At 32.9% G+C, this 72,089-nt stretch overlaps 6 protein-coding genes across 7 annotated transcripts; 4 read left to right on the forward strand and 2 right to left on the reverse strand.

Annotated features, from left to right (window-relative positions):
- Positions 1-7,114: 7,114 nt before the first annotated feature.
- Positions 7,115-8,662, forward strand: LOC135137325 (putative nuclease HARBI1). The gene is made up of 2 exons (XM_064066949.1): positions 7,115-7,224; positions 8,131-8,662. The coding sequence occupies exons 1-2, from the start codon at positions 7,115-7,117 to the stop codon at positions 8,660-8,662; spliced, it is 642 nt and encodes a 213-aa protein (XP_063923019.1).
- A 1,473-nt stretch (positions 8,663-10,135) lies between these two features.
- LOC135137191 (DNA polymerase subunit gamma-1, mitochondrial) lies at positions 10,136-24,676 on the forward strand. The gene is made up of 4 exons (XM_064066778.1): positions 10,136-10,204; positions 10,268-11,017; positions 16,632-17,363; positions 22,521-24,676. Exons 2-4 carry the CDS (start codon positions 10,392-10,394, stop codon positions 24,625-24,627), a joined length of 3,465 nt encoding a protein of 1,154 aa, XP_063922848.1. The 5' UTR covers positions 10,136-10,204; positions 10,268-10,391; the 3' UTR covers positions 24,628-24,676.
- On the forward strand, positions 10,159-34,576 carry LOC135137193 (probable RNA-binding protein EIF1AD). Of its 2 annotated transcripts, none has more exons than XM_064066781.1 (2): positions 10,159-10,267; positions 34,060-34,576. In XM_064066781.1, exon 2 carries the CDS (start codon positions 34,061-34,063, stop codon positions 34,523-34,525), a length of 465 nt encoding a protein of 154 aa, XP_063922851.1. In that variant the 5' UTR covers positions 10,159-10,267; position 34,060; the 3' UTR covers positions 34,526-34,576. The 2 variants fall into 2 exon arrangements, with proteins under 2 accessions (XP_063922851.1, XP_063922850.1); XM_064066780.1 differs by lacking the exon at positions 10,159-10,267 and adding an exon at positions 33,453-33,673.
- On the reverse strand, positions 34,532-36,677 carry Dbp21e2 (DEAD box protein 21E2). The gene is made up of 3 exons (XM_064066779.1): positions 36,588-36,677; positions 35,104-36,515; positions 34,532-34,658 (listed from the first exon to the last, which is right to left on the reverse strand). Exons 2-3 carry the CDS (start codon positions 36,454-36,456, stop codon positions 34,560-34,562), a joined length of 1,452 nt encoding a protein of 483 aa, XP_063922849.1. The 5' UTR covers positions 36,457-36,515; positions 36,588-36,677; the 3' UTR covers positions 34,532-34,559.
- Positions 36,678-37,015: 338 nt separating this feature from the next.
- LOC135137630 (alpha-(1,6)-fucosyltransferase) lies at positions 37,016-49,655 on the reverse strand. Its single transcript, XM_064067337.1, has 6 exons — positions 49,060-49,655; positions 48,563-49,010; positions 39,179-39,365; positions 38,882-39,119; positions 38,503-38,830; positions 37,016-38,166 (listed from the first exon to the last, which is right to left on the reverse strand). The coding sequence occupies exons 1-6, from the start codon at positions 49,290-49,292 to the stop codon at positions 37,831-37,833; spliced, it is 1,770 nt and encodes a 589-aa protein (XP_063923407.1). The 5' UTR covers positions 49,293-49,655; the 3' UTR covers positions 37,016-37,830.
- A 20,595-nt stretch (positions 49,656-70,250) lies between these two features.
- On the forward strand, positions 70,251-71,940 carry LOC135137408 (retinol-binding protein pinta-like). The gene is made up of 6 exons (XM_064067042.1): positions 70,251-70,777; positions 70,829-70,988; positions 71,041-71,287; positions 71,335-71,445; positions 71,584-71,686; positions 71,740-71,940. The coding sequence occupies exons 1-6, from the start codon at positions 70,633-70,635 to the stop codon at positions 71,886-71,888; spliced, it is 915 nt and encodes a 304-aa protein (XP_063923112.1). The 5' UTR covers positions 70,251-70,632; the 3' UTR covers positions 71,889-71,940.
- Positions 71,941-72,089: the final 149 nt, after the last annotated feature.

Consider the following 72,089-nt stretch of genomic DNA (forward strand, 5'->3'; position numbering starts at 1 on the left):
TTTAACCCCTATCCAAACATTCATTCCTCCACTGATAAATAATGGTTTCACGAAAAAATGTGAAACCTAGTAATTGAAAACTGCCGAGGTGTAACTACTGTTGCTATTAATTTATTGCTAGCAACAAATAAACAATGACAATAATTAATGAACTGACAATAAAACTTCAAAATCATAATTTAATCAACCATAAAATGAAACAAAACGTAACGTATGCAACTAGCGCAAGTTTTCAGCAGCTACATTTGTTATTCTGTCCCAAAGTTCCTCAACAGAATTTACTGGGGTTCGGTAAACCAACTCTTTCATGTGACCCCATAAAAAGAAGTCGCACGCATTCAAATGAAGCTCCCACTCGGTAAGACAATCGTCTAATGCTTATTATACCTGGATCGTTTTCAACGACATTCAAAATTTCTTCTTCGGCATCAAGTGTCCGTTCTGTCCTTTCACGACCACGATCACTAAAACGAGGTTGAAATTTCCCATTTTCTCGTAGACGCTGAACAACGTTAGCAAATGTTTTATGATTTGGCAATCTTCGTTCGGGAAATGCTTCTTGGTATAAACGTCGAGCTTCCAAGGAGTTTCCTAAGGCTTGTCCATACATCAGAACCATGTCAGTCATTTCAGAATTAGAAAAATTCATTTTGTTGTTCCAAAAAATTGCAAAAACGTCAAAAAATGATGGGCTAGTGAATGTATTGTCATGTTAACAAGCAACAATTTTACCTACTTTAAATTACTATAGTGATCAAATTTACCTTTAACATTTTTGGAATCAGTAGAGCACACGCAAATTTTAACAGATTTTCAATCAATTTCATCTCGAAAACTAAAGGATTTTTATTAGATCAATATTTGATGCATAAATTCTCTACATCATGACCAATTACCTTAAAAAAAGTTTCCATCTATTTCAAAAATACCCTGTATAATAAAAATCAATTGCTGTTCCTGTTAGTCTCGCTAAGACTCAAAAACGGCTTGACCGATTTGAAGAATTTTTTATATTACGGGGATGGTTTATAAATAAAAAAATAAGGAAAACTTAAAAGAACAGTTAAAAAATAAAAAAATTCTAAAAATTTTGTATGGGAATTGCCACTTCGAATTAATATCAATAGTTGGCGTTTCTGGCGAACCTGTCGTCTAACTGACGTGTCATACAAAACTAATTCTTCCGTGCAATTGTGAAAAGTATATTGCATTTCAAATCGTTCTTTGTTTTTTCGTAAAAAAAAAACGTCGTTTATTTTAAGAAAAGTCTTGGTTAAAGTGAATTTAATTACACCTTGCGAAAGTTTCTTATTAATTTTGATCTGCCATTCTATTTACCTATATTCACTTTGTTGGTTTCGACAAAACCTCAAACTTTACCGTTTTTCGAGGATTTAATTTGAAGTTTTCAATATTTTAAAATTCTCAAGACAAAATTTACAGATTTGATTGACTGTGAAAATAATTCTGTGTCGTTTTATGAAGTTCATTAAAATGCCGAGAAGACGACAACCTCACATAGGTCCACGAAGTCAATCAAATGTGCGACGAACTATTCAGGTGCAAACCGCAATGATTTATTTCATGGGTAATTCGGATGTAGAAGTTGATCAGCGTTGTGCTCATAATCAACATAATCAAACATTGAAGCGAGACATTGGGTGGTATGAATAAAACTGAGTAGAAACTAATATTCGAAGTACGAAGTACCTACTTCATTATTACTTTTATACACCTGAGCATCTACTCTATGTACTGAGTACCTACTTGGAAACATTGTATCTCCCCGGACACAAATTGAACATCTACGCGTTTCGTGAGCATTTAATCTAAAAATGAGCATCGGCGTGGCAAATAACTGAGCTGTCTGTAAAGCAGCTTAGAAAACGAGTAAGATCATTGTAAGAGTGAATTTTAACTAAACATGGTCACTTTCATGAACGTGGAACGTCGTCAAAAGGTACATTCAGTTTGAAAAACACATTAGGAGCAGGAATATCGAAAACTTTTCAGGTAATTAACTTTTATTTATGCATAAATTGTGCAGTGCGTTTTTTCTAACACTGGCCATAGAGATTCCCATCTCAAGGTGTCTACCCCATACTAACTTATATTTTGGTGACTCTATTTTTGCTTTGATGGTTGAACACTGTCACTGTTATCCTTTTTTGTTGTATCGAGATGCTACTTGAACATCAACTGTTAGCTACTGAAGTATTAATATCATCTAGAAAAACTAGAAATGTTTTGATTTGATATTCGAGTAGATACTTCGTATTTCGAGTATGAGAACCTACTGAGTTTTATTTATATCAACCATTGTCAAAAAATTGATCGAACGTTGTTTCGACAGAACTTCCTTCGCACCAAAAGTATAATGAAACATATTCAGCATTTTCGAGTTGAGTCTTTTCTTCACACAATTTGGTGACGACCTAATCAACATTTACGATCAACACGTATACCACCTTGGATTGATGCAGTGTAATACTAAAAATAACTGTATTGTATTCCCAAAATTATCTGCGAAAATCGAGTGAGCCATTCCATCAATTTTTTGGGGGTAATAAATAAATATTCTTAACAATTTACCATGCTTACAATAATTTTAAAACGTCTGCAAGATCTCAAAGTATTCATTTTTGCAACTCTTGAGTTATTCACTAAAATAAATTGACTGGTCCATATATTTTTTTGAGTCACTGTAAAAGCAAATCTAAAAAATATGAATGCAATGATAAATTACGAAAATATACTGATGATATTTTCCACATTTTAGATAGGATTTATTCGACAAAATCTTGAGATGACGTCTTCAAGTTTTTGGGCTTGATAAACAGATATATTTTGATTGAAAACCTACCATGTCAAACATTAACTTCCAAACGTCTGCAATATTTCAAAATTCAGTCTTGCAATTCTTGATTCAATCAATAAAATAAATTGACTCAGTGATTAATTTTTTTGAGACACCCCCTACAAGCAAAACTAAAAAATATGAATGGAATGATAAATCACAAGTATAGTTTCATCCTATTTTGGACATTTTAGATAGGATTCATTTGGCAAAATTTTGGGCTGACGTCATCATTTTTTTGGAGGGGATAAGTAAATATATTTTGAATAAAAATTTATTATGCTTATCATATGTTTAAAACATCTGCAAGATTTCAAAGCATTCGATTTTGCAGATTCAAAATTAAATTGTAGGTGAAACGAAGTTCACGGGGTCAGCTAGTCTATAATAAAACAGTTCATGCTCGGCAAGCAAAAAGAAGGTAAGTCCGTTAGGTACATGTAGTGTTTAGTTACCTAAATATTGTAATGATAAGAGTGGCGTTACTAGAAAATTTTTAAATAGGGGCTACTATTGAATTAGTGGTATTAGGCTTATTTACATAATAATAAACAAAATATCGCAGATAATTATTTTTTATTTCGAAATTTCTCAGTTAAATAGTTTTAATATAAACTCAAGAAATTTTGTTCAACGAAACTGTTAGGTACTCTTTATTTTTTTAAAATTTTTAATTTGCATTTTCAACCAAATCCCTCATTGCATGAGGGGCATTTTATTCTTTGTTTTTTCTTATTTCTTCTTTAGTTTTTCTGGTATAGATTTTCAAACGGTAAATTATCATTCTTGCAATAAATTTTGTTTTGCTGTTGCAGCATGTTGAAAATTGTATTGAGCGATAAGTCGAATTTTTCCTAATTTCTTTCTTCATGACTTCGAAAACATTCCCAGTGCAACAATTATTTTTCTCTAAAATTACAAAATATTTACTCTACTAAAATTGCTATTTGGAACGCGTTCTCTGAGGCGAAATGTAAAGCACCAGTTTTATATTCTTTTAATGCCACAAATTTTGCATCATTTTCATTACAATTCTTTTTAGAGACCAAAGCAACAAAACATTTTTTGCAAAAATTTTGATTTTTTATCAAGCTTTTAACAACGTAACCTGTGCAACTGTGCAAAGCATTTTTTCCTCAAATTCCAATTTCTAGGTAAAGCTAAATTTTCTTTTCCTTTAGGAAGATCGGTTACTTTTCTGTTATAATTTTTAACATCATTCAAAAAACTAACTAAAGGTGTTGTTTTGTCGGTTTCGTAACTTGAGTTATTTGAAACGTCCAAATATTGAGAAACTGATATAAAAGTTTTGAATCATATTTACAATGAATGGCGTAGGGTCCGGATGTCTTGACCGAATTTGGGAAAATACATTTTCTAAACAATCCTGAGAAAATCTCGATGTTAATAATAATAAGAGTATTTTTTTTCGTTCAAAAACTATTTTTGCAGGTCTAAGATTGATGTTGTAGTCAGTATAACACCTGTTTGAACAGCCTTCCAAACTGCTTTTCCAAATTTGTCAGGAGCGACTTTTAAGTTTAAAAATAATTTAATGAACTCTTGAAGGAATTTTATAGTTTCCATATATACACATATAGCCATATTAAACTTGCTCAAGGCCAAAATAGTTGATCTAGAACTAATCAACTGAAACCACCTATGTACAACATCAATAAAAACAGCTGTCGTTAGAGAAGATTTGTCTTCCATCTCCTCTTCCGCATCAAATTTTATTCCACAACTAACATTTCGATTCAAAACGTTTAGAGAATTTGACACCTTCATTTTGTTAAAATGGTTAAATTGTAAAAGATCCACATTTAATTTAGACGCAAATTGCAGCTCAAATTTGACTTCTTTTTCACAAAAATCTTGAATGTGTTTCATGTCAACCAAATCAGAAGTTAGTTTATATTTTTCAACAAAATCATGTGGTAATTGAATGATTTTGTTTTGTACCAAACATTGTTTTATATTTTTTAATAAATGTGGCCCATGTGCTAAAAAGTACATTTTTTCGCCATTAACTAGGTTGAGGACATAATTCTTTGTTTGCATTTTCTTCCAGCTTTTATTCCAAAGGTTTTCCGCATGGCTTGATTCGTCGATCGCATATCTGAGGTTACAGAATGAACCTTCAAACCAATTACACTGATTTTCTTAAAAGCTTATTTAAGAACATCAGCTAGAACTGCCCCATTCATACTGTCTCCAGTAAAATAGTATGAAATAGTTTGTTTCCAGCGAGTAGTAATACCTCCCACAAGAATTACCAACGCTTTTGTCGCTACTCCCTCATGTTTTGGTAAAGTAATTCCTCCAATATACGTCCCTCAATAATCAATTCTAGCTTTTATATCCATTTCGTCCAATTCCACCATACAATCCCTCCCAAAATCCTGATTAAGCGATTCACATTTAATTTTCAAAAACCCTATAATTTCATCCAAAACTCCAGATTTAAACTCTAAATTTTGTAAATGAAAATTCAATATTCGAATAGCTGGAAATGGTAGTTTCATTTTTCTTAATAAGTTATATCCACTGGTCCCACATCCAAATTTAAGCTTCAAAGATTTAGTAATTGTTTGCTCGGAACATTTTTTGAATTTTTTCCCTTTTAGAGCCTCAAGGCCTCAACTGGATCCTTTGTTAATATATTTGGCAAATTTTTCCTTAAATTTGCATTACACACTTTTTGCAAGTATAATTTCTGTCTTAATTTTTTGTTACTAATTTTTAACATTCTAACTTTTTTTCTTATAGCGTATCATTTTCTTTCTGTAGTGTTACATAGTCAGGTGGCTGTTTGCACTTGCGGTTTAGACGAAACAATTCAGGCCAGAGAGGTTGAGAAGAAAGAGAATTATTTGACAGGGGAGATTCAAACTGAAAAGATTCACTGGAGAGCTTACTACTTGAACTATCACTCTCCGTTGCACAGGGAAAAATTCAAGGAACAGCGTTTTTCTTTAATTTTTGGCCATATGTTTCCCATTGATCTTCACAAAAATGTTGGTCGCAAACTCGTCCATATTTAGTCGGCGCAATGTTCATGTTTTTTAACCATAGTGCACGAAAATATTGGCTTTTGTGGAATAGCTTTAAAGAACATTCCATTCTCAGATCTATTTTTACAACCTTTCACGCTGCAGCCGGTCATCATTTCTACTTGACGAATGCTATACTGATGAGACCTAGGAGGTCGAAACTGCAGTCTACAGATGTTCATTGTGTTGTCTGATCTCTATAGTGGTATTTTCACATGATAGTATCTGACATTATGTCAACGTTGTTACACAAAAAAGATAATTATGTTTTACTTTTTGTTTTAAATTGTATGAAATAGCAAAAATGGTTTTAAAATTGTATTTCTGGTTATGTTTTGATTTTTTAGCAGTGCAACTGTTAGATATATATCTTTATATTCCGCTATGTAATAATAGTAATAATTTAGTGCAGCGGAATACAACAGGTGATGGGCTTTTGAAAAAAAAAAACAACGGCTGATATGCATAAAAATTAGTAAATACTTAATACTGAAAATTTTAAGTATGTACTAGTGTTTATATGCATAAAAATTAGTTTATACTAAAAAGTATATACTACATGCTAGCTAGGTTAAAATTTTTCCAGCATTTACTAAATTTTCCAGTAAATACTCAGATCAATATGCATAATAAATAGTATCTACTTGATTTCACAAGTTAAAACTTAATTTTTTTCAAGCTGCTGTATGAGATGCTTGAAAACAATTTTGGGTGACTTTGGTGTTCTATTTTTGGAAAATTCTGACCTGACCTGTTTTTGAGTAAATTTTGGAAGCCTGTTTTTTTTTTCAAAAATTTAAAACAATCTTGAAGTTCTAGGTATTCCTGTTTAGAAAGAATTTGAAAATGCTTTGGAGCCCCTAGTGTCTTTTCTTATAATAATTTAATTAAATATCTTATCTCATTTGTGAAAAGCAGTCTTATCTTAACAGGTACTAGCCCCACCTACTCGGCCTCTCTTTTCTTAGAAGGTATCTCATTTGCCAAAGTCAATTTTATTTTAGCAAGTATTTGTACCGCCCACCCTCTCTCTCTTTTCTTAGAGGGTATCACATTTGCCAAAATCACTCTTATCTTAGCAGGTACCAGCCTCGCCATTTGCCAAAATCGATCTTATTTTAACAGTTACTGTTTTATTTGTTCTAAGAGAAATTAAATTAAATTATCATGAGTCGTGAATTGATTGACGTGAATAAAGTTCAAAATGGCTCAATTCATGCTGCCCATTCGGCGACGAAAAATTTATAAGGCTAGAAGGCAAGCTGGTGCTTCTACTTATAAAGCTATGTACCGATTTGAAGAAGACAACGTAGAGTAACCTAGCCGACGTGTTTTTGGGCGAAAACAATGAACGAAGGGGAGGTGCTTTGACACCAAAACAAAAAATACAAATATTTTTAAGGTATGTCGGTGATCCTGGTTTTCAAGTTGGTGTTGGTGAGGACAGTGGTACCCATCAAAGTTCAGTCTCCAGAACCGTAAAATTTGTTAGTGAAAACATCTACGAAAAGGTAAATCAGTGGATTCAATTTCCGGCAGAACAGGCTGAAATCGACGCAGCTAGACACCAATGGCAAGAAGCATTTAATTTTCCTTTTGTTATTGGCGCTCTAGATTGCACTCAGATTAAAATTAAAAAACCTTTTTCTACCGCCCACGTTTTTTGGTTTTCTAATAGAGCTATTAACGCACGCAAATGACGTCACTGCAGTTCGTTAATAGCGGAAAGGCGTTCTTTAATAGATCTGGTGTAATTTAGATCGGTAAGATTGGCAGCCATGACGAGAAATGTCAGGTGAATGTCAGTGGCAAATGTAAACTTAAAATTTCCCATATTTCCGGACGCGTAACTTCTTCACAAGACATTTCAACCAATTTTAAATTACAAAAACTCGGATTGATTCGAATTACAGTTGTTGTTGTGAAAATTCGAACCTCAAATATTTCGTGGTTAGTGTCAGACCAACTCATCACCAACCACGACAAAAGTCCCCAGATTAAAAAAAATGCAAATTTCAATTAAATTTTGGGAAAAAACGTGTGCGGTAGAAAAAATAGTATAAATAACTCGTTCATAAGGCCATTGAGGCACTCATCCTTTATATAACTCGCGGCTTCGCCGCTCGTTCTATAAACTTGGATTCGTGCCTCAATATTTGCCTTATGAAACTCGTTTTTTAATATACTATTAGAACATGGAGATGAATACATATTATGCAGGAAGCAGTTTGCTTCAATAAACGTACAAGCTACATGTAATAGCAGAGAATGGTTTACAAGTGTTGATGCCACGTGGCCAGGTTCTGTGCATGATAGTAGAATTTGGAGAAATTCTTCAGTATTACCCATTATTTCGGGATACCAAGGACAAGCCATCCTCTTAGGTGACTCGGGTTATGCCGTTGCTCCTTGGTTGATAACTCCCTACAGAAACCCAAGAAACCAGGTTGAAATACACTTTAATAACATGCACAAAAGAAACAGAGTGATTATCGAAAGATGTTTCGGTCAAGTGAAAAAACGATTTCCAATTTTGATGAATGATATTAGGGTTCGTTTGTCTAGAATACCAAAATTGATAGTTTCTTGTTTTGTTCTGCATAACGTTTCTAAATTTGTAAATGATGTAAACGACTTTCCTGATATTCCTCTTGAAGAAGATGATGAAATTGTAGAACACGAAAACCACAATCCAATTCAAGGAATTCAACGCAGAAATGGATTGGCTCAAATTTTGTATGCCCAAAGATAAAGAACATTTTTTTTTTACTAACATATTTATTTTAATAAAACAGAAACAACAGAAAAAACTCTTCTAACGACGTACAAAATTATTAATTTTAACTGTTCCAATAACACTAGCCTTTGCAACTCGCTAAGCGATAGAACTCTAGTTTCATCCGTTTCTGCTGCTAGTTCTGTAGATGTACACTTTCTTTTGGGTGGCAATGGCAAAGTATGGGCGGAATTCAATTCTACTGCCTCCACTTCTTGCGAAGTTCCGGCAGCTGCAGCACCTGATAACATTATTGCTATAAATTTTTGCACACATCATCGAAGTAATAACGTCATTAAAACGTTAACATACCTGGAATTCGATAAATCGTGGGATTTTTTCATTAATGCCATTTATTAATTTCAATAAGGTTTCCTCCCAGGATTTAAGCACGTTTTTTTTATTTCCGGTCCTATTCATATCTGATTTCTTCTTTAGTTCCGTCTTCATATTGTTAATTTTTTTAAATATTTTTTCGTGAGTGAGTTGTTCCCCACAATTATTTACGTAAGCATTTGAAAATTCTTTTAAAGCTTCCTTCTTTTGTACTCTTTTCGCTGGAGTTTGCGACTTACTTAATAAAATCGGCCACTTTTTAAGCAATGAAACAAATTGTTCTTGCTTATTACTCTTTTCGGCAGATTCTATAATTTCTGATTCAGATTCAGAAGAACTCATTTTAATAGAATAGGGGGATTTATGTAGGTCTCACTTACAAAATACGCACACACGGCTTTAATGTCGGGAAGATTTTGTCATCATTGAGTAACACCGCCTATTTTTTTTTTAATTCTAAGTATTTACTGGAAAATTTAAAGTATTTACTTAATAGTATAAGTATAAGTTTATGCATACGAATTTTAGTAAGAACTTCTACTTTTAGTATAGTGAACCAAGAGTTATAAGGTTATATGGCCATCATAAAATCATCCCATTGTGTCGAAGTTAAGTTGTTTACAATAGAAAAAGTTTTAGGGTCGTAAATAACGTGTCCACTGCAGCTCGACCGGCTCTTGTGGTTTCGTTCAGGGGCGGCTTTCACTAAATATGAAAATCCACCACTCCACTATTTCTTTACTACCTGTAGCCGCTGAGGGTTCGGAAATAACCACTCGCTTTGAAAGCCGGCCCTGTTAAATATCAGCAAGAAATGTTTAGAAGATGATTTATTGCCAACCGGTAAGCTTAGTGCGAACCACACAAAGGGGGTATTTATTTGCGGTCAACTACTTTTATGATGGCCATATAACCTTATAGCTCTTGGTTCACTATATTTACTATTGAGCATTTGCTTTTACTTAAAGTTTTTACTTTTCAGTAAATACTTAATTTTATGCATATCAGCCAACATACTATTGAGGACGTCATAAGTAAACACGGTTCCACGTTGTGCTACCCATTACATCGCGAAAGTATGCCTGCGAAAGACTCGTTTTCAATTTGATCACTTGACAGCTGTCAAAAGTGTCAAGTCAATCTCAATCAAAACGTCACAATTTAAGTTTGTAAACAATCAACGTGAGTTTTTTCGTAAAAAGTGTGGCAAATCTTCAAGGAAATTCACATTTGTCTTCTTTGTAGGTGAGTTGACGCGCAGCTTCACGATATTCCAATAAACTTTTCGAACGACGCTTTTCTATTCTCATACCAAGATTCTCATACATAATTCTAACCTCAAAAAACCAACACGTGAATTTTAAGGACAATGTTTAAGCACAAAACCCTACTTCTAAGTCGCCAATTACATTTAAGCAACGTTTTAAACTCTTACAAACAAGCCGTAGTAAAACATTATCTTCCAAACCACAATAGAGTAAAACTCGACATAAAAAAATCGCCACCGTCGGCACCAACCTTTGAGGTAAAATTAGGCCCTCGCCTTAATAATTTAGACATACAAATGTTGTCACCGAACATTTATAAGCAAGTTTTCTCCTCCAACTGTGATACCCAGAAGCACGACACGTTAATTGTAAATCAGTGCCGACAAGCCCTCGAAAAACACAACATGAAGAAGACTAATAATGAGCACATGCGCGATGTGGAATTTAGAATACCACCACTTGAAGGGAAGGATATTGTGGAACATTTTCAAAATATAGGCGAGGAGCAGTTGAAGCCCTATCGTGATTTAGTTGAGGTTTTGTTGACGGAGATACCGAAAGCTCCAGACAAATGGCTCATGCAGCAAGGGTGGACTCGATATGCTCCTGGAGTGGAACCAGAGCAAGTGCCATACCCACTGGAAGAAGCACTGGTTTTTGATATTGAAGTGTGTCTGGCGACGGGGAAGACGCCCACCTTGGCGACAGCTGTCAGCAGTAAGGCATGGTATGAATTTTTATTTAAAAAGCGAATTAAATTTTGACAAATCAAAGACCATAAAAAATGTCAGGAACACACTAGCATATTTTTACTTTAAATGTCTTATTCTAAAGATTATGTTGAAAAAATTTATTGTGGTTGTACTATTATAATTTCTTTTATTTAATCTTATAGGAGTATTTCATAAGAAATAGATAATTACTGTTGTATGTAGCGTCATTTTGTGGAAAAATGTAGCTCTTTCGTTTTCGTTTGTGTTTGGTCTGCCTATTTGTTGGAAGTTTGTTGGTCTTTAAAACTCCCTTACATATTAATCTAAAATTTTAGATGTAATTTATCTTTTCGTCCCTTGCAAAACATCGTTTCATCTTAATTTTTTATTTTTAAGTTACTCTCCCTCAGAAACAAGGTTTGAAATTGTTATAAAACTGTATTAACTAAGACATATTTTTTCTTCCAGAAATTCATCGCACATCCGCAAATAATTGCATAAATTTTAATTGATCAATGTAACTATTACTATTATTCTTTCATATAGTATGCCCGAAAAAATACTTGCATTCATTTCTTATGACAATTGGTACGAAAGCTCTTGTTCTAATTGCGTACTTTTTATATTTACAACCAACACATATCTCTTATCTGAAGATTTGTCTTCTCCATTTTCTGCTTCTTATCGTAGTTCTGACGTCGTTTTCCTTGTTCTGTTTGATGTATAATTTATTCATAGATGGTTAGATTTGGAAGTAAATTCTTCTACCTACCTACAATAAGTTGAGCGGATAATGTTGCGCCAGTGAATGGTATATTGATCTTCAAGAATTTCTTAATATTGATTAATTATTAGAATCTGGATATTCGAGAACCTCTTTAAACCAATAATTTAAGCGGTTTATTTTTGGAATTCCTTGATGTGCAAAATATCTTCAAAAACTGAATATGCCCTAAGAACTTCCTTCGTTCCTGAAGAAGAGTCCAACAAATGTGTTTATTTTATGATTTTATGTATTTTTTGTGTGGGCTGTTAAAGTACAAGTAAAGAATCATGCTATGTGTATGTTTCGAGTGGGTTTTTCCAAAAAATGTTGTAACAGCGTCGTCAACATTTTAGCAATGCTTGAATTTAAATAGGTGTAGTGCAATATGTACTAATAATAACAGTACATTATTTTTTAAATTTCTGGAAAATGGAGTGAACCGTTCTTGATTTGATCAATAAAATAAATTGTTCCAATAACAAAAATTAATTAATGAGCTGCATATAATAATGTATGGTGTTCGCAAAAAAAATTTGGATAAGTAGGGTAAAAAATAAAGCGGGTTCATAAACGACAAGTATAGCAGTATGTTATTTTATGGAAGTTAAATAACATTTACTATGCAAAATTCTTGTTAGTGGGGATGATCAGACAAATTTTCGACAAACGGACGGAAACGGAAGACCCACTTTTTCATACTCTAGGGATCATGATACGTCGATAAAACATGAAATTAGCGATTTACTGCATTCTATTACAATAAAAATTAATTGCTTTAAAACTTGAAAGTTTGCAAATTTCTGGATATTTGAAATATATACTTGATTTATCGTTCCTCCTCATTGTTATTGCCCAAGATTTATAGGTACTTTTGATGAAACTCTATGGTCGACTGTTGAGTTCCTCTGCTTATTTGTAACGTTGAATTGTGTCCTCAATATACCATCTAATGCCGTAACGCTAGACAGCTTTAGTTTTCTACGGGTTGTGTTTGATTCATTTTTATATATGGACAGTTTGAGCAGATTATTCATTCTTATTCTCGAAACTACCGCACCGATTGTTGTCAAATTTTGCATGAATATTAGAAATACACTGCCCCGCAAAATTTTATTTTTTTTAAGTTAATCTTGTTGTTTTTTCCACTTTGGTCTGTCTGTCTGGTGTCTGTATCCATTTTTATTAGACACGTGATCTGTGAAACTGCTGGACCGATTGTTGTCAAATTTTGTATAATACAAATATCATGTAGATGGTTACATGCTAACCAAAATTTTGCTAATCATCCCCACCAACAATTTGATGACGTCATATCAATGAACCATATTTTAAAATTGTTTGAATGTTATACAAAAATATAGTCCTATACATACCTATAGTGTACGAATCGGCTTCAGTTTTTTCCCTAAATGTTCAAATTTTCGCAAAAACGTTGTGGGTTCGATGCCGAAATTGGCCCTTTGCTTTTTTTTTCTTACATTGGTAATACCGGGTGACCATTTTAGTTCTCTGTTTTGAAAAGACAAACTCGTTCAAATTAAACTAATTTCTATATATTTAACATTATTATGTTATTACCTAGTGCTGAAAGACATTTTATCTTAGTTATGTGTTTTAAATATATTGTAGATTGTCCAAATGGTGCAGGAGTTGCGGGGGTGTTATTTATGTCCCTGGTTTTTACTTTACAGCGGTTATTACAGCCTTCGACCAATTTTTTCATTGATCAAATTAAGAAGCTCATTTTCTATAAAATTTGAGAATACCCACGTTTTTACTTCCCGAGTGTAAGCAAAGGAAGTATTGTAATCGAGTCCGTTGGCCGACTTTCTACTTTTACGTTTTCTCGACATTTCATGACCCCTAGAGGACGAAGAAATAGGTCTCCCGTTTATTAGATAGCTAATCTCCGAAAGTACTGGACCGTTTGTGAAATTTTGTAGTTAAATGTAAGTACAAAATTTCATAATTTCATATTCAGGAATATCATGTAGATGGTAAAACGCTAATTAAAATTTGTCTTATCATCCCCACCACTAATACGATGACGTCACTTCAAAATTGTACATAGTAAATGGGTTTTAAATTGTATAAAATAACATAGTCCTACACATGTAGTATATGACTCCGAATCACAGACTGCCCCTCCTCCGAATTGAGTTTTTACCCGAAACGTCCAGTTTTTTGGAAAAAAAATCAAAATTATAAAACAACATTTTGCAATTTAATTTTGAATCTGCAAAACCGAATGCTTTGAAATTTTGGAGATGTTTTAAATTTATCTCAAGCATGGTAAATTTTTGATGAAAATGTATTTGCCCATCCCCCTAAAAATTTGATGACGCCGCCGCAAAAATTTGATGAGTGAATTCTATCCAAAATATCATGAGTTTTTACTTGTCACTCCATTTTCCCGAAAATGTGAAAATACAAACGTCTTTCTTTAATAAGAATTATAATAATTTTATTCAGAACATTTTGTCGATTAGTTAATTACTAGTTTATTGTTTTGATCCTCTGTTTTGAGGAGACGAACTCATTCAAATCAAACTGATCTCTACGTGACATTCTTCCGATGTATAAACATAAACACTTTCAAGTTGTTTAAGGACGTACAGTAATGGAGTCCATTGGGCAATTTGTTACTTTCAAATTTTCTGGGTATTTCATAACCCCTAACCAAGGCCGTAGCTAAGAGGAGGCCAGGGGATGCTACCCTATATCTAGACAAGTTATAATTAACAAAATGTGAATTACAACATCCAAAAACAGAATAAAATGTAGTGTTTTATTGAATAAACGGAAGTCAGAGCAATAAAAAAGTCTGGACTGTCGGCATTGTCATCCGGTTATTCCAATTCCTAGAAAACATGTTTTAGTTTGTCTTTCACCATCACGTCTACAGGTTGTTAAGTGTTATGGCTATTTGTCTTAAATTACAAGTACTATACAGGATGTTCCTTTTATCTGTTCACGCCTAACAGTTTTTACATAGGCAACATATTATACACCCCAGAGCCGACTTCGTCCAATTTTTTTTTTTTTAATAAGCAATCATAGCAATCACAAAAAAATGACAAAGATGTCAATGCCAAATAATGACAAAATTGAAAAAATTAATACGAAAAAAACATGATAGGCATACAGTCGTCACGTTTCCGACAGCGAGGGAAGTACTGTCTAAGCTCTTTAGACCAATTTTTATTTAATTATGGTCAAATAATAGTAATAATATTCATATTCAAAACATTTTGTTCCATTGTGGTTCAATTAATAATTTTAGTCCTCATTTTGCAATATTTAAAACGATTTCTTGAAAATTTCCTTACTCTTGTAGGCTCGCCCTCAGAGCCACTAGGGAACTGTTTTGCATGCGATTACTTTCGTTACAATGTGGCCAATTATTATACTCAATGTATTATATTTGGCCTTTTTTTTAATATAATTCTCTACGAAAAAGTACCATTTTGAGCATGTTTACTTTCTTCCTGTAGAAAGAAGATTACGAATATTAAGAAAGAAAGAAACGTCAAAAAATAAGCCCCGCCCACCCACCCAACCTCAATTGTGATTATTTTTTGTATTCGTCGTGAGCCAGGGGGCGGAGCTTATGTGCAAAAGCAGTATTTTCTTATAAAATTTTACCATTTTAGACTTGTTTTCAGTTTGTTGTTACGAAAAAAAATTACGTATACTAAAAAAAGTTCAATATAAGCCCCGCCCATGCATAAAAAAAATCATCGCAGTTGAAATAGGGCGAGTAGGCGGGGCTTACATTTTGTCCTGATTTTCTTACTGTACGTAGCTTTCTTTTCACAACCAAAGACAACACAATAAAATTGGTATTTTTTAAGCAAATATGGATTTTGCAATTACGCTCCGCCCCTCGGTCTGACAAGGAATGAAAAATTAATCGGAATTGAGATGAGGGTGGGTGGGCGGGGCTTATATTTTGCCCTATTTTAATATACATTTCTCTACGAAAATATACCATTTTGAGCATGTTAATACTCATGTAAAGGGGTTAGTACTTGATAAGATAAGACTGATTTTGGCAAATGACATATCCTCTGGGAAAATAGGGGGCGGGTGGGCGGGCCTAGTATTTGTCAAGATAAAACTGATTTTGCCCATATTAATCTTGTAAATACTTGTGAAATTTAAAGATGTTAAATTGTAAATTTTCTAGTCCTCTTGTGTGAAGTATTTATTTGTTTTATTTTATTTACTGGTGTTAATATGTAACAAATACGTTAGTAAAATAAATCACTCACTGCCTTTTTCATTCTAACACGCTTTTTTTTCTTGGCCCTTTGGACCCATACAACAAATATTTAAAATTGTGTCTTCCTCAAATTTTTCAAAATGCAAAAAGTAATTGTTCCAACCACTGCATAAATCCCAAACTCGTACGTGATAACGCAATCGTCAAGAATCGATTTTCGTCGGTGTTGTGCCACGAAAAGGACATAATATTATGTGGGGATCCCGGAGCCACGTCCCTTTCCAAAACCGACGGCTCGACCTCCTCATTCGCAATAACAGTGTGCTGAATGTCATACAAATTGAACTCTCTTTTTGCAACGACCCCAACAAATTATACCTACAAATTCACCTTTACTTTAAAAAATACACCACGCATTCACCAACTTTGTAGGGCACCACGCAATTTTAATAACGGGTTTATTATGATGCAACGTCAGAATCTAAAAACAAATTATAGCATAGTTTTATTTATTTCCCTTATTCAGTAAAGAAAATACTTATTTTGTTCTATTTGAAAAAATTATCTGATATGAATCTGCTAGTGTGTTTCATCTACTCGTAGATCTTCATTTCTGAATTCGACATTTAATCTTTAGGTACGGTTGGGTTAGCCAAACCTTACTCGACGGAACAAGCAAACCAGTAACCACTCACCAATACACTACCAACCAACTAATCCCCATCGAAAGCACCCCAACAGACACCGGTTTAAAATTAACAGAACACATGAAGAAGCCCAAAGTTATCATAGGCCACAACGTCTCATACGACCGCACCAGAATCAAAGAACAGTACTGGCTTCATCGCACCGGAACTCGATTCATAGACACTATGAGTCTCCACGTTTGCGTCAGTGGCCTAACCAGCTACCAACGTGCAGTTCTCAAATCAGGAAAAAGCGAAGAAGAAGACGACGACTGGAAAAACTGCAGCTCTTTGAACAGTTTAGACGAAGTACATAAGTTGTACTGCGGAGGAGCTATTTCGAAAAAAACCAGAGACCTTTTCGTAGAGGGATCGTTAAGTGACGTCATAAATGAGTTTCAAGGAGCCATGAAGTACTGTAGTGATGACGTGATCGCTACGTACAATGTGTTGAAGGTTTTGTTTCCTATGTTCATGCAGCGTTTCCCGCATCCGGTTACGCTGGCGGGGATGTTGGAGCTGAGTACGGCTTATTTGCCTGTGAATAACAATTGGAATAGGTATATTGATAATTCGGAACAAGCTTACGAAGATTTGGATATAGAGAGGCAGGTGTTGTTGGCACGAAGGGCTGATCAAGCGTGTCAGCTGCTACATGGCGAAAAATATAAGGAAGATTTGTGGTTAGTATGAGAGATCTAAGGAAAAATATCATGTTTTTTTTTAATAATAATAATTAGTTCAACCAGATATAGTGCTCAATTACATAAATTAGATGTAGGTGCAAAGTTAAAAAAGAAAACAAAAACAATGAATTCAGCTGATTAAAAAACAAGAAAGAAAAGAAATGATAGAACTCAGCCAAGTTTTTAGACGATGAATAATATTGCTAAGTACTACTGGTAATCTAATTAATATATTAGTTCGACACGATTACAATAGAACACGACATTATTTCTAACACTTAATTTAGGCAGCATACATTAATTTCCGCACCCGTGCCCACCAATCATAAGAAGACACATTCAAACTGGTCCCAAGATCATAGATCTAGGGAAAACCATACGATTTGATTTTATTTATATTGTGTGGTCTGAGCACTTTTTTTTTATTGGAACCAATATTTTAATTTTTAGAGTTCTCCAGTTTTCGATTTTCCGATTTTTCAATTATTCCATTTTTTGCTTTTTAGTTCCTCGATTTTGGAATTTTTTGAGTTTCAACTTTTAGTTTTTTAATTTTTCAATTTGTTTTTTTTTAATATTTCAATTTGTTTTTTTTTTCAGCAAAAAAACAAATTTATCCAAACTAAAATACTGGAAGATCGGAAAATTGTAACAATGAAGAATTAAAAAAGCGAAAAACAAAAACAGAAATTAGAAAAATCCAAAAATTTTAAATTGAAAAATTAAAAAATAAAAAATCTCGAAATTGAAAGATCAAAAAATCGACAAACCAACAAGTTTTTCAATTTTGAAGTTTTCAAGTTCTTGATTTTCAATTTGCTTCTCAATTTTGTATTTTTTAATTTTCCAACAAAATGACAAATTTATTCAAACCGAAATTTTGAAAAATTGAAAAATATAAAAATCGAAAAATTGTAACATTGAAACGTCTAAAGATTATAAAATTGAAAAATAAAAAATTGAGAAATCGAAGAATTGAAAAAATAAAAAAAACTTGAAAAAACCAAAAAAATGACAACCAAAAAATGAAACTTGAAATTCGAAAAAATTAAAAAATGAAAATTCGAAAAATGAAAAAATTGAGAAATTGAACAATTGGATAATTGAAAAAACAATTGAAAAATCGAAAAATTGTAATATTGAAACCTGAAAACACCGATTAATTCAAAATTGAGATAGTGAAAAAACGAAAAACAAAAATTTCTGTAAATAATCAAAAATTCTTATTTCAAAATCCAAGAATTTTAAAATGAAAACCGGAAAACTAAAAAATTAAGAAATTGTAAAAGCGAAAAATGGAAAAATTGTAACATCGAGAAAACGAAACACTGAGAAATCGAAGAATTGAAAAAATACAAAATCTGGAAAATCGGATAATTGAAAATCCAAGAATTGTACAATTGAAAAATAAAAACCCTTATTATTTGAAAAAAAGTGAAAAATTAAAAATGAAACATTTACAAAATCGTAAATTTGAAAAAAAAATTAAAAGTGTAATAATTGAAGAAATGAAAAATTGAAAAACCAAACTGGAAATATCGAAAAATCTCGAATTTGAAAGATCAAAAAATCGAAAATTCAATCAATCAATCAATTTTACAGTTTTCAAGTTCTTAATTTTCAATTAGCTTCTCAATTTTGTATTTTTTAATTTTTCAACAAAATGACAAGTGCAATCAAAATGAAATTTTGCAAAATCGACCGAAACATTAAAAAATGCAAGAATTAAAAATCGAGAAATCGAAAAATGTACAAACAGAAACATTTCTGCAACTTTTCGATATAAAATTTTTCAAATTCTCGATTTTTGGGACCTCATTTTCTCGATTTTCCATTTCTAAATTGTTCAACAAAAGGACAAATTTATTCAAACCGAAATTTTGAAAAATTGAAAAATACAAAAATCGAAAAATTGTAACATTGAAACGTCTAAAGATTATAAAATTGAAAAATAAAAAAATCGAGAAATCGAAGAATTGAATAAATAAAAAAAACTTGAAATATCGAAAAAATTAAAAAATGAAAATTCGAAAAATGAAAAAATTGAGAAATTGAACAATTGGATAATTGAAAAAACAATTGAAAAATCCAAAAATTGTAACATTGAAACCTAAAAACCCTGATTAATAAAAATCGAGATAGTAAAGAATTGAATAAACGAAAAACAAAAGTTTCTATAAATAAATAATCAAAAATATAAAAATTCTTATTTCAAAATCCAAAAAATTTAAAATGAAAACTGTAAAATTAAAAAATTAAGAAATTGTAAAAGCGAAACATGGAAAAATTGTAAGATCGAAAAGACGAAACACTGAAAAACCGAAAAATTTAAAAACTGAGAAATCGAAGAATTGAAAAAATACAGAAACTGGAAAATCGGATAATTGAAAATCCAAGAATTGTACAATTGAAACATAAAAACCCTAATAATTATTATTTGAAAAAAGTGAAAAATTAAAAATCGGAAAATTTAAAAATGAAACATTTACAAAATTGTAAATTTGAAAAAAAAGATTGAAAGTGGCATAATTAAAGAAATGAAAAATTGAAAAACCAAACTTGAAATATCGAAAAATTGAAAAAATTGGCAAACTGAAAATTGGGAACGAAAAAAGCAATTAAAAATGGAACAACTGAAAAAAAGATAGAAACTGTAAAATGGAAAATTGAAACCTGAAAAAGTGATAAATAAAAAATCGACAAATTGTAAAATCTAAAAAACGAAAAACTGTACAATTCAAAAGACGAAAAATTGAAAAATTAAAAAGCAAACTGGAAAATCGAAAAATTAAAATATCTACAAATTAAAAAATCGAAAAATACAAAAAATTTGCTAAAAAATTCAACAATTTCGTAATGAAAATCGAAAAGTTAAAAAATCGACAAAACGAAACAATTTACAATTTTTCGATGTAAAAATTTTCAAATTCTCCATTTTTAATTCTTCATTTTCTCAATTTTTCATTTTTTAATTGTTCAACAAAAGGACAAATTTATTCAAACCGAAATATTGAAAAATCGGAAAATTGTAACATTGAAACGTCTAAAAATTATAAAATTGAGAAATCGAAGATTGAAAAAATAAAAAACTTGAAAAAACCGAAAAAATGACAGTCAAAAAATGAAACTTGAAATATCGAAAAATTTAAAAAATTAAAATTCGAAAAATGAAAAAATTGAGAAATTGAAAAATCTAAAAATAATGTTGAAACCTGAAAACCCTGACCCTGATTAATTAAAAGCGAGATAGTAAAAAATTGAAAAAAAAAAACGAAAAACAAAAATTTCTATACAATCGAAAAATCCAAAACTTTAAAATGAAAACCGGAAAACTAAAAAATTAAGGAATTGTAAAAAAGTAACATGGAAAAATTGAAAAATTGTAACATCCAAACGACGAAACACTGAAAAACCGAAAAATTTAAAAACTGAGAAATCGAAGTATTGAAAAAATATAGAAACTGGAAAATCGGTTAATTGAAAAGCCAAGAATTGTACAATTGGAAAATAAAAACCCTAATAATTATTTGAAAAAAGTGAAAAATTAAAAATCGGGAAATTTAAAAATGAAACTTAAAAATGAAACAATTATAAAATTGTATATTTGAAAAAAAATTAAAAATGGAATAATTGAAGAAATGAAAAATTAAAAACCAAAAATTGAAAAACCAAACCGGAAATACAAAAAACTGAAAAAAATTGGCATGCCGAAAATTGGATAACGAAAAAAGCAATTAAAAAATTGAGCAAGAGAGAAACTGCAAAATCGAAAATTTCTAACATTGAAACCTGAAAAGGTGGTAAATTAAAAATCGAGAAATTGAAAAATCGAAAAAACGAAAAATTGTAAAGTTCAAAAGATGAAAAATCGGAAAATACAAAAATTTTACTGAAAAATCCAATAATTTCATAATGAAAATGGAAAAACTAAAAAATCGGAAAATCTAAAAACGAAACCCGGAAAAATCGAAAAATTAGCAATTAAAAAACGACTAATTTAAAAATCTCGAATTGAGAAATCAAAAAATTGAAGAAACGAAACTATGTATTAGCAATTACATACTTGGAAGTACCTTATTTTTAATTTTTCATTTTCTCAATTTTTCGTTTTTTAATTTTTCAACAAAAGGAGAAATTTATTAAAACTGAAATTTTAAAAAGAAAAAAAATCGGAAAATTGTAACACTGAAACATCGCAAATTGTAAAACTGAAAAATCGAAAACGAAACATTGAAAAACCGAACAATTTAAACATTGAAAAATTCAAGAATTGAAAAAATAAAGAAACTCAAAATCGAATAATTAAAAGGTCAACAATTGAAAAAGGAAAAATGAAAAAAACTGAAAAATCGAACAATTGCAAAATTGAAAATCAAAAATGGAAAAAACGAGACTTGAAACAACGAGAAATTTAAAAAATTGTAAACTTAAAACTTGAGAAATTGAAAACTTCGGTAATTGAAAAAGCAAATGAAACTCTGAAAAATATAAAAAAAAGTGAAACTGTAAAATCGAATTGTAATATTGAAACCTGAAAAACTTAAAATATAAAAATCCAGAAATAAAAAATACGGAATACAAAATTTTCTAAAAATAGAAAAGTCGACAAATTGTAAAATAAAAATCGAAAACTAAAAATTTAAAAAAACGAAACGCTGAACATAAAAAAATAAAAATTGAAATACCGAAATATTGAAAAAAATAGAGGAATTAAAAAATCAACAATTGAAAAATCGAAAAAACGAGAAACTTTCAAATCTAAAAATTATAACATTGAAACCTGGAAAAACTGACGAATTAAAAATCGAGAAATTGAAAAATCGACAACAAAAAATTAAACAATGCAAGAACTCCAAAATAAAAGTAGACAAACTGAGAAACCCCAAAATCGAAAAGCCAAGAATCTTAAAAACTTCAAAAATTAGCAATAATATTCGACTTTGGGCCAGTTTGAATTTAGCGCCGATGTACTTTGTTGTGACTGGTGGACACGGCTGCGGTAATTAATGTATGCTAATTTAGGCGCCAAAAATAGATGTAGTCTGGTTACTGACTAAACCATACAAAAATTTTATGTTGGATATAGTGACGAAATTCAAAAACATGATATTTTTCTAGTCGGAAAGTAGAGTTACATTTTCCTGTCGTTGACAGGTTGTGGGACCAAGATTGGACCGTAAAGTATCTCAAACTGAAGAAAAATCCACCCAAACGAAAGAACATTGAAATAGCAGCAACCCAAGACGAGGAAAATGAAAAAACTGATCCTCCAGCTGCAAAGAAAATCAAATTGAAGAAAAAGCCAAGCAAATCGAAGAACATTGAAACGCCCTCTATCGTACATGTCGAAACTGAAGAAATACATCCCCTAGAAGAAAAATTTCGATATTTAAAGGAAACGCGAAGTCTATTATCGAGTGCGAACTCTCACCTTCCAGGTTACCCGAACTGGTACCGGAAATTATGCACAAAATCAGATTCTTCGCCTGATTGGGTTCCAGGACCTAATCTAATTAGCACGTCCAAGCAAATCACACCAAAGATTCTATCATTAACGTGGGAAGGGTATCCTTTACACTACGTGAGAAATAAAGGTTGGGGCTTCCTAATACCGTTTACCGATAATTTAGACGTTAGCACAAACTTCCCATTAAAGCAGCTCCTAGAAAAATGTCCCTTGTTGGTGATGAAATCGAAAGAGGGTCCGACAGACGATACGTTAACCAACATAAGTAATATAGTCCAGGATAGCTTGATCCGTAAAGAATATTACTCTAAACTGAAAAAGGATAAAACTGGAGGACACTACAAAGGTACAGGCATTTGGTGCAACACCGAAATCGAAGACTGTTGTTTCTTCATGAAGTTGCCTCATAAAAACGGACCGGCCTACAACGTGGGCAACCCTTTAGCAAGAGATTTCTTGAACAAGTTCTCCGAAAACGTCTTAGCGGGTGATACAGAAAGTGCTGAATTAGTGTTATCCATCGCTCGGATGTTGTCGTACTGGCGTAACAACAGAGCCCGGATTTACGACCAGATGGTAGTTTGGCTGGACGAGAATAATCTCCCCAAGAACTTACAAGGAACTGGACAATACGGCGCAATAATCCCTCAAGTCGTGGTTTGTGGCACTTTAACCAGACGAGCTGTCGAACCCACATGGATGACCGCTTCCAACGCCCAGAAAGACCGAGTCGGGTCGGAACTAAGAGCCATGGTGCAAGCTCCACCTGGGTACAATCTAGTCGGCGCAGACGTGGATTCTCAAGAACTGTGGATAGCGTCAGTGATCGGAGATGCCCACCATGCTAAAATGCACGGGGCTACACCTTTTGGGTGGATGACGCTGAGCGGCAACAAATCTGACGGTACCGACATGCATAGCATGACTGCCAAAGCCGTAGGAATCTCAAGGGACCACGCTAAAGTCATCAATTACGCCAGAATTTACGGAGCTGGACAAAACTTCGCCGAGACGCTCCTCAAGCAGTTCAACCCCTCGATGTCCGAAGCGGAAGCGAGATCCAAAGCTACGAAAATGTTCGCGTTGACGAAGGGCAAACGCATTTACTTTCTCAAACCGGAGTTCCGAGAGGACTTTCCAGACCAAGCGTACTCCAAGTGGCAGGCTTTCGAAATCGCCAAGATCTGCGGCAAACATGTCGACGACGTGTTCGTGAAACCCAATTGGGTCGGTGGTACGGAATCCGCGATGTTTAACAGATTGGAGGCGATTGCTAACAGCCCGAATCCGTCGACTCCGTTCTTGAACGGTTGCTTGAGCAGAGCTCTGGAGCCGAAATCGACCGGAGAAGATCGGTACTTGCCGACGCGAGTGAACTGGGTCGTACAGAGTGGGGCGGTAGATTTTTTGCATTTGATGTTGGTGTGTATGAGGTGGATTATGCGGGATAAAGCGAGGTTCTGTTTGAGTTTTCATGATGAGGTTAGGTATTTAGTTCCGGAGAAGTATAAATATCAAGCGGCGCTTGCGATGCACGTGACGAATCTCTTAACGAGGACTTTCTGCTCGGTTAGGTTAGGTATTAATGATTTACCGCAGTCGGTAGCGTTTTTCTCGACGGTGGAAGTAGATACAGTGTTGAGGAAGGACGCGAAGCAGGACTGTAAAACGCCGTCTAATCCACACGGGTTGGAAAAGGGGTATAATGTTGGGAATGGGGAGTCGCTTGATGTGTACGAAGCTGTTAAGAAGGCGAGGGGGAAATATAGCTCTTGGTATGAACAACTGCGATAATAAAACGAGTTCTATGAAAGATAAGTTTGTTAATAAAAGATTCCGTTAATGTTTTGTATTGATTTGTGCCTACCAGATGTCTTTCGCGTGATACTTTTATTCTTTAAAACCCTGAAACGGTAAAAAAGGAACGTATTTATATAAAAAAAATCATTCTTTTTTTTTTTAATGGTGAATTTTGGATGGACCTCTGAGATACCACGTGTTCCTTTTATTTGATACAACTCCTGGAACTTTTTTATTTTTAAAGGTAAACATATACTATACATAGTCGTTTGAAAAAATTTGTATCATTTTAAAAATTCACTTATTTGTTGCTTTTGATTTTTTTAGAAAAATCAATATTTCCATTTATGAAAAAATATACCTAGTGTTCCATAAAAACAAATAAAGTTGACGTCATTTCCGGTTCTACCGGAAGTGATAATAAAAATGTGAGGTTGCCATCACATAGATCTTTTAAAATGATACCAATTTGCCCCAAGAACTGCAGTTTATCTTTAAGAATAAATAAGTTACAGGGGTTGGATCAAATAAAAGAAACATCCTGTATACGTATACAATGTGTACTGAACATTTATTATTCTTCATTTTAAAAGGAATAACAGTTCCTGTCTTTGACCAAATATTTTGGTTTTGCACTTAATAAAGACTCCCGATAAGTTTCGCTTCGTTAAAAATGTCTTCATCTTTTTTTCGTGTTACAACTAGCGAATAATCGATTTCTTCGTCATAACTCAAGTAATTGCAGTGTCGGGTTGTGCCGCCGGGACACCGGGAAATTTCCCGGTGGACCCCAAAACAGTCTACTTTTTTTTTGTATACAATTATTTACATTTTTTATATATCCGGGATGCTACAATTTCAAACGCTATAAATATTCCTAAAAATATAATATAAAAAGCTATATATATATGTAAATATCGAGGGGTTGGTCACTAGGCCAAAATAACGTACAACCTAATTCCAATTCTGGCATTAGCAATTCCATTTTGAAAAAAATCCACCAATTCCACTGTAATGCCAATAATTCCGCCGATAATTCCATTTGAATGCCAAAAATTCCATAAATTCCACCCTAATCACAAAAAATTCCACTAATTAAAAAAAATAATGTCTTCAATTCCACTCTTTCCGTCTCATTCACTCAACCTCGTGGTGTTTTTAAAATAAGAAATTGAATTTGTATTTATAATTTTCTCAATATTTTTTTTCCGCAGAAATTGAAATATTTTAGTATAGACTATACAAACTAAATTGTAATTTATAAAATAAGTATATATTGAACAAGTACAAAAATAAATACACTTCTGTAATAAAATTAAAAAAAAAAGAAAGAAAACAAACAAAATATCTCGAAAAATATAATACCAATTATTTTTAAATCTATATACTCGGTCCGTGCTAATTCGTTTGCTTTCTTTTGTTAACAGCCAGACCAAAGAAGTCAAGCGTCGGTTTTACGACTTATTACGAAACATTTGACCACCATTTTGTAGATTACGTTTTCTAGATCTTTCATGACCCCTACAATACGAAGGAATAGGTCTCCCGTTTCCGTCTGTCTGTCTGTCTGTCCGTCCGTCCGTTCGTCTGTCTCCCGCCCCGGATTTTTATTAGACAAATATTCTGCGAAGGTACTGGGTCGCTTGTTGTCAAATTTTGTATTCATATTAGGAATATCATGTAGATAGTAAAACGCTCACCAAGATTTGTCTAATCATTCCCACCAATAATGTGATGACGTCACTTCAAAATAGTCCTATACATATAGTTTATGACTCCGTCTTGAGTGTTTACCCGAAACGTCCAGATTTTTGGAAAAAAATCAAAAATATCATTTTGCAATTTAATTTTGAATCTGCAAAACCGAATGATTTGAAATCTTGCAAATATTTTAAAGCTGTGATAAGCATAATAAATTTTTAATCTTATCCCCTCCAAAAAATTGATCCTCTCTAAAATGTCCAAAATATGATGAATCTATGCTGGTGATTTATCACTCGATTCATATTTGTTGGATTTGCTTATACAGGATGACTCAAAAAAATTAATGAATGCGTTAATTTATTTTATTGATTTAATCAGGAACAAAAACCGAATACTTTGAAATCTTGGAAATGTTTTCAAGTTATCATAAGCATGGTAAATTTTTCATCAAAATCTGTTTGCTCATCCGCCCTGAAATATTGATGACGTCACCTCAAAATATTGCAGAATAAATCTTAAATGTGCAAAATATGATGATTATATACTTGTAATTTATTTTTATTATTATTTATTAATATTTTTTAGATTTGCTTATACGGAGGGTGTCTCAAAAAAAATTAATGAATCAATCAATTTATGTTTGCATCATTGCATTCATATTTTTTAGATTTGCCCTTTATTTTCTCAGAGGATATGTCATTTGCCAAAATTAGTCTTATCTTAGCAATTACTAGCCCCGCCCACCCACCCCATATTTCCTCAGAGGATTGTCCTTTGCCAAAATCAGTCTTATCTTAGCAAATAAGAAGATAGAGGGCGGGTGAACGGGGCTAGTAGTTGCTAAGATAAGATTTATTTTGGTAAATTATATCGTCTGAGAAAATAGGGGCGGGTGGGCGGGGCTAGTACTTGCTAAGATAAAACTTATTTTGGCAAATAACATACCCTCTGAGAAAATAAGGGGCGCATGGGCGGGGCTAGTTCTTGCTAAGATAAGACTGATTTTGCCTCTAGTAATTTTCTAAAAACTTGTTAAATTTAAAAGGTGTTAAATTGCAAATTTCCATAGGAACGAGTTAGGGTCAGTTCGAGTAAATTCTAGGATAGGGAAATACATGCAAACTTTGGCCCATTTTTTAGAAAAAATTATATGCTCTGTCACAGTAAGTTTTATACTCCTGAAATCTGCTTAAAAAACCCTAGAGATCCCTGTAGTTGCATTTTTGAAATTTTGTTTTAAAACTGACTTGGTGACCTAAATTATGGCGAAAAATGACGTTATCTGCAATATGACTATCTATGCATCTATCGATCACAATTAAAAAAAAAAAGACGAGATCTATAGAACACCTTATGAGAAACCTATTGCGCTTTTTAGAATTAACATAGGTCAATAAATAAGCCAGAAAAATGAGGCCATTTTATTGAAAATCTCTTGGAAAAAAACTTTGGTTATTTATTTGGACCACTACCTGCACACTGCACTTTCGAACCTGATAATGACTTTTCTAAATTATCCTACGATTTAATAATTACATTCTGAGAATATCCACCCCTACCACAAATAATAATTCATATATTACAAGAAAATTCTAGTGATAAGAATTTTGTTGCCATTCCGCATTTGTAACAGTTTTTAGTACGATATTAGTCTACCTGTTTTACTAATAGTGTTTGTTAGCTTTAGGGCCGGTTGCATAAACGCAAATCAAATTTAATCTCTGATTAAGAACAATTGTAACTATGATAATAACAATCGTTACTATGGAGTTAATCAGAGATTAACTTTGATTTGCGTTTATGCAACCGGCCCTTATAGAATTAGACTTGAAGTGTCAGCCAGCAGTGATTCAGTTTGTTGTACATTACAGCCATTTGTAAGTTTAATTACTTAGGTTTGGAAATCCAAATTTTTATTATTTGCGTAAACTTTTATACTAAAAATTTTGACCATGATTCCAGCGGATCCATATGGAAACCGCTGATGAGATTTTTACAAAAAAGAACTCTTCAAAGTCAAAATCAGTCTGTTTACTTAAAAAAAAAAATGATAAGGCACCCTATAATAAAATAGAAAACAAAAAACGTACCATTTTACCTACTACTAATTTGCCCCTTTTTTGTCATTATATATATTTAATTTTATAGAATTTCATACTCCTACATGTGTGATTTATGAAACCGTGTAGAGTTTTCACTCTAGACATCCAGATTTAGAAAAAAAAAATCAAAATTGTATAATAACATTTTACAATTTAACTTTGAAATTTGTAAAATCGGATGTTTTGAGAACTTGGCCTCTAAAAAATGATAACGTCATTTTATAATTTTGCAGAACAAATGTTTCTTAAATTTTATAGAATTACATACTTCATGTATGTGTAATTTAGAATCCGTGCTGACTTTTTCCCCTAGACATCGAAATTTTTGAGGAAAAAAATTCAAAACTGTATTTTACAATTTAACTTTAGAATGGTTAAAGCGAATGTACTAAAGTATTCCAAACTTTTGACAATTATAGGAAAGATGATAAATCGTTATTTTTTCGACAAAAAATAATGACATCATCTTAGAATTCTACCGAACAAATGTCCTTTAAACTTTATAAAATAACATAGTCCTGGATTTGTGATTTATGAATCCGTGTTGACTTTTTACCCTTGGCATCCAGATTTTTGAAAAAAAAAAAAATCAACATTGTATAACAATATTTTACAATTTAACTTTGAAATTGCAAAAATCGAATCCTGTAAATTTATGAAGATGCTTTAAAATTGTTTTGTGTCCTTTCCTCTGCTTAAGGACACAAAATCAACCAAGTTTCATTTTCTTTTAACCGCAGATTACCGCTTATAATCTTAACGTGCTAAAAGTCAATTCGGGGAAAGTACAAACATAAACAGTCGAAGTTAAGCATATACTGAGAAATTGAGAATGTCTATATTTTTTCCCTTTCGTTATCTGCTTTAAATATATTTCATATTTAAAGAAGCAGGAGTTGCGGGGATGCTAATTACGCCATTTTATTGAGGTTAACAGTTATCACAAAACGAAAATCGCAAAATCTAATTTTATAACTTTTAAAGAAGCGGAATTTGTCGGACTATACTTCAAGGGCGAGGGAAGTTCTGTCAAAATTCCAAAAACAACATAATTTTTTCAAAACACCAATGTCGCCGGTAAAATTGAAAATAATAATAGTAATGTAGGAACAACCGTTCCCTGAAAAACACGCGATCTACCTGAACGCATTTAGAATGTACCTATGTATTTAAATCTCTGTACAAATGTAAATATAGTGAACCGAGAGGTATAAGGTTATATGGCCATCATAAAATTAGTTGACCGCAAATAAATACCCCCTTTGTGTGGTTCGCACTAAGCTTACCGGTTGGCAATAAATCATCTTCTAAACATTTCTTGCTCATATTTAATAGGGCCGGCTTTCAAAGCGAGTGGTTATTTCGGAACCCTCAGCGGCTGCAGGTAGAAAAGAAATAGTGGAGTGGTGGATTTTCATATTTAGTGAAAGCCGCCCCTGAACGAAACCGCAAGAGCCGGTCGAGCTGTAGTGGACTCGTTATTTACGACCCTAAAACCTTTTCTATTGTAAACAACTTAACTTCGACACAATGGGATGATTTTATGATGGCCATATAACCTTATAGCTCTTGGTTCACTATACGTCCTATCTTTCCTCTACCTGCCCTACGCTCCTACTTTCTCTTCCAATTTGTAAAATTTTCTAAACTCTTTCTTTACCTACTTCCACCTCTCCAAAACCGAGCCTACTTGTTGACAATTTCAAAACACTCTTCCTAACTTCTCCCTCGAGCTCTCAAACCGTAAGCATCTAATAAAAATCTGAAAACCGTAACCGTCGTAGAAGTATCTCAAAATCACCAACGATACCCACAACTGGTGACCCCGACGTGATAAAAAGAAAAGAAACGTGAGTATTAGCAGTGATCGCGACGAGTGTAGTGCGGAATTTCTTCCAATTTTCAGCCTTTTGCTGCATTATCACAGTAGATATTATATATTGTACCAAAAGTCAATTAATCTCGTTGTTCACCGAAATTTCTGGATATCTAAATGTTGCTCAACAGACTGTGATGGCATAGTTCTTTTTGTTATCAAAATTTTTAACATCCAGTTTTTTTATTATTTTATTTTTTGACCGATTTTCCAGTTTTTTGAACGGAATACAGATGGGTATTTCTCACACTTGTTGGTATTATTCTTCCGTCTGAGAATATCGTGAAGTATTAAGGGTTGCCACCTTTTTTGAACCAATAAACCGGCCTTTGTAAGATAATATTAAATAATAAAAGTCACAGTGTATTTTAGGTACAAACGTATATTTTAGATGTGTACAAATATTGCTTACTATAAAATAAAACATAAATATACTTTATAAAAATAAAGAAAAATATATAATAAAATAAAATATAGTATAAAACACAAAGTAAATAAAATTCCATCATGAAACTAACTAACATACCTTCTATAAGAAAAACTACAAAATCACATTTTATGATTTGTTTCAGTATCAGTTGTAATATAGAGTTAACAGTTATCAATGACATTACACATTATTTAGTTTTTAAAATGGTATTTTCGGTTTGATTTTGCTGCTCTTATTAACTCTGCATTATTACGAATTTTTTCTTGAAATTCGGAGCAAGTCATATTTAAATTCGATCTAACACAAATTTCCGCTTTTACCATTTCTACAGTTAATCGGTTTCTGTCATCTCTCCATGCTTGATTCATAATGCTGAAAATTCTTTCAACATAAGCATTACTGCAAGGTATGGATAAGACCGTTTTTACTACTTGCTCCAAAATTGGGCTCTTTATATTTTTAAAAAACATGCACCACTTTTCGGCAGTTGAAAGTTCTTCATTGTTAATGAATGCAGGTGCTGAAGCTTTTAATATATTCAGTTCGTCGTACAGTTTGTCACCATCGGAGTCTTTTATTTTTAGTCCTATATTTGATGCAATTTTTATAATATCATCAATATTTGGGAGATCTTTATTCAGCTGTAAAATTTTAAATGATTCAAAAATATTGTCTTCAAAATTAAACCATTTTTCTAAATATGTGATCGCACCGTTATACACATCGATTGCTTCACTTTTAAATTTATTCTTGTCGTAATCTGTTAAATTTGATAAGGCTTTGTTTACTGTAAAACCAAAAAATACATCATTTTTTCGTGACATTAACTTATCTCTTAAGTTTTTCATTATGTCAAAAATATTTGTTACAACTAAATTAGACTGCTCAAGCAATTTAATTGTGTTGTAAAATATAAACAAAATATGGTGAACGAAATATATATAACACTCAGCTAAAGAAGGTGTTTTTGAAATTTCATTTTCCTGATCTTTAATAAAATTCCAAATAGTGCGATCACAATTGTCTTTGCCCTGCTCCAAAAAATAAGTTTTTATTGCATCCCAATTCAGTAAAAGGCGATCAACGGCTTGAAATAAGCTTAGCCATCTAACTGATATATGTCTTAAAACTTGATGATAATCTCCTTGTACAAACTCAAAACATTCTTTGAGAAGCTCTACCTTTTTAGCACTACAACTAAATTCGTTAAATACTTTTAACACCAAACATTCAACATCAAAACTTAATTGCTTTAAGCAATGCTTTGCAGTATTATGTAAAATATGACAATTGCAATTTGCCTTAATTATGTTTGGTTTCACGTTTTTCAATTTTTGAAAAATGGAGCAATTCTGACCATAGTTTACAGATGCATTATCCGCTCCAAAAGCAGAAATATTTTGTGTATCAAGATTTAATTGACTTAGAGCTCTTAGGATGGAATTCGTTATAGACTCAGACTTTTCGTCCGCTTGCTCATAAAAATCTAACAAACCATCCTTTACACCAGATTCTCGGTCAAAGTAGCCTACTGCCAAAGGAAAGAATTTTCTGTTGCCTTTGTTTGACGCATCAATAGATATAGAAAAAGGTAAATTTTCTTTCTTTAATTCTTTGGTTACCATTTCAATTGCGTAAGGCGCCAAGACGTTCCTTACGATTGCTTCCATTTTTGTTCGTCCTAGATGAATTTTAGAAGCAATTGCAGAATCTGTGTAGATACGACCATCTAATTTATTACCTGAAAAGTAAACAATTTATTATTCTGACGTTTTAATATTTTCGAAAGTAATTACCGCAGTCAGATGATAGGTAACTCAATCCATGTTTAACCGTGTGAAAAGTTTTGGAAATTTCGGCTATTGTGACTTTTTCAGAGTCCTTTGAGTTATCAGTTGCAAAAAACTTTGTAATCGCTGTTGACATATTGCGCGATTTGAGGGCACTAATGTGCTTTGACCCTTTTGAGTGTTGTTTGACTGCTTTAATACCATCATATTTAACATTAAATGCGATCTTACATACGATACATTTGGCCATGTTTTTATCTGCATCATGTGAAGCTAACCAAGTAGCAAAATCTTCGTTTTTTCTCCATTCTTCCTTGAATGTGCAATTTCTTAGACGCATTTTCTTCTTTGGTATATAATGACTTGTAGAGGGGCAGACTTAAGTTTCACTATCAATATCACAATCACTCATTATGTCTATTCAAATGTGAAATTCTCAAAAAGGGTATTTATATTTGCACAAAGTAAACTTACTAGCTTACTACTTGCGAGTTAAAGTAAAAATGAGCAGACTCGCGCACTGCCGAAATGACACAGCATGCAATGCAATTGCAAAACGTGTCGCACGTGCGTCTCTTGCGGTGCAGGCCGGAAGTGATATATTACAAACGTAAAAAAATTTGTTGAAACCAATATTATTCATAATAAACCGGCCTTTTTGGTACTATTAACCGGCACCCGGTCATCGGAACGAAAACCCGGCCGAGCCGGTCAAATACCGGCCGGGTGGCAACCCTAAGTATTAGTAGGGTAGGTAACAGTCCCAATTGGACTTTTTTCACTGTTCAGTTCTGTATTCAGGGTACACATCGTTTCTCCAGTGTGTAATTGACTAATTGATCACATCGTCCATTGTAAGTCCCAATTCACAATGAACGTAATTCGTAAAATTGACGTAATACGTAATAAGTAGGTACATAAACGCAAACGACTGTCTACAATGATCGTAAAATACTTTCACTAATGCGCATGCGTCTGTCAACGTTATGTTCACAGAGTGACAAGTGACCGCAGCAACAGCAGCAGGAGGCAGAAACAAAAAGAAAATGGATACAAAGAGTGCCAGTTTGTTGCTACTGTTGTTATTACGGAGGAGGAACAGGAGGGATATACCCAACCATACATACACACGTAAAATGTACATAAAGTTGAACAACTCTCCACTTTACGTTAGATTTACAGTCATCCGTAATTTGCACGCAAACGTGAATTTTACGTCATGTATTGTAGACAGTCCCGTATAATTTCATTGGCTCAGATTTACGAATTACGTATAGTTTACGAATGTTTTACGAATTACGTTCATTGTGAATAGGCAGTTGATGAATAATACAGGATTAAGTGCTTCACCTCAATATTGTTACTATAGATATAGACGTTTTCCTAGTGTCTATGGTCTCCGTTAAAACCCTGTTTTGAAAGCTATACAAGACTCCCAACACCTGATTTAACAGTCTTTTTTTTTAATTTGGTGACATATTTCCTGTATGAACACTTACTCACTAGTTGCATTTTCTTTTGCAGAATGTCTCGCAAGACCAAGAGAAAGCACGTCTTTAAGGAGGTCCTCGAGGACGACATGTCCCTTCCCGCGGACCATCAAACCATCGTCCGAATACTTAGCACCAAAGGCAACAACTTACACGAAGTCCTAGCTCCCGACCAGTCCACTTTTCTGGTATCTATGCCGACCAAGTTCCGCAAAAACGTGTGGGTTAAGCGTGGTAACTACGTTTTGGTCGAGCCCATAGAAGAAGGGGACAAAGTGAAAGCAGAAATCGTGAGAATACTAACAAATGAACACATAAAGTACTTTAAAGAAGATAACGTGTGGCCGGCTGAATTTGATGAAAAGAAAAAGAGTTGTGATGGTGCAGATGACGATTTGTTGGTGAATACGAACAGGCTTCATTTGATTGCAAGCAGTGAGGAGTCGGGTAGTGATAGTGATGAGAGTGAGGATTATAGTGATGATGATGTAAAGAAATAACGTTGGTTAGTTTTATTTGTTTTAATAAAAAAATCTATATTGCTTCTCGCATTCCTTTTTGGATTTTTTTCTGTACGATGTTGGTGATATTTCCGTCGACGTTGGGCAGTGGCTGGTTTTTCCGTACCGCTAGCTGAAATCAGGAAGAAAATTGTATATACTAGATTAGTACATGAACTAAGTTGTTAATCTAAATGTGCATACCAACTTATCTATTTATTTCTACAAAGTATGTGTTATGTTTTAAACAAGTTATAACATTTCTTATTCAAAGAAAAAAGACTACAAAGCCACAGCTTTGTTGTCTACCATAACCAAAAATACCAATTATTTTACGTAAATGATTCATTGTGTATAAGAATATCAATATCGTTTTTCTACTATTAAAAAAATTAAATGGTTCTTCTTGTTAACTGATAGAAATGCTCCAAAGTATCAAGTTTCCACGCAGTAAAGTAGTTAAAATCCAAAAAGTGAAAGAATGTTTTTACTTCCAAAGGAATGAATAACTTTTAAGTAACATTTTTACGCACATTTCTTGTTGAAAAAATACATCGTCATATGTTCTTCAAACTCACCTCAATTTGTTGCACCAACCTAACTTCCTCAGGCCCTGAAATAAAATTCGTTGCTTTGCAATCCAACGAACTTCCCAATCTTCCAATACGCCCAATCCTATGCAAATAATCGGCTGCATACACCGGAAAATCGTAATTTAAAACGTGTCCCACTTGCGTCGTATCTAACCCTCTTGAACCCACATCAGTCGAAGACAGTATTTTAGTTTCACCCTTAATGAAGCTATTCCATTGGTCGATTCTGATCGCGTAATTCATATCGCCGTTAATATTCGAACACGGAATCCCATTTTCTCTCAAAAACATCGCCAACCAATTACAGGTTGCATTCCGACTGGTGAAAATCAACATTGGATGTTTATTGGTTTTGGCAATTTGTAACAGATTTGAGGGTTTCGTCGATCTAGTCATCCTCGAGAATTTTTGTGTAATGGTGAGAAGTGGTCTGTGGATTTTTGGAGATACTAGTTGCATTAGACTTGGTTCTATAGGTTTGAGGTACTCGGGTATCGTTTTTGGCATTGTCGCCGAAACTAGGACTATTTTAGATTGTGGTAGCCGTTTAATAACTGAAAACATTCTTTCACTAAAGCTGTCATCAACTAAAGTGTCTGCTTCATCAAGAACTGTATACAGGACTTGATTTAATTTGTAAACCCCAACTGTATTTAATTTACTTATTGCTCCAGGAGTACCTACAAGGATATCTATTTCACCAAATTCAGGATTCATCATTATTTTTTTCGTTCGCCCTCCGACTATAATTTTCACATTTAAGTCAACAGATTTAGCTAACATCTCGGCCACGTCTCCAACTTGATAGGCCAACTCTCTGTTGGGTACAAGTATCAGCGCCTTAGGTGTATTTAACTCTGTGGTTTTATTATTACTCAAATTTTGAATAATGGGTAGCAAATATGAGATTGTTTTTCCACAACCCGTTTCTGCTGCTAGCAATAAATGTGAATCTCGATTCATCAGAGGAATAGCTTTAGCTTGATAACTCGTTGCTTTCTTTATATCTCGGTTACTTAAAGCTTCTATTAATCTTGAATCAATATCTAATAAATTAAAGGGAACCATTTCTTCTTCAAGGCATTTACTTTCAATTCGATGTATTACAAAACTATCTCCTTTCGATTTTGAGTGATTCCAGCCCTTAGAAATTAAAGGAATCTCGTCTAAATTGTTATATATCATGTGTTCATGGTGGTTTAAGTGTTTTCGTTTGCAACTGATGATGCATCTTGCTTCCACCGGTTTCATTTCTGGCAATCCCGAAAAAGTACATGTTTGGTTTCTGCAGACGGTAGAAACGGTTTTACAAAGTTGTCTTGTTAAACGTAACGACATTATTTTCTTGAAATTACGAAATTAAAACATATAGGTTATGTTTGAAATAATGTTGGAATCTAAAAAAAATGCGTTTAGTAATTTTATATACTGCTTCTGTCTACGCTCAATGCAGACATGCGGGAACGTACATCAGTGTAGTATAAACTGATTTTTTCAAATTAATATTGAGTTGATTTCACAAAATTCTAACCTCAAACATTTTGAAAATTAGTCACATGTACTTGTGTCAACTGTCAAAATAACATCATCAAAGTTCGATAGTGCAGTATTGAACAACATAAATGCACCAGCGTACGAACAAATAACCATTCATTGTATCAGATCTGCTACTCACGAATCGACTACCGTAAAAGTCTAAGTTGAAAAATAACACAAAAGTTTATATCAAAACTGTAAATGCCATTATTTTTGCGTCTTATTAAGATGTTAAATTAAAAATAAAGACCTGAAAGTTTCACATAATTAATGTTCTAATTTTTAAAGTCAATAGGTTACATTTATAAAAATAAATGTAGTAGGGTGTTAGGGGGCAAAGCAAAACACGTTACGGCAACCATTTTGTGAAAATATTTTATTACAAGTAACCTAATAAATTGTGATTATTGTTCGTTCAAAGAAGGCAACTATGCAAAATAGTTACAAACTTTGAAAGCAAAACCATGTAATCACTACCTCTATATACATTTCACACTGTTCTACTTACTTCTCATATTAACATAATCTGGATAGTGATATTTACGAGTGACCTTTGACTTGAGATTAAATTTATAGGAAAATGAGAAAACCCACTTTATGTAATGATTGCAATGGATTTTTCCATCTCGAATTCATTATATAGCGCCAATAGCCTTTAAATTTGGATTCGTATGCAAAATAAATGAATAGCGAATATTTTTGGCACATATCTATCATACTGAACCCACGGATATGTGAAACAAAAAATATTCACTCAATATACATGGGACGTCGTCTTTTAATAAAACTTCAATTAGTTGTTCAACTCGATAACAACATAAAATATATAAACTATAATATTACGTTAATATTTACAACGAAAATAAACTCTGTTAAGCTCGTTTTTCGCTTGTTATTGTATTGCACCTTTTACATAAAGTTGCACGTTAAATGAGCAGAACTTACTTTAAAGTTACTATTCTACCGTGTGCTTGAAATGTCCCTGACGGTATTTAATACCAGTTCCTACCATATCACAAACCGAATTTAAAATTTAAATCGTTCCAACAATACAAAATCTAATTTTGCTATTCACTCTGCAAATAAGACTAGTATACCTGTAGTTACCCAATCCGCCAAAATTCTCACAGAAAATCAACAAACAAAAATAAACCTATCACATTCATAACTTAAAAGTTATTGGTCTTCGGGGTCACGTTTATTCACTTCTGCGTACGTGGGAAATTTGGCTGTTTCTATTTTGTCATTAACTTTAAAGCTGGGATACAGAGCGATTTGATTGGTTCTCAAGTTCCGGCCTTTGCTGAAGCCGTTCCAGTGATTCCCGGCTACTCCGATGAGATCTCCAGCGATCACGCTCATTTCGCCAGGCTTCTTGGGATCGTGGGGCAAAACGGCGATGGTGTTGTGAGCATTTTGGCCGCCGTAGTAATAGATGTCATCTAAAGACCGGAAACGAGCTGACGCGTCGGGAAAGTAGTTTTGCATTAATTCGTAGGCCACCCGACATACCTGATTAGGACAAGAAGACTCGATTTATTCACTGTTAGTACACAATACTACAAATAAAATAAATAAAAATCTTATACATAAAAATAAGGTCATCTCTCTAAATCAAATCCGGTACATTAAAGACTCTCCATCCCTTCTAAGTAATATCTTTAAATGGATACTACAACTGTTATCAACAGACGTTCTGGACTATAATATCGTAACAAATAATACAAACTTCATGCTAGTGTCACGAATCAATAGCGACTGGTAAAAATGGAATTATAATGAGCAAGTTCTTTTCATTGTGTGTCTCTAATCTTAACCAATCCCCTCCTTTGTAATGCAATTTCTTACCTGAGACGAGAAAGTGCACACTACGTAATCGCTCATGGATAACATGTGAATATCGTTGATGATGCCAAACAACGATGAATCTGAATACCTCGTCGAAATTCCCGCCGTCTTCGATATTGACGGATCGCCAATAACTTCATACTGTGGGTACTTGTTTTTAGCGTCCAAAATTACTTTCGGATCATCGGTAGCTAGGTAAATTCGTCTTTTATCGATAGTTTCTTTTAGTTCTAATTGCTTATAATAGTCTTCCACAGCAGCCATATACTCCTCGATACCGTGGTAAGCGGCCTCCGTGCCTACTTTATCAGTTCTGCGCACGTGCACTCTGCAAAAAAAAAAATAGAATTTTACTTTTTCTTTTGTTTCAATGACGTACCCAACAATAGGCCTCTTGAATCCCATTCGAGTCATCGTTTCTTGTATCGCGGCAGCAGTTTTGGGTTGTGGTCTCAGAAGATACTTCAAAATTTGTCCGACCCACCACACGATCGGATCCCCATGTAGCCTAGTTAACCGTGGGGCCAAGTCTTCGGGTATTGCTAATGGTAAAAATGGCGGACGCGGTGAAAGCGAGTCTATTATTGGAAGATTCAGGACTTGAGTATCTGCACTACCTGTAATGAACCATATTTTATGGTTAAAGCTTGAAGTTTATGTTTGGATAAAAAAATACCAGGCCAGTTACTAGTACTTTCGCCACTTGGATCTCTACAAGTGTCGCTGATTGGTTGGAAAATTTCTTCCCAGCCGGCTTTGTGGTAGCGCCATCCTCTCGATTTTAGGATTAAAGTTCGTTTTGTTCCATATGCTACCATGAAACAGTATACTGCGTGGTGCAATTGGCAACCGTATCCACAACCCTGGAAAAGAATTGGAAAATTAAATGCAATTCTACGTATGTTGACACTAATAATATTGCCTCTAACAAAACTTTTGTTACTTTGCAGCTAAAATACAGCTTTTGAAAAAAAAAAATCAATGGTAGCTTTTACTTATTTTTACAACTTGTTCAATAACTGATCATTTTTTCATTATCTACATATTGACTTGAGCTCACGAGAAACCTTGAAAAACAAATTTTCAAACACTCGGTATTTCAAAAGTGAGAAAAAAACGTCAAGTAAGATGACGTATTCAGATACCCCTTAAATGAATTCTACTGTGAGTAATAATCTTGTTATTTCACAAGATCAACAATTTACTATATTTCTTCTCCTTGTTTACAGTATTTTATCAAAGATTTAAGGTCTTGACACGTTAATCTTTGTATATACAAGCGTTTTAACTTAGTTATGAGGATACCTGATCTTGTGATGAAGTTCAACATTAAATATTTAATAAGGCATTTATTTTGAGTTGCGTTTTAAACATCCAGTATTTGTTCCTGTATTTTTTGTGCAAGCAGGCGATAATAATTTGTATTCCTGTACAAATGTATCAATTATTTATAGCTCTTATAAAAACATAAACATTTCGCGAAAAAGTAAACTGTTTTAAGAGTAATGTACATAATAAATTTCTCGGTGTTTGGGCTGACGACGAATTTCTTGAGAAAAATTAATGCTTACTTGGAACTAGTAGGGATAAAAACTTTTTAGCCGGGGTTTATCTGTTTAAAATATGTTTAAAGCAGAAAATGTCGCTTTGGTGACGGAAATTCATTCCTTATGGTCAGTACCCTTACAGTGAATTTATTTATTTTTGAAAGAGTACTAATTCAGAGCAGATTGCTAATTAAATACAATGTTTGCCTGAAGTGAAAAAGTAGGCTTAACGACAAGACATATTTCGTGTCATCGTGGAATAAAAATCACCCAGAATTTATTTACATAAAGGAAGATAAATAAATTAACGTTGTGTAAACCTTGCAGTACAATAGTTTGGGTTTAATTAACTATTCTTGCAGTGGAAATTATTTAAACTAATATCCCTATATAATCTTTTAAACCTGTATTTAATTTTGTGATTAGTGTATTTAGTATTAATGACTATAATTAATTAGTTCAATGTAGATATATTATTTGATTCATTAAAAAGAAGGTCTTTTTAAATATTGTTTTAAATACGTACTTAATTGATTTTATGATTCGTGTTTTGCACGGACGTCGCGATGGATTCCAGAAAGACCTCGATTGGGAAACATCGAGAAGGAAATAGTTAAAATAGAGCCCACCGTCGGGAGCGGAGATTATTCAGTCGAACCACGAGTCCAGCGGATGTTAAGTCAGCAAGTCGAGTGAACCACGGAGTTATTCTGTACATAATCGTTGTAATAGTTAGTCGTGTAATTCGAGCTATTAAGAAATACGTTGTTGAGTTTAACCTACGCTGAATTCACTCACCCGTACAACGTAACAATACTTTGGAAGTGTTTTTGCGAAAATTTGGGCGTTTACGGAAAATACTCAAAGCGGATTCGTACACCACAAACCACAAATATAGGCTGCATATGTTGTATAACATTTAAATCACTTTAAAATAAAATTATTTGACATGATGTCATCAAATTGTTGGTGGGGATGATTGGCCAAATTTTGGTTAGCGTTTTATGATCTACTTGCCTAATACACACACAAAATGTGACAACAATCGGTCGGGTAGTTTCGGAGAATATCTTTCTAATAAAAATTGACACAGACGACAGATAGACAGACAGAAACGGTGGACCACTTTTTCGTATACTCTAGAGATTGTGAAACGTCAAGGAAATATAAAAGTGGGAATTCGCCCATAATTATTTCGACACAACTTCCCTACTCTTGAAGCATAGTCCAACAAGTCTTGTTGCTTTGAAAAGTTATAAAACTTGATTTTTCGATTTTTTGTGGTAACCTTTCTAAAGTAAAAAAATATATATAAATGCATTGACAAATCATTACAAGAATAGATAGATACATGTTTTACACATTTTAGATGGGTTGCATCTGAGACAAATTGGTGATGGCGTCATCAATTTGGAGGAAGGGATTTGATAAAGTTTCATTACGGTTTTCCGCTTCCGAAGCTAAATTGTTAAATGTTACAGATTTTTTTTTCCAAATATATATCTAGATATTAAGAGTAAAAACTACAAAGATTCATAAATCACAAGTATTCCTGCATATTTGTAACATATTCCTATATGTTATAAATTTTAAACATCATTTATTCGGCACTATTGTTAAGATGATATCATCAATCTTGTCGGAAGGGAGAACATAAATGGAACTCAATACAAATTCGTAAAGCACCCATGCAAGAGTGTTATTTTATAAAACTTAAAGAACATTCAATTGGGCAATAAACGAATAAATTTTGATTAACGATTTACCTTGTTCATGTGTACTCTAAAACATTTACAAGATTTCAGAGCATTCGGTTTTGCGAGTTAAATTGTAAAATGTTGCTGTACAATTTTGACTTTTTTTTAATCTGGATGTTTAGAGTAAAAACTGAGTACGGATTCATAAACCACAAGTGCAGGAGTATGTTATTTCATATAATTTAAATAACATTTATCACTGTACATTTTAGAAATGACGTCATTGGTGGGAGTGATTAGACAAATTTTTGTTAGCGTTTTACCACCTACATCATATTCATAATATACATCTAAAATTTGACAACAATGCGTCCGGTAGTTTCGGAAATTATCAGACAGACAGACCGAACCGGGAAACCTATTGTTCCGTACTCTAGAGGTCACGACACGTCCAGAAAACATAAAATTAGCTTTCGTCAGACGGACCCTACTACAATACTTCCTTAGCTTACGCTCCGAGAGTAAAACATACAAATTGGTCTACAGCATCTTAATAAAATATTTGCAAAACTTCAGCCCATTGAGTTTTGCTGTTTCCAAGTTGAATTGTAAAATGTTGGTATACACTACTGATTTTTTTTTTTTCAGAAAATCTAGATATCTGTGGTAAAACATCTAAACGTCACGCTGGATTTATAAACTATGAGTTATAACAATAATATTAGTATGAAAATCTGATATTTTGTAAAACAACATTTACAAATGCAAACTTTTGAGATGACTTCAACAAATTGTTCGTTGAGATCAGACAAAGTTTGGTTAGTGTTTACCATCTACACGATGGTCCTAAAATACATAAAAAAATCACAGTCATCAGTCCAGTAGTTTCGACAATTATCTGCCTAATAAAATACCAGCTTACGCTCGAGAAGGAAAAATTATTAGTCTGATTTACATAATAATATTTTAAATGAAATTAAGGATAACGATTACATGTATTTTGTAGGAAAAGCTACTAATTTTTGTGGGCGTTACGTCGTAAATTTATTAATACAATATTTTACGCCAATTATTTAAAAACTATAAAGGAGCATATTTAAAAGTTGACAAGAGGACAATGTAAAAAATCTCCTAATACATTGCAAAATTGATTTTTGGGGATTGAAGTTGCCTTGAACCAAATTATAGATAAAATATATACGAGTATATAATTGTTATATTTAATATATTCAGTGGTTGGAAGTAACTCAATTACAAGTAATTTATTACTGTAATTCAATTCCTTTTCAAGTAATGAGTAATTGTAACGAATTACTTTTTTGAGTAATTCAGTCTCTTTTACAATTACTTTTTGCAATTACTTTTAACCCAAATACTCAAAAATATTGTTTTGTTTTTCTCTACGAATCGTTTACCTGACCTGCTGGGATTATTATACCTGTTCGTCCCCACAAAGAGCAGATTAACCCAGTAGGGTGTTAAAATATAAAACGAGATTAGCACAGAATTTGTTGCGAAACCAGGTAATAACCACACATAAGCTCTTCCAATTTTAAGGATGAGCTAAGGCATATTCCAGAATAGGGAAATAGTGAAATACATATAAACTTCTGCCCAAAATTTTTTTTAAAAGTATACGTCCGATTGTAGTAAACTTCACAAGTTGAAATGAGCGTAAAAAAACCCTACCCAGACTATTGTTCCGTATTTAAATTTTGTTGTCAACAAAAAACTACAAGGCGTTAAAATTGTGATCTGTATGAGATTATCTGGTTTTCGGTATTTATAGATCAATTTTAAATTTTCAAAAAGGTACAACGGTAGAAATTGTATTAAAAAATCCACTGCGCTTGACAGAAATAAAATATTTTAATAAATAATTGAGTAAACAAGGGCAGAATATTTAAAATTTGTGGTCAAACAAACATTAGCCATCTTTCTGGTTCACTCAAATCTATAACAGGTAATCGATAGAGCCCATCCTTTTAAACTCCTCATAATGCGCCAATAATATTTTATAAGAGTGTCCACCCTCTAAGCTTTTCTAAATTTAATCGATAAGTCACAACGCCAAATAAGAGGCAATTAAAGACCGACTTTTAAGTTTACATGATCTTGTAGCCCCCTTCTAAACATCCTTTTTATTAAAGATTAAAAGATTTGCGTCCGCAGGTAATTATCGGTGGACTAATATTTACGATACATTTACACGTAGCCTGTAAGATATTTTGAAATCTCCCACCAATGCAAATTTTTGTTTAAACGTTGTTGCAGTTGGCATCGAACTTTTATTTGTCGCTAGAGTACAATGAAATTAGGCGCATAAGAATCAGCTCTTCAATGTTTTTAAGACAAAACGTCATGCCTTAGCTGACGAAAATTTTGAATGTCAGTTATTATTGAATTTAAATTATGAACATAGTCCTCTTGCGGAAGTATTTTTTGTTTTATTTTATTTACTGATGTGAATATGTAACAAATGCGTTAGTAAAATAAATCACTCACTGCTCTTTTTCATTCTAACCCGTTTTTTCTTGACCCTTTTGACCCATACAACAAATATCTAAAATTTTATCTTCATCGAATTTTTCAAAGTGTAAAAAGTAATTGTTAAAGTAATGAATTCCTTTAAAAAAAGGTGTAATTTGTAATTTTAATGAATTACTATTGTTACTGAATAATGAGCAATTGTAATGCAGTAATTTTTAAAAGTAATAGTTCCAAACACTGAATATACTGCATTGTAAAAATTGCAAAAAATAAATCTTACTTCGCGAAAAGTGTTGGTGGTAAGATAAGTATGTAAGTCTGACCACTAAAACAATCATGAGGCACATAATTTTTCAATTAATTTTACATACATAAAATCAATATATAATATATTACTTATTAGATCTTTAAACCATAGCATACATATTTTAAGTACTGTAAACATCAATAACTCAAAAATTTTAATTTCTTGAATAACATGCATCTTCCATACATAGCAAGACGATTTCGTCTGGTTATCGCTAGGAAAGTATAAATTCATCACTTTGTACAATAACAGGACTGTATATATGTTACAGCTAATATCCGAAATCCGTTATTATGCATAATAACTAGACATTTTAGGAATTATGCGTAATAACTAAACTTATCAGTTATTATGCATAATAACCGGAAACATTAGGAATTATGCGTAATAACTGAAATTTTCAGTTATTATGCATAATAACAGAAACGTTTAGGTAATATTGATAATAACTAATAAAGGAACAGGAATTATGCATAATATTTTCCAAAAAGCTACCCACCCTGCCTCGCTTTCCCCTACATATCACATGTACAGTTGATTTAAAAAAAAAGGGACAAATTACAGTTATATAAACGTCATATTCCCATTGCTTTTCATTGATTCATGAGAACCTGAATTGCTCATCTTGTCCCGTTTTTTTGAAATCAGCTGGACATATTATAGACCAGTGCCGAAGCCTTTGAAAATGGTAATAAGTGAAAAAAAATTAGAACAGGATGATACCCATTGGAAAAGGAGGAAAATATAACAAAAATAAAGGAAAACATAATTTACGGGCGATCTGAGGTCCGAAAGGGGAAGAGGGTGAGCTTTTAAGGGTAGAAAACGGTTTATCACGATTTCCGGCAAAACTAAGTCCTGTCGCAAAAAGTTAAATGGCAAAGTTGTAGGTAATGAAAAGATTTACAACGTTTGTATTTACACTTTCCTTACATAACCTCAAAATTTATGCGAAAAATGCAAATAACCGAGTTTTTGGTTTTTATTTTTATCTCCCACAAAAAAAAAATTTTAACGAAATTTGGTGAAAACTTACCTATTTATGTCCCAAACTCACTGTAATTTTTTTTATTCAAAATATTTATTTTTTTCCCTTATTTTGATTTAATATCGAAAAACCACCCTAATTTTCAATCGAAAATTCTCACGTCAAAATATTTGCTTTTTTAAAAAATCGGTGTGCTTTTTGTTCGCTGAAATCTCTACTTTCTGAAGGTGTAAAAAATTATACATTACTATGGCAAATTTTCACAGGAAATGCAAAAAAACGAAAAAACTCGAATTCAAAAATTTGTGTTTTAATTATTATGTAAAATTTGGAGCTATTTATTAAAATGTACACGTTAATTACTCGAAAAATGTAATATTCCATGTTACATTGATAAATAAAAAAATTTCAAATCGAAATATACTAGGAGTACTATAATTAACAACCAAATAAGTTAATACACTTAATACTTTATAAGACATCTACAATATTTTATTAAAGTTGTAGGATAATTTTTAAATTATATCCATAGGTGCCTATTTAGTGCTATTTTAAGATAACTTACATACCTGAATGGCCTACGGAACATTTTAGCCCATCAGAAGAATGAACACATCGTCTATAAAAATACACGTGCAGGTTGAGTTACTTGAAGAGAATCGTGACGAATTGACTTATTTAAAAAAAACTTTTGGAATCTACAGACATAATTAAAATCTCCATAGAAACTGCCAGAGATACTAATAAAATTGCCATAGTTGTGGGTCAAGATATTTTGGTCCTTTTGAATCAATTGAATTCAAATAATTATGACATTTATTTTCTCAAACCAAGTTCTGGAAATGTAAAAGATCTATTTTTCACGTCCAATAGTTTCAAATATGAATATTTCAAAAATATCGTTGCATTTCTGTATTGTTTTTCTAGTTGCGATACAACATCTGGGTTTGCCGGAAAAGGAAAGAAAAACATCGTAAATTCATTGTCTTCTAATTTATAAAATTCTCGTGTCACAGTGTGTGTAACCAAACTCTTCCGAAACGGTTTGACTGATTTTTATGAAATTTTCTGTCTATATTCGGTAGGTCTGAGAATAGGTCGTAAACTATTTTTATAACCCTAGGTGATAAGGGTGGCCTACCCAAATTTTTTTTTGTTATTTTTCGGACAAAATTTGTTATTTTTATTTTTTTAAGATTTGGCTTCAAAAAATACATATAACCCTAAATTTTCACCCTTCTACCACCAACCCCCATTTTGTAGTAACGATATTAGTATCTTTTCTTTCATCCACAGATACGCAATAGGGTTCAAGATGGCTGTTGAATATAATCATTCTCGTACGATAAATTCTTATGTATAATTTATACTTTAATTTAATTATAATTTATTTATTTATTTTGATTTAATTTTTTATTTAACTACTAAATTATTCACTAGAAATAATTTATATGTCAAAACAACATTTGCCGGGTCTGCTAGTTAGACGATAAAATTTTGTCAAATTTGGCCAATATTTGTTATAAAAAACATGCAAACGAAGAATATATCGCAAAAAATGTATTACAATTAATCAAATATATTTATAAATGTAAAAATGACAGTATAACACTGAATCAATTAAGATTTCTAAAATCAATTGGCAAGAATTAAATCATCATTCATATTGACAAATCTCCCACCAACAGAAGGCGTTTGTTTCATGGATTTTAAATTTTTGAGTTTATCAGTGTAACATGGAATCTTACTTTTTTTGAGTAATTATAGTGTAAATTTTAATAAATAACTCAAAATTTTACATGATTAAAAAAAATTCGAATTCGACTTTTTCGTTTTTTTTGGATTTCCTGTGAAAATTTGCCATAGTAATGTATACTTTTTTTTAGACCATCAGAAAGTAGAGATTTCAACGAACAAAAAGCACGCCGATTTTTTAAAAAAGCAAACATTTTGACGTGAGAATTTTCGATTGAAAATTAGGGTGGTTTTTCGATATTAAATCAAAATAAGGGGGAAAAATAAATATTTTGAATCAAAAAAATTACAGTGAGTTTGGGACATAACTAGGTAAGTTTTCACCAAATTTCGTGAAAAAAAAAAACTTTTCTGTGAGAGATAAAAATAAAAAATCAAAAACTCGGTTATTTGCATTTTTCGCATAAATTTTGAGGTTATGTAAAAAAAGTCTAAATACAAAAGTTGTAGATCCTTTTATTACCTAGAACTTTGCTATTTAACTTTTTTCGATAGGACTTGTAGTTTTGTCGGAAATCGTGATAAACCGTTTTCTACCCTCAAAAGCTCATCCTCTTCCACTTTCCGACCGCAGATCGCCCGTAAATTATTTTTCCTTTTATTCTTGTTATATTTTCTTCCTTTTCCAATGGGTATGATCCTGTTCTAATTTTTTTTTGTTCTCAAAATATCGGCCCTGGCCTATTAGGCAATATGCTTAATGACTAGTGTTTCAGGTATTATGCATAATTCCTGTTCCTCTCTTAGTTATTATCAATATTACCTAAACGTTTTCGTTATTGTGCATAATAACTGAAAAATTCAGTTATTACGCATAATTCCTAATATTTCCAGTTATTATGCATAATAACTGACAAGTTTAGTTATTACGCATAATTCCTAAAATATCTAGTTATTATGCATAATAACGTATTTCGGATATTAGCTGTAACATATACATGAGCATTTTATTTCTTATGCGTAGTGATGAAAATTCTAATGAGTCAATGCAACCAGAATAGAAATTGCACTATTGTAGATTAACATATTTTTTATCATATATGTATGTCATGAATGTTAATGAACAAGATTATTAAATAGTTAATAGTTTCCGCTATGACTTCAGAATGCTATTAATTTTAAGTGTATAGTACAAGTTAATTCATACCAATACTAAACAAATTTCTAAAAAAAAATAATTTAAGCTGATTTGTAAATTAAAACAAAACGTCTTTTAACATACAATTTAGTTTCAGCCATCATACATTTAAAACTATGAAACTAACGCTCCTCTTACCTTATTTAAGCTACATATTAACTTTTTGGCAGTTTTACAGTCAGCTGGATTTTGTAAATACCGAAACCTCTTCTGCACCAACTCACTCAAGTCATTACTCTCTTTTTCTCTCCACGTTGCATACCCATCAACTTCAGCCAACTGATCCACGTCGTGCAATAACGACCGTTTGTGCTCTGCTCCCAAATTCAACATGTACTGAATGTGATCAGAAACATCAGGGGTTGCTTCCTGAACCCTTTTCTGAAGCTCCAATAGACCCGAATGTATAAAGTACCAAAACTCTTTGGTGTTACTGAAAATCCGCCTCCTCAAGAGTTCATACTGAGTGTTAGGTTCCTCCTTGGAACTCACATAACCGAGCTGGTTTTTGGTGTAGGTATGCTCCGCTTTAGTCAGGCGGTACTGGAAGTTTTCAATGGCTTCTTTCTGGTCGCCTTTCAAAGATCTGTAATTTCGTGGATAAAATGGGTGAAATGAGGTTTGTGTTAACTCACTCTAGATTGATGTCCCTGAATATCTCTTGTAACTCTGTGTTCTGGCGCCGCAAGGCTTCCAAATCGGCCAAAGCTCTGGTTAGTCGTTCTGAGGTTTTGGTGTCTGACGATGACATGTGGGTACCCAGCATAGGGAATGCTGTGAACACTAGTATTACCAGCCAGATGAACAGGAAAGCTCCTAGGAGTCGGTGCCATCCTACGGCGTTTATTTGTCTGAGTATAGCGCTCATTACGACTCCAGTTTGAAGTTATAGGTTATGTTTAGCCTTTGGCATATTTTGTAATCGGTACATTACACGTTGTGGTGATAGCTGTTCATTATTAGCACTATCTAAAGCAATTTGAATGACATTATCAAGGTTGCTCTAGATGTACGATAAGAAGTATTTCAGAGTGCCTACAGGAAATTTGATTGGTATTTCGTTCGAGGTTTCATTAATGCTTCCGTTTGATGTAAATCACTCACATTGTTTAAATATTACGCACAGTTTCACATCTCAACAATTACGTTTAGCACTGTGAATTTTATTACTATTTGGGTGTCATAAACTGATAAACATTAACTTTTATTGTCAGTGTGGATTGTAAGGATGGATAGGCAACACAAAATACACTTGACATTTGACATTTAGTAAACAGATCCGTAATAAAAAAATTGAAAAACTTCAAATAAAAAATGTTTAGTTAATAAATCATTAATATAACATCAATGTAATTTAGGAAATTATAAAGACAATATAATAGTTATGTAATTTTTATTATAGTGGCTTTAAAAAAAATGTTATGTTATTGAATATGGAATATGTGTAATCGTAAAGCCGGCCACACACACAGAGGGAAGACTGTGCAGTTAAAAGTGTGCACGCTTGTCGTAAGTTAAACCCGTACTCTGTAACTGCACACACAGAGAGAGACGGAAGACTGCGCAATCAAAAGTGTGCACGCTTGTCGTAAGTTATTACAGTGGCGTGCATTTGTATTATATATATATAAAAAAAGTAAAATAAATCAGGCATCATTTAAAAATACGCTGTTATACATGTGCACCCTAACAACAGACTTGACTGCACATGCCACATTCTTCCCCACACACTGGGAGTTTTAACTGTACCCCGTGGCACGTACATTCAAGGCTTGACTCTTCCCTCTCTGTGTGTGGCTGCCTTAATAACTACATTAACTGCGAAACTACCGGATTGATTGTTGTCAAATTTTATCTACAGGATGAGTATTATAATAACGGGACCTAACCAATTTTCAATGCAACATAACATACATCTATTAGTTAGTGCTAGATTCCAAAATAAACACATTCGTTTTTAGGATCAACGTAGACTAATTGTCACTAGGTGCGTTCCTTTTACCAGAAATCTCAGATATTTTTTCCTCATTTGACTCTGACAGATGTTCCATTTACGATTTGACAGCTAACTGAGGTGAGTCCGAAGTGAGATTTTTACCTCCCCCCTTACAAGCACAACCTCGCGAGATCGGAACAACTGAGGCTTTTTATTCAGTTGTGGTGGGAGGAAAAATGGACCAATCCTAAAGTTTGGCACGTTTGGCGCTCACGCGGTTGTGTCTGGTATATTTTCTTAATTAATATTTTAAATAAAGCAAAAATATCATTTGCAATTTAGATGAAACCGACCGATGGTTGGCAACTCAGTGAAACTGGCGACGTGATGGTGGAAAATACCAATAAGCACATAATTATTATTATTTATCCTCTAAAGTCGAAATTATTTTAATGTTATCTTTATGTTTAGTAACATATAACCTGTATTATTAATTTATCGAGCGACTTGGATTCACATACACAAGTTATTACGGGACGTGTGGCGGCTAGTTTAAATTATGCCAGTCAAGAAGAGCACAAAATTTTAATAAAAAACTATGTAGCGGCAGCGGCACTAAGCGCTGTAAGAGTGTGGCGGTTAAGCTATATCAATTTCATTCTAGAGCACAGCAAAAACACCCATAGAGGGCGTTGTAGGACGAGCGGCATTTGGGGCCCCTGGTCGTGGCTGTTCTATCTAATGCAAGCACTGCCGCACAGCAACTCTCTAGTACGGATGGTGCCGTACGAACAGGCCGTTACGATCGCAAACTCGCAGTTGGGTCCCGGCTATTACGAAGCCGACAGCATCACGTCATCTCGACCGTCTCTGACTTCTATACAAAGCCTGGATCCTTTGTGCAGATGGCGCGATAAATCCCACCAGCTCGACTAGGAACCGCCTCCTTCGCTTCTGCCACGTATTTCTGTGTTATTTACCTCAGTTAGATTTAAATGTTCAATTTCTATAACTCTGACATTAAACTACGCCTGAATAAGTGTTAAAGTTTCAAAAGAGCAATAAACAACATTTAATTCGCCATAGATTCTTGTGAAATTTGAAACAGCAAAGAATTCTTATATGAGATTAAGATAGGACAGCAGAAAATTTTATGATGGAAGCATCAATCAACAAAATATTTACAAACAAAAAAACTAGCAAAGATTTATAAAAACAGAAGATCTCAGGTGAGAAATAAAACTTAAGCAGATAAAAATATCACGTGATGTTATAAACTGCAGAGCATGAAAATTTACGTTCAATTTAAATTATACATCAAAGAAAATTACTGAAGTTAAAATTGTGAGATAAAGAAAAATTGCATGAGGTGAAAAATTACAAATCTAAGAAAATCACATCAGGTTAATATTTGCCACACTTTATCAACGATTCAAACAAAGAGTTACATTACGTTAAATTATGAAAAACTTTATCAATGATTCAAACAAAGAGTTTACATTATGTTAAATTATGCCACACTTTCTCAACGATTCAAGCAAAGAACTTATATGATGTGACATTATGCCATGATCCAAGTGACTGGTTACTTAAAATAATTTGTTTTGAGAGTTTATATTGTGGACTGTTTATCCCAAACAAAACACATGATAAATAAACACAAAATGCGTCCTGCGTTGCGAGGAAAATGCGTCTCAGTGATGTGATGATGATAACGATGATAATAACTGCCCAAGGGCAAAAATTAAACCCTCAGCCCCTCAGTCCACGATATTTTGAATTCTGTCGCCTTTCTACGGTTTTTTCCACAGTGGCGCAACGTTAGGTTAATTTAACTGCCGTAAATGAACTATTAGCAATCTTGTGTGAAGAATTAAGAAGTGTTATAATGCACTTAAGTATTAGCATCCGGAAACGTTATTCGTAATTTAGTAAACAAAAAAATCTCCTAGCAAGTACCTACTTTATCGGAACAATCTCTGATGGTTAGGCGTGTGTTAGAACCAGTTAACGATTAAAATCTTAACAGGAACTGTGAATTTACAAACAGTGAATCAAATTTACACGTGTTAGCGTCGGTCGAAATTCACTTATTTTCGCTCGGAAAAAACCGCAAGAATTAGCTACGCGCGTTGAGGAAACTGTGGCGTCGCCGTCGTTACGATTATTTGTCGTCAAACAAAGGCTTTCTCCCTTTTATTAACTACCAAGCCAACTAACTTAACCTAGCTAACTTACCACGTGGTTTTCACTCACACCACACAACACACAGTGAAGCCTACCTCCCTACCAAGCCGCCATCTTCTACCAAGCCGACCTCTTCTAACAACCCTCTAACTAAAATTCCAAGCAGAACTACCCACTACCCAAGAAGCGCTAACGTGCACATGGTTGCCTATGTTTAACGATTTTTTTTATTGAATTTTTTTTTCAAATTCAAATTATTCGAATGTGATTTCGCTCCACCGTTAATTTTTTCAGCGTGAAATTTTAATTCAAATTCGGTTACCACAATATGTACATTAAAAATATTAAAATCCCTGAAACAAAATTAATTTAGTGAATTTTTGTCTTACAGAGATATCTTTTTCACGCTCAGTACTTAGGCGGCATTCATGGCGTATTCTGGGAGTCAAATAATTTCTCAAAATTAATTTAAATAATAAATTAAAATGAGAATTATTTAAATCCAACTGATCCATACTAAACAAATGTTCGTAAGGTATCAGACGGTTTCAGTCTCTGACTCTCCATAGCGACTGTTAAATTAGTTAATCGTTTTTTTGCTACTGTTGGCGGTAAATAGCTATATGAATGTTCTTCATGAAAATTCATTGATGGTGCTTGTAAAGGTTCCAGGGTTATTTCATCCTCGTTTTGTTGTTAAGAAAATTAATCTTCTACTGCATTTGGGTCCATCATGTTTTATGAGGAGTCTGAAATCATGCATTGTTATTAAACCCTACTGGTTACTACGATGTTAACTGTTGAACACTGTTTAAAACTTACAGTTGGAGTATCATCAACACCTTCATTGTAAGATTGAACTGTAACTAAACTAACAGTCAGTCTATGTAATTAAACTCTCTGGGTTAAATCCTTTTACTGTGTTATTGGGATTTATCATTCTACCTCCTCTAATTATATGATGGTAAATCGTTAATCAAAATTTCCATTTATCCCTTTCCAAAAAATTCAAAATTTTGCCGAATAAATCCTATCTACAATATGCAAATATTATGACTCTATAGTGGATTCATAGTTTTTAGAGCCACTTATACACAAAAAATAATTAATCAACCCATCTATTTTATTGATCAAATCAAGAACAGCACACCGAAAATTTGAGTATACAATACTGTTATTATTAGTATTACACTGCACCTATTCAAACTGATATGCGTGCTCTTGTGATGATGTCACCACAAAATTTTGTAATGGAAAATCTCATTTGAAACATATGAATTGCATGCGTTTTTACCTATACTTTAACACTACACACATATGAATAACATACAAGGGTTATCATGAGAAAAATAAAATTCAGAGAATCAATTTTTTTTAACGATATAGAAAATCAAACACGTATGCAACAAATTTTACTAAAACAGAAGATCATTGACTTTCGTTTTTAAATCAATTCCAGTAGTAAATGAAGAACATATTTGTGTAAGTAGAGGAGGAAATTAACCAAAGTGGAGAGACATGGAGTGGTAAAAGTTGTAAAACATTTTTTTCCATTAATCAGCCTAGTTCTGTTCACCAGTGCTTCATTTTGGATTGTCACTTCCTTAAAGAAAACCCACCGTATTTAACACTGTGAATACCCATCACGTCACCTTGAACCAGTATTATTTTATTGTGTGCTGAACCTGTCACAAGAGTACGCAATAAACGTAGTAAAAATAATGTGGTTGTTCTGTGAATATAAATATACACTACTAATAATTGTAGCCCTAGCTTTCAAACAAATTTTGTGTGTTTGTGAAGAATCTCATATAGTGATTTGTGATGACATAACAGACATCAAAGATAACGAAACCGCACCATGGCTTCACGTCCAGATTGGATCTTTAGAAAAACGGGCGGAACCTCTGAAACATGTTTTAAAGACTGGTATTCTGTACACTTTGTCAAGGACACGATTTTTGACCATCATCAATCAAATAGGTCTTATCTCAAGATTGTATGAACATCGTCACTTACGATATTTGAATTTGTATGGTAATAATATTAGTGAAATTTCCGACTACATGTTTACTCGTATTTATTTATTAAAAGAAGTGTACTTGAAGAATAACAACATCCAGCATTTGGGAAGAGAAATATTTCAGAATCGGACCTTGAGCGTAGTGGATCTCTCTAGAAATCGTATCCAAGCGATAACAACTTGTTTCTACAAGTCGAAAATAAAATGGCTCCTACTGAACCACAACAAGATAAACTTTATAGGGTTTGAACCTTTTCCTCCAAATTTAGAACAGTTAGAACTAAACGATAATCTGCTGGAGTCTATAGAAGATGAACACTTTAGAAATTTGAGAAGGCTGAAAGAACTTTACTTGGAAAACAATCGTCTTACTACAGTTCCGAATATCGTAGATTTGAAAAAGATTCAGTTCTTGCATTTCGCCTACAATAACATACAAGAAGTGCATTTTCGTTTTGATCAACTTCCAAAATTAGAATTTCTTGATCTTGGTTTTAATTCCATACATAACGTGACAACTGATGTATTTACTGCCGCTAAATCAGCACCTATAGTTGTTTTAAGTTTCAACAAACTAACCAACATGGTGTTTGAACATCCTGAAAAAAAAACTGATCTCGTTCTTTATGGAAATCCTTGGATATGCGACTGCTGGTTTCAAATAGAGAACATTACCTCAAAATATCATCATCAACAGACTTGCGATTTAAAACTTTTCGATAAAGGAGAAATACCGTTGTGTATTCATGCTGGTCCATGCAGTGGAACTCTGGTTGTTAGTAGAAGTGATATTGATAATTACCTTGACGTGGTTAGTGATTGTCAAAATGATGCCAAGAGGTGTAATTTTCGGTTATGAGTTTTCTTTTACTTTTGTAACATTTTTGCAAGATAATGTACGTAGTTTATGATTTTGAACTTTGTGCTACAAATTTCTAAAAATATATTTAAAATTTTGATCATTTGTGTAATTTTTGAGAGTCGCTTGTCTGGGAAATAAATTACTAAAGAGAAAAATTATTACATTTTTCACTTTCTGAACATAAATTATTTTATCAATATTTTTATGTACTCATCTTCACTAAAAAAGTTTTTCAAAGTTGAACTAATTTGCAATGTTCAAAAAATCATGCTTGTGTAAATGTGTACATTTATTTTCTTTATGCACCGTATTCTTATATCGTTTATACAGGTGTCTAAAAAAATTAATGGAAAAATATATATATTTGTTGACCAAATCAGAAACACCCCGCAACTCATTTTCATTGTACCTACTTTTTGTTACTAGAATAATATTATACCTATTGTACTGATTGGTATATTTTTCACTACTATAAATTTGATGATATCATCATACATATTTACGGAAAAAATATTACAAAAAAAAAACAAAATTTCGGAATTTAGTGTTATGGTTTATTTAAGAAATTTAATTTGTTAATATTACTGCGGTACTTCAGAACAATCAAAATAATTAATGAAAATGTCTCACGTTGAGTAACTTTAATATTTTGTATTTATAACACGCAATATATTGTTTAAGTGTTTGTTGCAGTCCTATTGATCAACATCAGTTATTTTTTAATAAGTACTTGTTTTATCTACGTGCTACCGAAGATCATTGACTTTAGACTCCTTTTATCAATTCTAACAATAAATGGGAAGAATTTTATGTAAATGTAGTAAATTTTTCACAGTGGACGTGTAGTAGTGGAAAAATTTGTAAACTTGTAATTTTTTTAATCCAAATAGTTCGGTTTGTGTACCCACATCCTTAAAAAAACCACAAAATTCACAATAGTTTGTTTGAGAATCCCCAATGCATCACGTCACCTTGACGCTGTATTATTTTATCGCGTTCTCTGACCTCTCACAGCAGCACGTAATATCTGCAGTTGAAAACATGTTGGTGTTCTGCAAAGCTAAATACGTGCTACTATTAGTGGTAACCTTAGTTTTCAAAAAAATTTTGTGTATTTGTGAAGACTCTCATATAGTGATTTGTGATGACATAACAGACATCAAGGATAACGAAACCGCACCATGGCTTCATGTCCAGATAGGTTCGTTAGAAAAACGAGTTGAATCCCCAAACCATGTTCTAAACAGGAGTCTTTTTTTTACTTTGTCAAGAACAAGATTCTTGACGATCATCAATCAATTACGTCTTATCTCAAGATTGCCTGAACATCGACATTTACGGTATTTGAACTTTTTTGGCAATAACATTCTTGAAATCTCTGATAACACATTCAGTCGTATGTATCTGTTGAAAGAAGCGTATCTGAAGAATAACAACATCCAGCATTTGGGGAGAGAAATATTTCAGAATCTGACTTTGGATGTAGTGGATCTCTCAAGAAATCGCATTCAGTCGATACGATCTGGATTCTATAACACAAAAATAAAATGGCTTTTGTTGAACCACAATAAAATAAACTATCTAGGATTTGAACCGTTCCCTCCAAGTTTACAACAGTTAGAACTAAATGATAATCTACTCGAGACTATAGAACACGAATACTTTAGAAATTTGAGAAGCCTAAAAGAACTTTACTTGGAAAACAATCGTCTTACCACGATTTCGAATATCCTAGATTTGAAAAATATTCAGTTCTTGCATTTCGCTTACAATAACATACAAGAAGTACATTTTCGTTTCGATCAACTTCCAAAATTAGAATTTCTTGATCTCGGGTTTAATTCCATACATAATGTGACAACTGATGTATTTTCTGCCGTTAAATCAGCACCTATCGTTGTTTTAAGTTTCAACAAACTAAGCAACATGGTTTTTGAGCATCCTGAAAGAAAGACTGATCTCGTTCTTTTCGGAAATCCTTGGATTTGTGAATGTTGGTTTAAAATTGAGAAGATTATTTCGAAACATCATCATCAACAAACTTGCGACTTTAAAATTTTTGATAAAGGACAAATACCGTTGTGTATCGAGGGTGGTCAATGCAGTGGAACTCTGGTTGTTGCTAGAAATGATATCGATAATTACCTTAAGGTGGTTAGTGTCGTTCAAGATGACGTCAAGAGGTGCAATTTTCGACTGTGATTTCATTTTTGGTTTTGTAAAATTTTCCGAGAAATAATGTACGTATTTTATGTTTTTTAACTGTATGCTACAATTTTACAATTTTTTATGTGCTGTAATTTTTGATAATTGTGATTTTTTTTTATTAAATAAGATTGTAAAGAGATGAATTATTTCGTTTCCACTTCCAGAGGATAAGTTATGGAAGAGCTAATAGATGTATTGCTAATTTCATGTTTTCTTGATGTCGCATAGCTAGAATATGAAAAAGTAATTCCGAAATTACAGATTGTACTGGGAGATCTTAACATTCCGGAATTTGGGATCCTTGCAAATCAAATATAGTTTCGAACACCAAGATCACTGCTTTGTGCCGCATAAACCAAGACGTTCTGGTAAATATCCAGTATGGTATAATAATTCAGTTATTTACCTATTAAAGAGGAAGTAAATGTTTTGATGCAGAATTGCATAAACTCATTAATTGAAAAATATTAGTAATACTTAGTAAATGGATCCTAAGAAATTTTGGGAATTTTTTCGAACAAAAAGTTACCAGATGTCTATTCCATCTACCATGATCTTTGATGTCAGAACAATTGAAGATCCAAGGAAAATTGCTAATGCCTTTGCTGTATTCTTTTGAATCAATTTTACTCTAATGGTGGATATAAATAATGTCAGAGAATCTTCTTTGTTAGCAATTAGTGTTAATACTTTTCAGGAGTTCCAGTTTAATGAAGCAGATGTTAAAAAGGCTCTGAAGAGACTTAAATTCCAAAGCGTGCGTTGTTTACCACCATATTTTCATCATCTTTTCCGGAGAACATGGTGCTTCGATGGGTGCATATTTCATTAAAAAAGAAACGTTTTCTAAGTGTTGCAATTTTTTTGAAAGGCAGTGTATTTTGTACTAACATATCAGTCGTATCACATATTCGGAGCACTGTGGAACAAAAAAATATTCGAATTTTTTTCTTAATTTTTTTTTTTTTTTAATATGTTCGAGCTTTTATCTTTATAAGGTCTCGGTTTTTGTTTTTTTTTTCTTTTTGTCTTTTTTCTTGTATCTTTTTTGTTGACTGAGTAACTCTGTTGTGGTGACCAAATTTAAATTAAAATTTCACGTTGAAAAAAAGACAACGGCAAGAAATCGTTACACATAGGCAGCTATGTGCAAGTTTAGTTCTTTTCTGGTAGTTGGTAGCTCCTCTCTAATAGGAGAATTTCTGTGAAGTATCTAGTGAAAGGGTTGGTAGTGAAGAGTGTTTGTTTTATAGAGGGGTGACGCGGGTTTTCCAAGCGGAAATATGCGAATTTTCGACCGACGCCAACACGTGGTGTAAATTTGATTTATTGTTTGTAAATTCACAGTTCATGTTAGGATTTTAATAGTTAGTGGTTCTAACACTATTTAACAGATTGTTCAGATAAAGCACTTGCTAGGAGATTTCATGAAATTCACTTAGTTAGGACTCATTCTTTGTTTATCAAGTTATAAATAAGCTTTCTGGATGCTTATAGTTAAGTGTTACATTATAACACTCCTTAATTCCTCACACAAGATTGGTAATAGTTTATTTACGGCAGTTAAATCAACCTAACGTTGTCCCATTCTGGGAAAAGGACCACGGATGTTTTGATAAAAGAAAAGGTTTGAAATTCGAATGGATGACAGGCATAGATCGAGCCTACCACAAGTGGAATGAAGTTTGCGATTCGACCTAGGGGAAACCGAGTCACAAATAACAGAAACTTTGATGGGTTCGAGATCTATGGCTGGCTATTCTAGTTAAGTCGCGAGCCAGTGGCCACTTTAAAGAGCTGTTTCATAGATTTGTTTTATAATGTAAATGACATGGTTAGGGAATTTTGATGAGAATATGTAAATCGATGGCGATTTGGACGGTTTGCTGGTATAGTTCGAGAGAGAACGAGAAGGCACTTGTTTTCAACACAGAGATTGCATCCCAATGGTTTTTCTTTGTTAGCCCTCCTGACGCCGGGTGGAGTCTCCACTTTTGACGAAATGATAAAAGCGTATAGTTTGGTCAATTTTTGTCAGTTCTCTGGTCGGAATTTTATAGTGTTCAGGTCGTTCCTTCTCGACGCGTAATTTGCTATTTAGTTTTCATTTTTGTGTTCAAAGTATTTTAATGTTCATTTTTGTTCAGTGTTTGAATTTTCATTTTTTTCTAAATTTGTGGAAATCACCGTGAGCGTGATTCATTTGTTCATTTTGTTTTTTTTTTTGTAATTTTAACTCATTTAGTGTGTACAAATAAATAAGGGTGACCGATTTTCAACTGAAAGTTGGATTTTCTTTTTGCGGACTTCGCGGGCAACCCTTCCGATTAAAAATAATAGTGGATTGAAACGGTGGTACCAGTGAGCAATTCCGTGCCCTCGAGCAGCAAAAGGGAAAGTTTCGAAAGGTAAGAGAATTCCCATTTTCTGTGATGTGTGATTAGCACTTCTCAGGTAGAAGATCAGATGAATTAACGCTACTCGATTTAAGATATTCCTAATTTAATTTTTCTAACTAAATATTATTTTTTTATAACTCACGCCCCAGTCTTGTTAGGTTGATTACAACCTCATGCATTTTTTTTTTATCTCACTTTAGTTTCAGTTCCTGCAGTTCCTAATCTCACGTATATTTTTTTTGATCTGCACAAGTTTTTACTTCACACCAGATCTTTTCTAGTTTTTATAAATATTTGCTAGTTTTTCTGACCACCTACATATTTTGTTGATTAATGCTTCCATCATATAAATTGTCTGATGCCCAATCTTAATCTCAGATAAGAATTCTTTGGTGTTTAAAATTTCACGAGAGTGCATGGAGAATTTAAATGTTGTTTATTGCTCTTTTTGAAACTTTAACACTTGTTCGGTTGTAGTTTAATATCAGAGTCATAGAAAGTGAAAATTTAAATGGAATTGAGGTAAATAACACAGAAACATGTGGCAGAAGCGGAGGGCGCGGTTCCTAGTCGAGCTGGCGGGATTTATCGCGCCATCTGCACAAAAGACGCAGATCTAGAATAGAAGTCAAGTCGGAATGACGTGATGCTGTGTCTTGTTCCAATAGCCGGGATTTCCGGCATGTGCTTGCCGATAGAGTAGAAGCACCGTCGTGGTGGTCACAACCAGGAGCCTCAAACTCCGCTCGTGCTACAACGCCACCTATGGGTAATTTTGCTGTGCTCTAGAATGAAATTGATCAAAGTCATTTAATAGATCTCTATTAACTAACCTTGGAAATTGATATAGTTCATCGCCACACTCTTATAACGACTCGGATGCTCCCTCAACTTCGGAGTCATAAGCATTCACGAGGAGGCGCTCTGGTGCCACTGTCATTGTGCTGCATAAAGTTTTATTATTAAAATTTTGTTTTCTTGTTAACTACCATAATTTTAAATTTGCCGCCACACATCCGCAATAACTTGTGTATTATTTGCATCCAGTTATTTTAATTCAGATTTTTCTTTGTTTTTATTAAATTTGTGATTTTCAAATATTTGCATTGATTCAGAACATTTAATTTGATTTCATTCCACGTTAGGCAAGTTTTTTTTTTGTAAGTGAGGACTAAGAAGGTCTTCAACCTGCGTAATTTAGTTGCAGCTTTTTTTCTTTGTCAGTGGAGGGATAAACGTTTTGTGTCCTCCATATATGTATTTCACCACTTGCATCTGAACGCATTCCGCCACAAAAAAAAACAAACTATTGTGTTAGACGATCACAGGTAAGGCCAAATTTTTGAATTTTTGAATTTTTCGCGGGCTTTCAAATTTTTTCACCTGTCAGTTTAAGGCGGAATGTTTGGGTTATCACACTGTATTTGGGCGTTAGCCTGCTGATTACATTATTACTACATTATTATTATGTATTATATTATTAATATATATTATTATATTAAGATTTTTTCATCACATCTGCATATCTGAATTTTGTAATCTCATAAAACCTCATACTAAAAGTATATTTTCACGTAACCGTTTAGGTAGTTAATCTTTACTGTGTAAGATTAATATTAAACTGTTTCACAACGTGGTGGTATTATGATTTGGTCTTGACCCGATTCTAAAGGTTGTGTTAGTGAGTTTTATTATCAACGATAATATTAATGTATTCTCTCTTTAATTAATATTTTCGTTTTATTTTTTTATGAAAGTTTCTACTAAAATCCTATCACGTGCATAATTTAAATTTTTGGAAATACACAATTTTTGTTTGATTTTTTTCCGCCAACATCAATATTTAAATATGCAAATCTTTTTGAAGTAAGTATTTTTTTGTACTATTTTTATTAATTTTTTGCATGTGACATTTCGGGCGGTATTTCCCATTTCATCAGATTTAAAATTACAATCATTATTAATAATTGTTAAGAAATGTAAATGTCATTTAGAGATGTCAGCTTGATAAAACTAAAAATGAAATTCCCTAGAGATTTTCTCTGTTGACGTCTCTAACTCTAAATAATAACATTTACATGATTTACATTGGATAGGAAGCTCGAGGTCCGAAATGTTATTCGTCTTCTGCCGCCGTTTCCGTTGGTAAAAATTTAGAAGAAAGTTTAGAATTCTCTGCAGTCAGGTTGAAATTTCAATTTTTAATTTGTTACGTTAATGAAGTTCAAATCATCTTAATGATAAGGACGCATTAATTTTGTAACTTAAATGTTAAGCCATTATGCCGCAGATCTCTTGAGGAAGGGAACATCATCCTGAAATTTTGACAAAACTTTGTACTGCTAAATAATTGCGAAATAAATTCGTTGAACACCCCGAAGAAGAATTGAATCAAAATCGAATCAGAACAGATGACAAGAAACCGCATAATAACTGTTAATTTACACTGCAGTTAATACTACTTGTTGAATTTTAAACTTTATTTATTTAAAATTTGATGGTGGCATACCTGATTGACGTTTGTGAGGCGTGTGTTATGTCAAAATTGACAACTGTGAACTGACGTACTAGCACTGCTGCCAATAATTCAGAATAGCCAACACAAAAATTTGCTTCAATCATTAATAGTCACCCGGTATTTACAAAGATAACATTAATATGGGTCACATAGCAAACATATAAGGAATTCACGTTCGGCAGATGTAACTAGATTTGGTAACTTTTTTTTTTAAGCTGTGTAACTGCGGACATAATTGTTCTAGTGTATAATGTATTACTGGAATGTCAGAAAGTAGGTATCAAAAATGTGACATGTAAGTAAGTAAAGGTCAAATATCGAAAATGTGATGGTTTTGTGGTAATCTGGTGAATCTATTTTTGAACCAAGGAGAAAATCGCATCCCTCTAAAAGCCCAAAGAGCAACCCGCATGTAAAATTTTGAATATTTTCCCTTCACTAGTTTTTTTAGGAGGACAAGCTTTGATGTCATCATCATGGATCCACAATTTCACCATGGATCCGTTCTGGTATATCCATGTCTCATCCAAGAAAATGAAAAGTAAATCTTCACCACAATCACGCAATTGGAGATAGGTACCGCCTTAGAAATTTGATTCTGGCAGCTATAACGTGTTTAAAATGTGAAAAACTTCGCCTTCGGAAACCTAAATTTATACGTGTATTACGTACAATTATTTTCAAAGCCGAGTGTTTTACCTCATACAAAACAATAACGATTATATAAAACTTAAAAACCAACTGTAGAACGGAACCAACAAAGCATGTAGGTATATAAATCTGCGCAGTCGTCTTTCTGATTCTGATTATAATATTAACGGCACAAGCGCCGCTGTATCTGTATTATTTTAAAATTCGAAAAACACTCGACAACACTAGCGAACTTTACGGAGAATATTTCTGCCACCAGTTTAACTGTTTCAGTTTTACCCAATTTTTTGAAAACCACGAAATATTTCTTGTTTCTTTTCATTTAAAATGAGCTTTCTCGTGATTACTTTTATGGAAATTGTTTCCATGCTGTATTTCAGGATTTTCTTGAAACGAAGCGTGTTGAAATTAGAAAAACTTCTTTTTTTTTCCACACAATTCAGATCTGACATTTGAATTAGAAAATTAGACAGTTGATGCCAATCTTAAATTTCTAGTGATCTTAAGATTGCAACTTAACCACAGAAAAGTTTCTGTCAGTTACTTCTACCGAACGTGAATGCTTATTAACTACACTGCACTGTAGTAAAACAAGTAAATCAATGAAAACTTAGGTACATCGAATCAACTATAATTTATCGCCGAGTTGTATCAATCTGTCACATATTAATTATGTGTGAACCCTTACTATTCATCACTTAATTAAATTCCCCTATTTTGTGGCATATTGATCAGTTTCAATTTTTAATATTTCCATTATTGTAAGAACTAATATACAAAGTTTCCAATTTACAGGGTGACTAACAATTAATAATGAGCCTGACCAAATTGAGAACGTAACTCCGCGTACCTACATTTTGTATTTATCTATTCGTCAAAAAGTTGTTCTTATTTAGATTTAGTGAGTGATACCCATGAATTTGTGAGCGATTCGAAAGTGAAAGTTACACCATTGGAAATTTTTGCATTCTTTCTTGGTGAAGCTATTCGCGTTATCTTGTTTTTTTTTTTTTTTTAGTTTGGTTTAGGTAAAACAATTTGCTGCTACTTTATACAAGCTTATCAACATCAGCTGATAGGTTAATTTACATAATTCTTCAAGGGGAGGTGGTGTGCTGTTGGCTGTAAAAAATTCTGTCACTTGTACTCAAATTGATCTAACATCCATTATTAGAGCATTACCAACTATCAATATAATTTGTGTAAAAATTTTATTTCCTAACAAAAATTATATCTTTGTAATTATAGTCTATATTCCCCCTTCCACTTGATTCGAAGATTATGAACTTTTTGCAGATCTGTTCAGCAATTTAGAAGCTATTCACATAAATAAATTAATTACCTATTGTGGGTGACTTCAACATTCCAAACTTTGTCTTGAACTTAACCGACAAATTCAACACCTTATTAGTCAATTTTGCCACATTCATTGATCAGGCTCAATACAATTGTATTCGTAACGCGAACGACCATATCTTAGACTTTTCTCACATTTAGTAATTACAGTCGAAAAGTCAATACATCCCCTAGTTGATTAAGACAACCACCATCCAGCATTAGAACTGGAAATTCAGGCTACCTAAAAATAAAAATAAATTCTATTTAAATACTGAGTCAAGACAATATAATTTTATAAAAGCAAACTTTATTATTAACTCTAGACTGGTTGATATTAAACAAAACAAATTGGTTTAGTAGTGAAATTATTACTTGTGTTCGATAAAAGAAATATTACTATCAAAAATATAAAGGTTATAAAATCAATAACAATCTAAATGAGTTTAAATACTGTAGGTCATTGTGCAAAATACTTACTGAAAACGCTTACATGGCATACATACACAAGATCGAAAATCAAATTCAGAAGGATCCAAAAACTTTCTGGTCTTTTTTACATAATAAAAGAGGGTCTACTAGAATTCCGGGAACCATGTCATATCAAGATTTAGAGTTCACATCACCGATTGAAATTGTGAATGCTTGTGGTACTTATTTTAGCAGCGTTTTCATTAGTTCCGATCCAAGGATTGATAACACTCATAATTTCACTGGAAAAGACATTCTTAATTCACTTGTTTTAGTCTCAGACATTACCGAAGAAGACATTTTGCTAGCACTGAATAAATAAATAAATAATAATAAATAAATAAATAAATATTTAATTGTCCTACAGAATATTCTTCCAGTTACAAGACAATTTCAGCAAAACATAATACAATTTTAGTCTAACTAATAATTGCGTATTTGATATTATTTGCGACATACACATTAAGTTCGTATGAGTTGATGTTTTTAAAGAAAAGCCGTGCTGGTGTCTAGAAATTAGTTCCTTAATATTGAAATAAATTTGTCGATATAAAATACTTTCATAAACTTTGGAAAAGCAGGATAAAATTGAAATGGGGCGGTAACTGCGCACATCGGATATATCTCCTGATTTGTATACTGATACAATTTTAGCGATCTTCCACATATTGGGGAAGCAAGAATTATTAAGGCTTAGGTTAAACAAATAACACAAAGGTTTAAGAAAGGCAGCTGAACAGTCTTTTATCAGAAAAGAAGGGATTTGGTCGATGACAGCGGAACAAGTGTTTTTAATTTTACTGATAGCTGCAAGCACATCGTCATCAAAAATCTGGATATGGAACGGCAAGTTGCTGCTATTACTAACATATGTATTACCTTGCAATTCGTTGGTTTCAGGTGAGTCAAAAATCGAGGAAAAATAATGGGCAAACATATTAACAATGTCCAGTGGACGGTCATACTCACTGTTGTCAAAATGTACGGAACTTGGAATGGAAGAACGGCCTCGTTTTTCTTTTATAAACGTCCAAAAATATTTTGGATCACTTAACAATGAATTTTGCGCTTTAATAATATAGTTATTGAAATCCCGACGAATTAACCGTTTGACGTCACGCCGTATATGAGAAAAATTTAAATATGCTTCACCGGATGGTAACTGTTTGTGGCATTTAAAGAACTTACGTTTTAGTTTAAGCATACTTCTGAGTTCTGCCGAGTACCAGTTAGGGTAACGAAACCTTTTACACTTAAACAAAGGCACATGCTTGTCAATTATATCATACAATACGCTATAAAAATGCTCACAAGCTTGGTTTACATCAGTGATTCTATACAAGTAACTCCAATCAGTGTTGAAAATATCCTGTACAATAAAAGAAAATTCGGTTTTTTAAAATTGTACAATTTGGCCATATTACATGCAGCGAAATTGATGTAAGAAACTTTTTTTAATTGGAGATTAATATTTAACGCCGGATGGTGCATGTCTTCCGTAATTAATGGACATAAATCACGACTAACAGTACAGTGAGTTGAGGTACTAAAAACTAGGTCTAAAAGGCGACCATCAGAATTTGGGACAGAATTAAGCTGCGTTAAGTTTAAAAGTGAAGCCATCTTACGAAGAAAACTTGATTTTGTATCATTCTTATTACTGGAAAAACTTGGAGAATTGAAGTCCCCAATTAAAAATATATTAGAAAGCTCAATGGCGTAGCTTTCAAAGCATTCTATAAATAACACAAAATCAGTTACAGAAAGATCAGGCGGTATGTAAACTACAAATATGTGTAAATTACCTTCTTGACAAAATAACTTACAACCTATGATATCACACAGAAAAAAATCTTTAAATGTCGACATGTCCAGGCATTTAACGTTGAACTGAGCATTAACAGCCAGAACAACTCCCTCGCCGCTTTGACGATTGGATCTATTGAAGTCTGAGCGAAATGCAATGTAATTTGGCGGAATAAATTCACTGTTATTGATCGATGGATCAAGCCATGATTCTGTAATACATATTATATCAAATACATTAGCCGTTAAATTGGAGTAAATGTCATTAACACGTGATTTAATGCTGCGAGTGTTCTGATAATAAACAAAGAAACTTTTGCTATTGCTGGGAAAGGTTGTAGGTGTTCCTTAACAGAGAGTTGATTATGAAATACCGTTACTTCATGTCTCAGCCTTTCACCCCAAGATCCGGTGTGCCGCAAAAGTCTAATCTGGGCCCCTTGCTGTTTATATTGTTTATTAATCAACTGCTATTTGCTGACGACTTAAAACTTTTCTTGGAGGTCAAATCTTTGAGTGATCGTCAACAACTTCAATTAGATTTAAATCGTCTAATTTATTGAGGAAAGTGTAATCGTCTCTCAATTAATAAATCTAAGTGCTTCGTTGTCTTTTACTCGAGAAAAAATTCTATTGTTACGTTTGACTGTTATATGGAACGCGTAGTCTTAACTTGTTTAGACAGGTTCAAAGATTTAGGAGTTGTTTTTGATAATAAATTCCATTTTTCTAATTATATTGCGGAATCTATTTCCAAAGCGTATAAAATGTATGGTTTCATATTATATCGTAGCTGTCGTGACTTTTCAAACACACTCTCACTTATTGTCCTGTTTAATTCTTTCGTCAGGTCAGGTCAGGTCAGGTCGATCAACTAAAACGAATTCAAAGAAAATTTTTTTAAATTTGTTGAGTATCTGATTGATGGCATTTATCCCCCTCAAGGGTTCAATCATGAACTATTATTGGCCAAACTTAATTGCAAGCGACTCCGCACAAGAGGAATAATTATTGTTGATAAATTTTCATACAATTTTATAAATAACAGAATAGATTGTCCATACCTTCTTGATAAGTTTTTCTTTATTGTTAATATCTTTAATAGGAGTATGTGCTTACTCACAGATTCATTTAAGTTTATGTTTCTATTCTCAACGTTTCAAATATCATATTGCTTTCTTAATTTGTAATTATTCTAATTTTCATACTCATTTATTGTTAATATGTTTAATAAGTAAGTATATGCTTATTCTGAAATAAAAATTATTATTATTATTATTATTAAAAACATTAAATATCTCGGATCCATCCTAAACTAACATTTCCACCCGCATTAAAATATCTGATGAAATAGATTCTATAACTTTTTTTATTTTATTTTCCAAATGTCGTACGGTGTTAATTGGAGTTTGGTAAACTTTTTCTTTAACTGTATATATCCTACAGAAAGAAAGGCGTAATATTTGAACTTTTGAAGGCCAAGAGTCAGCAAACGTTCTCAATCTACCTGTTAATGAAGACCACATCAAGGTAATCCCGCACCCTTCTAGGATAATGCACAAGAGTATTATGTTGTTGAAGCCATAAATTGTGTCGTAATTCCAAATGAACATTTTCTTGTTTGTCACTAGTGTGAACAAAAAGTTCCTTACTGAGTTACACTGTCCCCAAAGGGATACTAAAATCTTTCTAAAAATAAAAAATGAGAATGTTGTCTCTTAACAAATAATGTCTAAGACTAATATAGCTCGGAGAAAAGCATCGACCTATTTAATTTAATTTTGTATTTGGTAGTTTTTTCAATTTTTGATCTTTAAATGTATTCTCAGTTTTGAAAAATGCCAATAGTTGCCTTGCGTGTTTAAAGATTGAACTTTATTTTATCTTATATTCAACTAGATTTTTGTCAGCGTCAAATCATAACAGATGTAAAAAACACTGAACAAAGAGGTCATCACTTCGCCTTGACCTTTCCTTCGTCACAAATTACTGCATTACGATTCACATCGAACTCGTACTTCAAATAGTCGGCTATAAATATGTCAATCTACCACATATCCACGCTATTACTAGTTGTGGTTTTAGTTGTTCAAGACATTTTGTGTTTTTGTGAAGAATCTCATGTGATTATTTGTGACGACTTAGCAGATGTCAAGCAAAACGAAACTACTCCATGGCACCATGTACAAATAGGATCTTTGAGCGATTTGACTGAGTCACCCAAGCATAGTTTAAATTCCAGTGTTCTTTTTGATTTGCACAGAACTAAATCTTTAACTATCATCAACCAAATCCGTCTCATTAAAAAAATTTACCGAATTGCTCATATTAGCTATCTGAAATATCTGAACCTGTACCGTAACAATATTCTCGAAATAACCGATGCTGCCTTTTCCGAAATATCTTCACTACGACAAGTTTATTTGAAGAACAACAATATTCAACACTTGGGACGAGGAATATTCGAAAATTTGACCTTAGATATTATAGATCTGTCTTGGAACCATATTCACTCGGTAACTACTGGCTTCTACAATACAAAAATAAAATGGCTTTTATTGAACCACAACGAGATAAATTTTATTGGATATGAACCGTTTCCAAGCAGTTTACAACAACTGGAACTTAGCAACAACCAGCTTGAGTCTTTGGATAAGTATGCTTTCCAAAACTTGCAAAAACTGAAAGAACTTTATCTGAACCACAACCGTCTCACCACTGTTCCTGATATTGCGACCTTGAAACAAATTCAGTATTTGCATTTCGCGCACAATAAAATCGAAGAAGTACATTTTCGCTTTGACAAATTTCGCAAGCTCTCTTTCGTTGATTTAAGTTTCAACATTATCAAAAATGTTACGAGTGATGTGTTTGCCTCTAACGACACACCGGCCATCGTTGTGCTAAGTTTTAATCGATTAACGAATATGGTGTTTGAACATCCTGAAAAAAGAACGGATCTTGGTCTACTTGGAAACCCATGGAATTGCAACTGTTGGTCTAAAATTGAAAACATTTTGGGGAACTATAACCACGACAACACCTGCGAGTTTAATAGCATTTTTAATAAAGGTACCGTGCCTTTCTGCATTGAAAGTGGGGAGTGTGGAGGATCTCGTGTTATTAGTGAAAGTGAGATCGATAATTTTCTTGATGCGATTAGTATATGCGAAGACAAAATCAAAATATGCAATTTTCGCTTATAATACCTTGTTTTTAGTTAGATTTTTTTTTATCTGTGTACATACAAAGTTTAGAAATTGTGTTTCTATTTAATCGAAAATAAATAAATATGTGTGCTTACAAATTTAGAAATTGTTTATTGTCGCTTTTATGTTTGATTTCTATTTTGCTTTCATGAGCTTCACTGAAATTTAAATTTTTTTTTAAAGTCTTCATGCCACATTTCTTATTTTTTATTATCTCTTCAGAACTGGGTTAAATCAACTAGAGGAGAAAAAGTCACGAGAATTGTTATTTTCCATTTCACAAATAAAAGTTGAAACTAGTCGAATTTCATTAATATGCACGAAATATATGTATCAAAATTTAGTCGTAGCTAAAAAACAATTTTTAAATGTTTCAGTAAAGACCATAATTATTAATTTTTTGAAGAAATTACACCTCAAATTAGATAAACATCCATACATTTGCTGTGAAGCCTAGTTTCGTTTATGTTTGGCAATTAACGTTGTCGCTTTTACAACCCACTAAAACACACAAGTAAACAACAAAATATTTACCATATAAGTTAAATTCTCAGCTGCGTTACGAGAAGAAACTACCATTTGTGTCATCCTGATTTAATTTCAATGAACCCGGACATATTACACGTAGATCCCAATGAAATCCAAAGGGCATTGGAAAGATATGATAAAACAGAAGAAGAAGCGAACAATGATATCAAAACAATACAAGAATGGATGAAAAATCAGCCACACCTACCTGAGATAATGGGTAAGTTTCCATTGCTTATTAACCAGATGTAGTAAAATTGTTGAATTTTAGATAAAGTTCCAATCAGAAATTTTCTGTTTTTGAATAAATTCAACATGGAAAAAACGCAACGGAAAATCGACATGTACTACACCGTAAGAGGTTTATTTCCCGATTTTTTTGAAAACAGTAACCCAAAATTGGAACTAATGCAGAAGGTCATGGAAGCGGTGTAAAATAAAAATAAGTGTGTTTTGTAAAAAATACGTTGGACTGAATTTTAGCTACCTGTGCGTTCTTCCCACGGCTCTCGACGGGATTCACAGGGTGTTTATCATTAAAGTAAATCCTGGAAATGTGTTTGGACCTAGGGAGCTAGTTGTACACTCTACGAATGTGACAGAGATGAGATTATACGAAGACTGCTTGGCAGCTGGAGAAATTTTGATCTTCGATATGACTAACATTTCTTTGAGTGATGTAAAAAAATTAACTCCGACTCTGATAATAAAAATTTTGGTTATTTTTGAGGTGAGAAAAATAACGTTATCAATACGAAACTCTTTCTCTGCTTTCAGAAAGTGTATTCTATTCGTTCTAAAGACATATACATATTAAACAGTCCTGGTTTTGTTTCTGTGGTACTATCTATTCTGAAGTCGTCTCTGAAACAAAAAATTTTCGAAAGGGTGAGTGTTAGAAAGAATGGAATACAGTGTCCAAAAGTACGTTACCACATTCTTAAAATTTAAGTATGGGGAGACATTGTCGTAGTTTTGTGACATTGTTTAAAGATTAAAAATTTATAAGTATATATTTTTAACAAGATCCAGTGTTGTGATGATTCGGCAGTATTAAAGGGTATTCTTTCGAACGACCAGTTGCCTAAGGATTATGGAGGAGAGGGGCCATCATTACATGAGCTGAATGGTAACGAGCTTTTATGAAATTTAGTACAAATTTTTACGTTTTTCACTTTCCAGAAATGCTAAAATTAAAGTTGACTACGTACGAAGAGCGCTTTGATTCGCTAGATAAGCTTCGAACCGATGAAAGTTTGAGACCTAAAAAACTGAACAAGGATGAAATATTTGGTTTTTTTGGGCATTTTATGAAGTTAAATGTAGATTAGATTATAGTGTTACAAGACAAATAGTCTAATGTGTAATGGTTACATTTATTATATATAAATAAATGTATCTTTTGTGGGTTTTATTAATCTGAATCTGAAACAATATCTGTGATATATAACGGGCGAACGACATAATTTGTACTGAGTCATTTTGGAACTGAATCCGTATATTTTCTCTGAAATGATATGTTTAACGTTTTT

This window comes from Zophobas morio, unplaced genomic scaffold, assembly GCF_036711695.1.
Source record: "Zophobas morio isolate AGI-343-1 ecotype UQ-CSIRO unplaced genomic scaffold, CSIRO_AGI_Zmor_V1 ptg000029l, whole genome shotgun sequence".
Taxonomy (NCBI): domain Eukaryota; kingdom Metazoa; phylum Arthropoda; class Insecta; order Coleoptera; family Tenebrionidae; genus Zophobas; species Zophobas morio.

What these genes read in the sequence shown, in the direction of transcription:
- LOC135137325 (XM_064066949.1), top strand. Translation starts at nt 7,115, where the DNA reads ATGGCTCAATTCATGCTGCCCATTCGGCGACGAAAAATTTATAAGGCT. An exon ending in TTTGAAGAAGACAACGTAGA is followed by an intron (nt 7,225 to 8,130) that starts GTAACCTAGCCG and finishes CATATTATGCAG; the next exon opens with GAAGCAGTTTGCTTCAATAA.
- LOC135137191 (XM_064066778.1), top strand. Translation starts at nt 10,392, where the DNA reads ATGTTTAAGCACAAAACCCTACTTCTAAGTCGCCAATTACATTTAAGC. An exon ending in GCTGTCAGCAGTAAGGCATG is followed by an intron (nt 11,018 to 16,631) that starts GTATGAATTTTT and finishes TTTAATCTTTAG; the next exon opens with GTACGGTTGGGTTAGCCAAA. An exon ending in AAATATAAGGAAGATTTGTG is followed by an intron (nt 17,364 to 22,520) that starts GTTAGTATGAGA and finishes TGTCGTTGACAG; the next exon opens with GTTGTGGGACCAAGATTGGA.
- LOC135137193 (XM_064066780.1), top strand. Translation starts at nt 33,582, where the DNA reads ATGGATACAAAGAGTGCCAGTTTGTTGCTACTGTTGTTATTACGGAGG. An exon ending in CATACATACACACGTAAAAT is followed by an intron (nt 33,674 to 34,059) that starts GTACATAAAGTT and finishes TTTCTTTTGCAG; the next exon opens with AATGTCTCGCAAGACCAAGA.
- Dbp21e2 (XM_064066779.1), bottom strand. Translation starts at nt 36,456, where the DNA reads ATGTCGTTACGTTTAACAAGACAACTTTGTAAAACCGTTTCTACCGTC. An exon ending in GGTTGGTGCAACAAATTGAG is followed by an intron (nt 34,659 to 35,103) that starts GTGAGTTTGAAG and finishes TCCTGATTTCAG; the next exon opens with CTAGCGGTACGGAAAAACCA.
- LOC135137630 (XM_064067337.1), bottom strand. Translation starts at nt 49,292, where the DNA reads ATGAGCGCTATACTCAGACAAATAAACGCCGTAGGATGGCACCGACTC. An exon ending in TAATATGTAGCTTAAATAAG is followed by an intron (nt 39,366 to 48,562) that starts GTAAGAGGAGCG and finishes ATTCTTTTCCAG; the next exon opens with GGTTGTGGATACGGTTGCCA. An exon ending in AAGTACTAGTAACTGGCCTG is followed by an intron (nt 39,120 to 39,178) that starts GTATTTTTTTAT and finishes GGTTCATTACAG; the next exon opens with GTAGTGCAGATACTCAAGTC.
- LOC135137408 (XM_064067042.1), top strand. Translation starts at nt 70,633, where the DNA reads ATGAACCCGGACATATTACACGTAGATCCCAATGAAATCCAAAGGGCA. An exon ending in ACACCTACCTGAGATAATGG is followed by an intron (nt 70,778 to 70,828) that starts GTAAGTTTCCAT and finishes GTTGAATTTTAG; the next exon opens with ATAAAGTTCCAATCAGAAAT. An exon ending in CAGAAGGTCATGGAAGCGGT is followed by an intron (nt 70,989 to 71,040) that starts GTAAAATAAAAA and finishes ACTGAATTTTAG; the next exon opens with CTACCTGTGCGTTCTTCCCA.